The sequence below is a fragment of the Bombina bombina genome, chromosome 4, assembly GCF_027579735.1.
Source record: "Bombina bombina isolate aBomBom1 chromosome 4, aBomBom1.pri, whole genome shotgun sequence".
Classification (NCBI taxonomy): Eukaryota; Metazoa; Chordata; class Amphibia; order Anura; family Bombinatoridae; genus Bombina; species Bombina bombina.
The window spans coordinates 905,000,576-905,072,664 of record NC_069502.1 but is presented as its reverse complement, the minus strand read 5'-3'; the positions used below and the strand labels follow the sequence as shown (position 1 = coordinate 905,072,664).

General features: G+C 39.1%; 1 protein-coding gene across 1 annotated transcript; it reads right to left on the bottom strand.

Moving 5' to 3' along the window:
• Positions 1-34,711: 34,711 nt before the first annotated feature.
• LOC128655695 (sulfotransferase 6B1) lies at positions 34,712-70,562 on the bottom strand. Its single transcript, XM_053709275.1, has 7 exons — positions 70,287-70,562; positions 62,467-62,576; positions 59,806-59,895; positions 49,215-49,341; positions 46,719-46,813; positions 39,861-40,017; positions 34,712-34,935 (listed from the first exon to the last, which is right to left on the bottom strand). The coding sequence occupies exons 1-7, from the start codon at positions 70,504-70,506 to the stop codon at positions 34,805-34,807; spliced, it is 930 nt and encodes a 309-aa protein (XP_053565250.1). The 5' UTR covers positions 70,507-70,562; the 3' UTR covers positions 34,712-34,804.
• Positions 70,563-72,089: the final 1,527 nt, after the last annotated feature.

The following is a 72,089-nucleotide window of genomic DNA, read 5'->3' as shown; positions in this document are numbered from 1 at the left end:
GGATAGGGGTTACTAGGTATAATGTAGGTGGCAGCGGTGTCCGGGAGCGGCGGTTTTGGGGTTAATACATTTATAAGAGTTGCGGCGGGGTCTAGGAGCGGCGGTTTAGGGGTTAATACATTTATAAGAGTTGTGGCGGGGTCTAGGAGCGGCAGTTTAGGGGTTAGTAACTTTATTTAGTTGCGGGAGGCTCCGGAGGCGTCTGTATAGGGGTAGAACAGTATAGTATAGTGTGGGTGCTTAGTGACAGGCTAGCAAGAAAGCTGTGAAAAAGGCGAAGAGCAGCGAGATCGGATGAGTGATAACTCTCACAGTCCGCTGCTCATCGCCCCGTACTTGGTGCGCGGCTTTTTGACAGCTTTTTTGATAACTTAGGCGAATTTTTGCAGGTCCGCGGCGGCGATGTGAGGCGAGCTTAGGCGAGCGTATTGGGCCGGTGAAGGCAGGAAAAGTAGACACCTTGATAACTATCCCCCAGTATCTTAATCTCTCACGGGATCCCTTTAAGTTCCAAGTCATCAGTATTATTATTGATTTAGTTTGTGCATTCAGTGCTGTTTTACTAGTCATAATTTCAAAAACCTTTTTGAAAAAACACTTTTGCAAAAATATTTTATCTAATTGTCTACCTTGGCCTGTCTACACTGGACACTAATTACTTATAATTCACGGTAAGGGGTACAAACCATTTGCCTTATTGCCAAAAATGTATAAGGTCATAATCAGAATTCAACCCCTTCGGGCATCTGGATTGTAGCTTGAAAATCCAGAATACCCCTCTCTCTTGCCCAGGAGGGCCTCTCGATCCCCTCCCCTGTGAGGTGTAATGATTCTCTCTATGCATGTCCATTTAAAAAAATTCAGCACTTTTCTTGTGTACTTGGGTAAATGTGTGTACCAAGGGTGTGCTAGCTGTGCCAATTTTTATACTGGATAGGTGTTCTCTGATTCTTGATCTTATCTCACAAGTCGTGAGACCCCACGTATTGCTTCTCACATACCTTGCAGGTGATCAAATACACCACATAGGTGGATCTACAGTTGAGACAGTAAAGCTTCTCATAAGAACAGCCTGTTACTGTTGATATAAAACTTTCTCCTACATCAACTTTTTCACATGCCACACCATGTTCTATTGTGGCATCAGAACATTCCATGTGTAGTAAGCCAAGAGGAGTCATTTCTTGGCCCTTAGTGGCAATTTCGTGGGGGCCATTATATTGCCCAATGTTTTTCCCCTTTTATAGGCAAACTTACAGTTCTTAACTGTGATATTAGCAAGACCATCATCAGCCCTCAGGAGAGGAAAATGCCCTTTTAAGAATGTCACATATACTATTGTATTGTTCAAAATAGTCCATTATAAATAGAATATTCTCATCTCCTGAGGTCTGAACTTGGTGGGTTCTTTTTGTATTTTTCCTCAGCAAATCAGTCTATCTAGTTTTTCTACCGTATTAAATGCCTCACTAATAACCTTCTTGTTGTAACCCCTTTCCCTTTAAGCGTTCAGGAAGCCAGAGGCTTGTTTTTGGTAATTAGCCGAATTTGAACAATTTCTTTTTAAGCGTATAAATTGGCCCTTAGCTACCCCCCTTGAATACACTCTTTGGGTGACAGCTGGTGGCATGCAGAAGAGTGTTGCCCGAGATGGGCTTCCTATAAACACTGGTGGAGACTGCTTCCCCATTCACTCCTGATAGGGTCATGTCCAAATAATTGATTTGGAATATATTCCATTCATGGGTAAAACCTATCTCCAAATCATTTGTATTCAGATATTGTACAGAGGGAGAGGAAGACAGAATAGACAAATACATTTCACTGATAGTGAGACTGATTCACAGGGTGAGAACTCAGGTGAGGAACGGTTTTATAAATCCACCTCCAATTACTATGCCCTCAACAGCCCAGAATATACCCAGATTTACAACAACAACAAATGGTAGTTAGATCTAAGGAAAAGCCTGTACCCACAGTCTCTATACTCAAGCAACCTACACATACCACTAGATACACTACACTAAAAATTGCATCACCTATAGAAGACTCGCCTAAGTACAGCAGAGCAATTGGAATTGAATCAGGTTTTTTTCCATGCCCCCCCCCCCAAAAAAAAAACAGACAGGGGGGGAGGAAGGCACAAAAAGGTGCATACAAGGGAGGTTACACATTGAGAACGAGTCAGAAACAAACAAGGGTACCAATGAGTAGTGTAATTAACCTCTCTTCTCATTCCTTGAGTGATTTGGAAATTAAGGTTCTTAGCTTAGGTTTGGGTTTTGTACCGACTAATTCTTTTAATCTGTTTAACACATTGTTAGATGGGAATAGATTTATTAGGAAGATAACTCTTAGGAAACATTTTTGTACTGACCTAAACCCTGTGGAGGTTTCCTTGATACAGGGGAAATATTCCACAGGAATTGAGGACCTAGATTTTCAGGATTTATGTGGACTATCAGCATTGGAGACACTGGAAAGTGCCTCCCATAAAGTTGATAATCTTGATACTCACCCTATCCCCAAACTTAAGTGTAAAACCAATTTCTATCCCATTCAAAGTAGGGGTCCCAATAATAGAGAAATTTCAGAATAGAATAGAATCGGACTTGACAAATCTCTTTTATCGAGTGGATAAAACCTAAATACAACCTAACTAAGGCGGAAAAAAGAAGCTATGGACAATCTGAATCTAAATTCAGATTTGGTAATAAGGGCAGCCGATAAGGGAGGTTCAGTGGTGGTAATGGACAGGACAACATTTGTCAGTGAGGCCCTCAGACAACTCTTGGATCTACATAATTATAGAATACTTAACAATGATCCCACCAGGCTGTTCAAAAGTAAATGAAAGATCTGGTGGATGATGGGTTTCATGGGGGCATAATTGACAAAGAGACTAGTGAGTATCTGCTAGTAACCAATACAGTCATACCGGTCTTTAATCACCTTCCGAAAGTCCACAAGTCTTTGGAGAATGTGGTGGGTAGACCGATAGTAAGTGGCATAGGGTCTTTATTAGAACATCTTTCGGAGTGGTTAGACCTAATACTACAACCTATGGTGGCTGATTTGTGGAGTCATGTTAAGGACTCTACCCATATTCTTAACCTGGTATCCCAAATTGTCTGGGATAAGGAATACAAGTGGTTAACGGTAGACGTTAAGTCACTCTACTCTTCAATCCCCCATGAAAAGGGTCTGTTGGCTGTTGCCTTCTATATGGAGAAGTATCATGGGGAAAACAAAGAGTTCTGTGACTTTGTCCTACAAGTTACAGACTTCCTTTTGCGGCACAATTATTTTGAGTTTGAGGGGGTTTTCTATCTCCAGACTTGTGGCACTGCTATGGGGGTGGAGTTTGCCCAATCTTACGCCAACCTCTTTATGGGGTGGTGGGAGCAGTGCCACAGCTATGGAGATGGGAACCCCTTCGGCTCGAATATTGTGCTGTATAAGAATTTTATAGACAATCTCTTGTTCATTTGGCATGAGAACAGGATGAACTTCAAACATTTGTACAATATCTGAATACAAATTATTTGGAGATAGGTTTTACCCATGAATGGAATATATTCCAAATCAATTATTTAGACATGACCCTATCAGGGGTGAATGGGGAAGCAGTCTCCACCAGGTGTTTATAGGAAGCCCATCTCGGGCAACACTCTACTGCATGCCACCAGCTGTCACCCCAAGAGTGTTTTCAAGGGGGTAGCTAAGGGCCAATTTATACGCTTAAAAAGAAATTGTTCAAATTCGGCTAATTACCAAAAACAAGCCTCTGGCTTAACTGAACGCTTAAAGGAAAGGGGTTACAACAAGAAGGTTATTAGTGAGGCATTTAATATGGTAGAAAAACCAGATAGAACTGATTTGCTGAGGAACAAATACAAAAAGAACCCAGCAAGTTCAGACCTCAGGAGATGAGTATATTCTATTTATAACGGACTATTTTGAACAATACAATAGTATATGTGACATTGTTAAAAGGCATTTTCCTCCCCTGAGGGCTGATGATGGTCTTGCTAATATACACAGTTAAGAAACTGTAAGTTTGCCTATAAAAGGGGAAAAACGTTGGGCAATATAATGGCCCCCACAAAATTGCCACTAAGGGCAAGAAATGAATCCTCTTAGGCTTACTACACATGGAATGTTCTGATGCCCACAACTAGAACATGTGTGGCATGTGAAAAGTTGATGTAGGAGAAAGTTTTATATCAACAGTAACAGGCTGTTCTTACGAGAAGCGTTCCTGTCTCAACTGTAGATCCACCTATGTGGTGTAATTTGATCACCTGCAAGGTATGTGAGAAGCAATATGTGGGTCTCACGACTCATGAGATAAGATCAAAAATCAGAGAACACCTATCCAGTATTAAAATTGCACAACTAGCACACCCTTGGTACAAACATTTTACCCAAGTACACAAGAAAAGTGCTGAATCTTTTAAATGGGACATGCATAGAGAGAATCATTATACCTCACATGGGAGAGGATCGAGAGGCCCTCCTGGGCAAGAGAGAGGTATTCTGGATTTTCAAGCTACAATCCAGATACCCGAAGGGGTTGAATTCTGATTATGACCTTATAAACTTTTTGGCAATAAGGCAAATGGTTTGTACCCCTTACCGTGAATTATAAGTAATTAGTATCCAGTGTAGACAGGCCAAGGTAGACAATTAGATAAAATATTTTTGCAAAAGTGTTTTTTCAAAAAAAGTTTTTGAAATTATGACTAGTCAAACAGCACTGAATGCACAAACTAAATCAATAATAATACTGATCGACTTGGAACTTAAAGGGATCCCGTGAGAGATTAAGATTAAGTGTAAACATATATCTTTATTATCACTTATGTAACGCTGGTGTGATTACTCTCCCTTTATAAAACACAAATGCAGGCTTTATCTGCTCTGTTGTGATTCCCCACCCAAAATAGTATTTATTATAAGTTTAGGATAATTATTTGGTGTAGGATTAGAACGACACAGGTAGACCAGATAACCCACTTTTGCCAAATATTAGGGTACCATCACAGGTCTGTTAGATATTAATTTCCATCTTGGTGTTGTTAACCTCTATGTTCATATCTGGTAATAGACATATTGCTTAAGTCTTGTATATAATTATTATTGTAATTTATCAACTTGTCACATTAATGCATATCTAATCTATAGACTAAGCATATGACTATTGGAGATACCTTTAAGAGGTCAGGGTTCTATATAGGATATGTGATATGAGAAAATAGGGTCATTGGTTTAGAGTCTGGGTCTAAGCATTTGTTTATACAAGACACGCTGAGGTTAATGTGTATACACAAGTGTAATTAATTAAACAATTAATATGGTAACCAATGGGAAGCCGCTTATGGTTTTAAATAAGCTGTTTTAGATCATTGAGCAAGCAGCTATGACTACGGGCACCCGCCGAAACGCATCAGCTATTGCTTCTGTGCTGACTTTCAATTTACATCCATGTATGTAGTCTGTGCCTCAGGCTTTTTAAATGTATAAATAAAATTGCAAGTTTTAATACCCCCGGCTGGTGCTCCTATTACTTTGTGCTTTATACCATTTGACCTGCTGGAGTGAAGCACAGCTGGTGGGCGATTAAGTGTATCCCGCTCCGTGGTTGTCAGGAGCTGTTTCGCTGAGACGGAGGACTATTGGTGGACAGGCCTACACACCCCTGGTGGGACGGAGGATTTCGATGGCTACCCAATCAGAAGTAGGAGGACGGACCTGAGGATATTTCCGGGTTTACCCTGACAAGGTTGTTGGAGCTTCCCGTGGGGCTGGAGCATAGTGTACCCGGGAGAGGTAGCGAATCTTGTTTTTTGAGTCAAACGTGGATATTCAGAGCTGGTGTGACAACATCAGAGGGACAGTCCTGAGGGAGCCCCATTCGCACCGAAGGTACATCTGATATAGTGAGCGGAACGATACAAGGAGAAGGGTAAGCACGTTTATCGTTACCTTCATTTCGCCTGCTCTCATGTATCTGCATAGCCCACACCCCCAGGACACTATAAACGAGTGGGGAGAGAAACTTTTTGTTGTGCTGTAATATATTTATCAACCCACATTACAGTTCCAAAACTAACCGAAACTGGATTTTCTACCCTGCATTTTTTTATTTTTTAAATAATGTTCTGTGTAATATACTTGTGTGAGAAGAAGTGAGTATACTGTAAAATAATAAAAGTATATGATTTAGTATTATTACACAATACAATTTTACAATGACTTAAAAATGTGGGTGGAAAATAGTTTTGCCAGAAATAACAATTAGCTTCACCACCAGTTAAAAATGCTTTGTCATACTAGCATAAGCAAACTGTCCTCATTGTGTGATCAATTCTAGAGCTATCAGAAAACATAAGAAAAGTGTGATCTACTGAAAGCTGTGCTTCAAAAATACACAATTGTAGTAAATAAAACCGTCAGTATATTATTTTATAAATAATTGGTTTTATACTGCCAAATTAAATTAAAACACAAATAATGTATTATTTATCAAACTATATAACATTCATTATGGGAGTCACACAGTCTTAGTTTTTATTTCAGAAAACAAAAAATATTACAGCAGTGTTTGCAAATATGTAAAGCATTGCTATAAACATTGTTGCAAATAATGATTAGTTTTATGAGTATAATGGCAAACTAATCTTATAGATTCTATTAAGAAGGAAGAATATAGATAAACTAGTCCTAAAGCCCGTTCACACGGCCCATTTTTGCAAGTACAGCAGTCCCACCCCTTGATCTCTCTCCCCCCCCCTCTCTTTTGCTTTTTCTATCCCCCTCTATTTTGCTCTCTCTCCCCCTCTCTTTTGCGCTCTCTCTCCCCTCTCTTTTGCTCTCTCTACCCCTCTCTTTTGCTCTCTTTCTCCCCCTCCCTTTTAATGCTCTCTCTCCCTCTCTTTTGCTCCCTCTCTCCCCCCTCTCTTTTGCTCTCTCTCCCCCACTCTTTTGCTCTTTCCCCCTCTCTTTTGCTCCATCTCTCCCCCCTCTCTTTTGCTCTCTCTCCCCCCACTCTTTTGCGCTTTCTCCCCCCTCTCTTTTGTGCTCTCCTCTTTCCCCCCCTCTCTTTGTGTCTCTCTCTCCTCCCTCTCTTATGGCACTCTCTCCTCTCTCCCCCTTTTCTTTTGTGCTCTCTCGCTCCCCCTCTCTCTTTTGCTCTCTCTCCCCCCTCTCGTTTGCTCTCTCCCCCCCTCTCTTTTGCTCTCTCTCCCCCTCTCTCTTTTGCTCTCTCTCCCACCCCCTCTCTTTTTGCTCTCTCTCTCCCCCCTCTCTTTTGCTCTCTCCCCCCCCTCCTTTGGGTTAGCACTCAAGGCTTTTTTTAGCATACCCTATAGAAGTCTATGGGGATAGAGAGTTAGCATGGTGTTTCGCTCAAACGATAACTTTTTACTTTCAACTTGTAATACCAATATAAAATACGACAATGTACAGAAGTGCCAGATGGAAAAAACACAATATTCTGTAACAGATGAAACTAAGAATGATACTCTCCTTTAGATTAGACCTCTGCCTTCTTGCAGTCTCTCCTCAGTGACTGTATAGAAATTGGGGTAGTGGTGATAGATGGCGCAGGTCTATCTAGATGATTTTTCTCTAATGAATGAGAGAAAAGAGGCTTGAAGCGTATATAAAAGCCAATTAATAATGGTGCCGGTTACTCACTCCGCTAAGTTGCTATATGGTCAGCTGAACTGGAATGTAATGTCGGGTGGCAAAAGTCCTCAGGATTCTAGTATACAAATGCCAATCTCTCCAAAAAGTATCCAACTGGGAGTGAAATGGAAACTCAAAATGGAAAAGTATCCAATATATAATACAAATTATGTAGTAACTTACTCCATATAAAAGGAGAATCCGGCCAGGCACAGCAAGGAAAGATGATGACAATCTTTAACTTTAGATTAAAAAAGGATTTATTTGCTCAACGCGTTTCAACGTATTACACGTCTTTATCAAGAGCAGAAGTTAAAAAACAAACAAATGAGTTAAAACAAATGCAAATATTTATACTGTACATAATGAAAATTTTTATTTTAATTTGTAATAAAATTTAAACACAACATTTTGTCATAAAGACTAAACTATCTATAACTAACTTAAAATTTAAAACTCCCTATCCGGCAGCAGGCTCAGACTGACCATAGGGAATACATGGCATTTGCCTGGTGAGGACGGTCCACTTGCAAGCCAGAGTCAGTTGTCCTTGCCCAAATCAGTCACCAACATTATTATTTGTGCATAATGCAGGGCCAACCCTTGGACAGGGGTGCAACTGCAGAGGTTTCCGAGATCTCAATTAAGACTGGGGCCATCACCTCTAGGGGCCCCTCAGTCAGGCTCCACCTACATCCTGCCCCGCCCCCCGGAAAAAGATGGATCACAGTTTATGGAAATTGTATGAACTTTCCTTTATGGTGTCAAGGGTTCCAAGATGGCTTCCACAGTGTTGTTTATACAGGAAGGCTTCACAAGTGCATATTTTCTGGCGTTTGGCTAATCAATGGGGAAGGAAGACTTAAATGGACAGTATACTCCATTTTGTTTATTCTTTAAATATATAGATAGTCCCCTTTATAACCCATTCCCCAGTTTTGCATAAACCAACATGGTTATATTAATTCTACTTTTTACCTCTGTGATTACCCTGTATCTAAGCCTCTGCAGGACTGCCCCCTTATTTCAGTCCTTTTCACAGTCTTGCATTTTAGCCAATCAGTGCTGATTCATAAATAACTCCACGGGAGTGAGCCCAATGTTATCTATAGGGGCCCACATGAACTAGCACAAGTATAGCAATTTACCATTCAACAAAGAATATCAAGAGAACAAAACAATTTAATGATACATTTTAAATTGGAAAGTTACTTAAAATTGCATGCCCTATCTGAATCATGAAAGTTTAATTTTTTACTAGACTTTCCCTTTAACAGAGAAGCAGCTCCTCTTAATTGTGCCTTTTGATGTCTGTGTGTGTTTTCTATGATAGTGTAGCTTACGTGTGATGACAAGTGCTCTGGTGCCTGTCATTTTGAGTAACTGTGACACAGCATAATGAGCAATAATAGATTAATATTTATTTAAATGTTAATTTCAATAGCTTCTTTTTTTATTACATTTCTCTTTTTTACTATTAATGGCAACAAATTTTCAAAATAGAGGGACAGAAGGGTATTAAAAACTTTACAAACTGTGTCACCAATGTAACTGTTTCAGCAAATCAAACTAGTTTTGGGTTATAGTTATTTAACAAAAGGGGGAGGAGTGGCTGCTCTGCCTTAAAATGACCAAACCTAGCAAGGAAAGGCATAAAAACCGGTTAAGCAAGTTTTTTTCTATACCTACGACCTATGCCTTAGAACAGTAGAAATACCTATTAATCCTAAAATAGCTAGGAATAAATATAAGCACTTATACAATGAATATAAATATAATTTCACACTTCCATAATTTACCTAACAATACAGAAATAGCAAGAAACCTTCTTGTCTTGGGACCAGAGGCATAATTACAGGGGTCTCAGAGGTCTCAATTGAGATTGGGCCCACACATGAAGGGAAGCCCATCTGGACCAATCAGTAGCTTTGCATCATGTTCAACCACTTTATAAGCCCCAACCTACAATACAAGGCTCACAGTGTACAGAAAGTGTATGGAGTTGCCTTTACACATTTGGTGGCAGTGTTTACAACATGGTATTGTTGTATGGAAAAACCTGTATTTGAAACATTTAGATTTAGATTATTCATATGAATAGTATATAGGGACACTGTTCATATTTGATAGGTTCTCTTGGGCAGCATCAGTACTCTTTACTTATTAGTTTTTCTAGGTATTACCAGCGCCATTCCTATGCACATCTTTTTCTAATATATATATATATATATTTGTATATACTGTATCTCTACCTATATATAATTTTATTTATATATATATATATTTACTGTGTGTATATATATATCATATATATATATATTTATAGGTATTGATGGATATTTTACCACATTTCTAACAGATATATTATAGTAATATGCATAAATGAATAAATAGAACATATTCCTCTATGTGAAGATTATCTGGAATGTGAAATATTAAATTTCATGTTGGGTTACCGCACTTTGCTTAAATGTGATTGGTTTTGTGCAACCTTGTTGGGGGGGTTTTTCCCACCTTTTTGCACTCCATTGAAGTCTATGGAGAATATGTTAATGAAATCACAATATTGTAACTTTGGCCTTTATGCACTCGTCAGGTTACGCGTGCAAGCAAAATCTTTTAACTTTCAACTGGTTAATACACTCGGTATCTCCGACGCGTGCAAAAAGCTTTAAGTCTAGCATAGTTAGCGCCGAAGTGATTAAATAGCAATCTACATGTAATCTAGCCCTAGTTCAGGGTGTTGGTTGTGCCTCTCTTGCCTTTATTTTATAAGCAAACAATATTTCTCCTGTACATAATGAAAATATTTATTTTAGTTTGTAATTAAAAATATAAACACAACATTTTTGTCATAAAAGGACTAAACTGTCATTAACTAACTTAAAAATTAAAACTCCCTATCCTGCAGCAGGCTCAGACTGACCATAGGGAATACATGGAGAATACATGGGGGAATACATGGGGAAACATGGGGAATACCTAGGGAATACATGGGGAATACATGGCATTCTTGCCTGGTGAGCCGGGGCCACTTGCGAGCCAAAGTCAGTTGTCCTTGCCCAAATCAGTCACCCAACATTATTATTTGTGCACTAATGCAGGGGCCAACCCTTGGGACCGGGGTGTGTAACTGCAGAGGTTTCCGAGATCTCAATTAGACCTGGGCCAACACCTCTAGGGGCCCCTTAGTCAGGCTCCACCGGCATCCTAGCCCGCCCCCCCGGAAAAAGAAAGATCACAGTTTATGGAAATCTGTATGAACTTTCCTTTATGATGTCAAGGGCTTCCAAGATGGCTCTCCCACAGTGTTGTTTGTACAGGAAGGCTTCACAAGTGCATATTTCTGGTGTGGGGCTAATCAATGGTGGTAGGAATACTTAAAGGGACAGTCTACTCCATTTTGTTTATTGTTTAAATATATAGATAGTCCCTTTATAACCCATTCCCCAGTTTTGCATAACCCCAACATGGTTATATTAATATACTTTTTAGCTCTTGTGATTACTTGTATCTATGCCTCTGCAGACTGCCCTCTTATTTCAGTCCTTTTGACAGTCCTTGCATTTTAGCCAATCAGTGCTGATTCATAAATAAACTCACAGGAGTGAGCCCAATGATATCTATAGGGCCCCACATGAACTAGCACTGTATAGCAATTTACCAATTCAACAAAGAATATCAAGAGAACAAAACAAATTTGATGATAAATTTTAAATTGGAAAATTACTTAAAATTGCATGCCCTATCTGAATCATGAAAGTTTAATTTTTTACTAGACCTGTCCCTTTAACAGAGACGCAGCTCATCTTAATTGTGCATGTTGATGTCTGTGTGTGCTTTCTCTGATAGTGTAGCTTAGGTGTGATGACAAGTGCTCTGGTGCCTGTCATTTTGAGTAACTGTGACACCGCATAATGAGCAATAAACAGAATAATATTTATTTAAATGTTAATTTCAATAGCTCCTTTTTTATTACATTTTTCTTTTTTACTATTAATGGCAACAAATTTTCAAAATAGAGGGACAGAAGGGTGTTAAAAACTTTACAAACTGTGTCACAAATGTAAACTGTTTCAGCAAATCAAACTAGTTTTGGGTTATAGTTATTTAACAAAAGGGGGAGGAGTGGCTGCTCTGCCTTAAAATGACCCAGACCAATTTTTGGTCCTAGTCCAGACCTGTCTGCAGTAACAACCTTAATATAAAACATTTGTCTAACATTTATTGGGGGAATGAACCAAAACAAAAGATTAGACCCTTGCTAAATTGTTTTCAAGGATAGGCAACCAAACCTAACAAGGAAAGGCATAAAAACAGGTTAAGCAAGTTTTTTTTCTAGTCCTTCGACCTATGCCTTAGAACAGTAGAAATACCTATTAATCCTAAAATAGCTAGGAATAAATATAAGCACTTATACAATGAAATATAAATATAATTCACACTTCCATAATTTACCCTAACAATACAGAAATAGCAAGAAACCCTTCTTGTCTTGGGACCAGAGGCATAATTACAGGGGTCTCAGAGGTCTCACTTGAGATTGGGCCCACACATGAATGGAGCCCATCTGGACCAATCAGTTGCTTGCATCATGTTCAACCACTTTATAAGCCCCAACCTACAATACAAGGCTCACAGTGTACAGAAAGTATATGGAATTGCCTTTACAAATTTGGTGGCAGTGTTTACAACATGGTATTGTTGTATGGAAAAACTGTATTTGAGCATTTAGATTTGTATTGGTATGTCACAATTTATTTACAATGATTAAAGAATCACACGCTTGCCTTTTTTGACAGCAATCTTCTTCCATACTATCGCCCATATAGTAAAAATGCGGGCAGGTCCTCCTGGACTCTCCTCATCCGAAAGAGAGAAAGAAATATATCGGTAAGTATAAATTCTGTTTTCTTTTCCTAAGATGAGGAGAGTCCATGGGTGTCCATAACATGTGGGATACAATACCCAAGCTGAGAGTTCATGTTAAGGACGGGAGGGACAAAATGATGGAAATTCCAATTTGCCAAAACACTGCAGCTAGAAGGACTTTCTGCCGAAAGCAGCTGTGGAGAAGCATAAATGTCAAAAAGACATTTTTGAAGGCCTAAGTAATAGATAAAGATCTAGTAAATGAGCAGTTACTCTTTTTGAAGGTGGTTTTTCCCGCAACCAATTAAGCCCTGTTTTAGCCATGATGCCAAAAGTCGCCACTGTAGTATTTTGGCTTTTTCTTGGACCCTGAAAAGTGGACAAACACGCTAGAAGACTAACTAAAGTCTTTAGTAGCCTGAATTTTAAGGCTCTCACTACATCAAAATTGTGAAGTAGGTGTTCCTTAGGGTTAGAAGGATTTGGACTACAGAGAAGGAACAACAATTTCCTGATTCATATTTTCTAAAGACACTGCCTTCAATAGAAAATCATATTAGTGTGGAGGACCGCTTTATCTTGATGAAAAATCAAGAAGGGGAGATCAGATGACAGGGCAGATAATTCAGGAACTCTTCTAGTGGAAGAAATTGGTAAAAGAAAGAGAAACTTTCCATGACAATAACTTCAGGCCCAAATGAGTACAGAGATTCAAAAGGGGAACCTTGCAGAACAGAAAGAACCAGATTCAAATTCCAAGTGGAAAAATGGATCTCTTAACAGGGTGAATTCCCACCAAGGCTTAGACAAATGTTTGAACATCAGGTAATTTGGCCAGTTTTTTTTTAAACAAAAACCGATAATGCAGAAGTATGACTCTTTAAGAATAGCCGGTAATCCCCTTATCTAGTCCATCTTGAAGGAACTGTAGAAATTCTATGGATTCTAGAAGATTTCCAAGAGAACCTCTATAAGAACACCAAAGTAAGTAAGCTTTTCTAAATCATAGACACCTCTTCTGCATAACAGGCTTTCTGGCTTTCAGTAAAGTAGAGATAAACTGATTCTGAGAAACCTCTGTATTTTAGAACTAGTCGTTCAACCTCCATGAATCAAATTTAGAGATTTGAGATCTGGATGATACAAAGTTCCTTGAGACAACAGATCTTTCCTTAGAGGTGGAACCCATGGAGGAAGAGATGAAATCTGTATTAGGTCCGCATACCAAGTTCTGTGGGGCCACGTTTGGAGCTATGAGAAATACAGAAGCCAATTCCTCTTTGATTCTTGCAATGACTTTTGGGAGAAGTACAAACAGAGGAAAAAGAACACTCTTGTGGGCTGGTGATAACAAACTTTTGGGGACATTGATTTCCGATCCATGTTCCTGAAGGAAAGATACCCATACTCTGGTATGAGCAGTAGCCAGAGAAAGAGACAAAGCTTGGGACAAGATTTCATCCAAATAAAAAGAAAGAGAGATTCCTGAGCTCTGATCACTGCTAAGAGAGCCCCTAAAACCTTTGTAAAGATGTGAGTGGAGGTGGCCAGCCCGAAGGAAGGGCCACAAATTGGTAATGCATGTTGAGAAAAGCAAACCTTAGAAACTGGAAATGATCCTTGTGAATTGGGATATGCAGATATGCATTCTTTAAATGTATAGTTGTCATAAATTAACCCTCCTGAATTTGAGGCAAGATGGTACAAATCGTTTCCATTTTAAAAAAGGATACCCCAAATAAATTTGTTCAGAGTTTTTAAATTCAGAATAGGACGATAAGTGCCATCCTTCTTGGGGACAATGAAGAGGTTGGAGTAGAAACCCTTACCCTGTTGAGATATTGGAACAGGTTGGATCACTCCCATATCCTCTAAGTTTTGAACACATTGAACAAAGGCAGCCAACTTTACAGGATCATGAGTCAGATGAAACCGTTCCAATGGAGGTCTGATGTTCAATGCAGATTTCTGAGTTGGACTTTTTGGTGTGTTTGTTTTTAGACCAAGAAGATCCTGGTTTTCAGGAAGGTTGGGAGATTTCAGACTTATAGTTGGAGGGGACATTTGATCTCTAGGGAACGAAAGGACCAAAAAACAGTTTGTTTGTTTGTTTGTTTGTTTGTACTTACCCCTTAGATTTCTTGTCCTGAGGAAGGAAAGCCCACTTTTCCCCCCAGAGACAGTTTTTGATAATATAATCCAATTATGATCCAAAAATAAAATCCAAAAGGGACTAATAATAGCATTTTCTTAGAAACTATATCAGCTGACCAAGATTCAAGCCATAAAGCTCTCCTTAAGAAAACAGCAATGGACATATGTTTTACATTAATTTTGATGATGTCAAAGACTGCATCACAAATTAAATCATTAGCTATTTTAAGGACTTTTATGCAGTTGGAAATATCATCAGAAGATTGATCAGAAACCATGTGAGAAAGAGAATCACACCAGAAGGACACCACAGCGGCTTCATAGGTGATTGAAACTGCAGGTCTAAGCTGAAGACCCTATCCTAAGCAAGGACTCAGATTTATGATAAATTGCATCCCTAAATGAAGAAGTATCCTCTATAGGAATAGTAGTGTGTCTAGCTACACCAATCTTAGGAATTACTTCTCAGGCTGTTACATTTTTCTCTGAAAGTGTATTCATTTTTTAACCTGTTTGAAGGTGCAAAAAGAATGACTGGTTTCTCCCATTCTTTGGCTATATAGTCTGTAACCAAGTCTGGTGCTTCAAAAGTCTTATGCACTTTAGGTGGAGCTTTAACTTTTTAAAGGTTTGGCATCCTCTGGATTTGGTTCTGATAATTGCAAGGTATTGAAAACTTCTTGAAGTAGGAATACCGGATATGTTCCACTTTTAAATCTAAAGTAGAATCAGCCTCAGGCTCAGGCATAAGATCAAGCTCCTCAGAGGAGACTTCTCCCTCAGAACCCTCAGACAGAGACTCAGCCAAGTCAGAGTTTTGTAAGATTGGTGGTAAGTGAGCCTGGGGGATAGAATTCTGTGTATTACAGGTAATGTGAGGTAAATCTCCTGATTTTCACTTATGTTTACTTGGTTTGGGGATACAATCTCTGTTATAGTCTTTTGAAGAGTTCAATTCTAGAGAAAAGTTAGTGTAAATCGCCCGGGCCACAAAACCAGACATGGGCAATAATAATCTGCCAGGTGTCATTACTAGGGTTTCCACCTCGGCCATATTTTCCTGGACACTATGAGTTACACATGCTGCAGGATGTGCAGAGGGAAACATGAATAACACCCCTGGACAGCACATGAATAGTGATCCTGGACAGTACTATTCATGTTCCTCCCCTGCAGCATGTGTAACTTATAAGTGTCAAGGAAAAATATGGCCGAGGTGGTAACCCTATGTTATACTGATGGGATTATGGCTTACGAACTAGAGATGTGGAACACAATTAACACATAACTGGTTAATATGCAGGTTTTGCATTATTAAACAGGGAAAATTAACTGCAGAACGTTTTTGGGATGCAGTATGTTCCCTAGGGGTCCCTTCTAATGGGTCAGTCAAATTAATTGGGGTACAGACATGACTGCAAAATAATAAACAAAACTGCATATTTATTCCAAAACTTTATATTAGCAGTGTATTTCGCACAAAATACAATAAACAGCCTATAAAAAACACCTCATAACCCTAGAAGATAGAGAAGAAAAAAAAAAAAACTCTTTTTTATTACCCACCCCCTCAGCAGCTCCTATGAGGGTCACTCAACCACCTCCTGAACATATAAAGGGTTAAAACTGGACCCAGGTCTGGAGACTGGCCCAGAGAAAAATTTCAGTCACTTGGAGATCCTGTGAGGGAGAGAGAAAGGGTGCCAAAGGGGGGGGGGGCAAGATACTAAGTCCGGAATGATGTGCAGGCTAAGGCCTTTGAGAAAAAAACACTAAAACTCACCATACACATATTATATTGAATAACCCCCCTTTGATCCCCCTTGTGTCCCCAACCCCAACCCTAAAGATGGATTTTAACTCTGAATTCCATATTTTTTATTTTAAACACATAGGTAAAGCGCTATGTGTAAAGGCTGAGAACCACCAACTATGTAGTACCTATACAAGTAGAGTACTAGGGATAGTTATTGGGCTGTTTTTTAGTGTCTGAGTTACTACCAAGACTGCAGCTACCCCTCCACATGCATCATACCAGCTTGCTGAGGGCCTTTCTCCCTCACAGAATGCTGATTCAGTAAAGAGCCCATCCAGTGCAAAGTAAATATACTGTAGAGGATATTTGCGGATATATCAGCAACCCCTCAGGTGGAGGATAAGAGAAAGGGTCCCCTCAACGCCTGAGGGCAATAATGGCTGAGAGATTTACCAGTGAGAGTACTGACATGCAGTAATTGAGGGTATCATTTACCCCTGCTTCACTCAGAATCTTGGAGAAATTATCCTGAAGTCTTCCCTGAGTGAAGATGAACGGGGGGTACTGGGTCTCAAGTCAGGTCTGAGTTCCAATAAATAATTAGATAGAAAATAATAAAATCTTGCTTGCAGTGCACTTCTTTCAACCCCTCTCCTGAGAGGCCAAGAAGAAACTGGGTGGGGAGACGAGTTGGGAGGGATAAAGCTCTTGTGACGGCTCTTGACCTCGTCTTAGTTGCAGCCTAGTGCCAGGAAATACATGCCACATGTTATCGACACCTGTGTTATCTCCTTATTTTACGAAAGAAAGAAACAATGTATCAGTGCAGTAAATAACAGACCGGGAAGGATGCCAGTAGTGGCGTCTTGATAAGGAGAAGGAGACAAAGGTTGAGGTGATTACGTTGTAATTAAAACTCCGGTCACAAAGACTTGTTTGTTACATGAGAAGTAGCAATTGGACAACACACTTTTGAGACTGATGTTTGAGCATTTAGGGCCAGATTACAAGTGGCGCGCTAACAGCTAAGCACAAGAGATAAGGGGTTTATTGTAGCGCTCATATTACAAGTTAAAAGTAAACACAATTGCTTTAACACAATTGAGTTTTAACGTCTGTCGGGGAGGAGGGTGACCTCAGAGCTCTGGTTTACTGTTTTGTGAAACTAAAAAGTGTCAGTTACACTCATAATAACACCATATAATAAAAGTTATTTTTAAAAAAATATTGCACAAAAAAGTAATTAGGGCTCAAAGATACAAGGTCTTGTGTTAAAAAAAAGGACTGCAAAGGGCTTTAACATAGAGATACATAAAAACTTGTCTAAATATGTATATATATGTATAAATATGTGTTTATATGTGTGTACATATTTATTTATGTATTTATTTGTGTATATATGTATTTACACACATATAAACACACAAATACATATGTATACATATATATATATATATATATATATATATATATATATATATATATATATATATATATATAATATATATATATATATACGTGCATGGAGCCCTTTGCAGTCAAGTAGATGAAAACATGTAAAAACCATTTTTATACAATATTCATTAATAAAGTGTTTATACTGTGTATTTACAGTACATATTTCACATTTCAATGTTCTGCACATAGGGATATATATAGCATTTTTAGATAGATATTCCTATTATATTTAGGTATATATCTATACCTATAAATAATCAGTTATATATAAATTTATATATATATATATATGTATAGATATATATTGTACAAAAATACAATCAGATAAATGTAGAAATATATATTTAAGAATAAATAGAACATTTTCTTCTATGTGAAGAACATTGGAATGTGAAATATTCATATTTTCCTGTTGGGTTAGCGCACTTGAAAATATGCAATGATGTTTGTGCACAAGTAGGGGTATTACGGTTTTTTTTTCCCACTTTTTTTTTTGCTCCATTGACTTTTATTGGGTATACGTTATCGTGATATTCTACGTTTGGATTTTACATGCATCAGGTTAGAGCGTGAGCGAAAACTCTTTACTTTTAATATGCTTGTTAAACACCGCTACACTTGTAATCCCTGCCTTTAACAGTGTTCCCTCAGTTTAGGTTGATTGCACACTGATGAATTTGGATTGGTATATGACAATGGTATTTTTCAGGGGAGCCATGGCTCTTTAGGTTATAAAGGAATCTGATCATGACAGATAGTATTTGCCCAAAAAAGGTAAGATTTGTTTAAACGTGTTAAGCTTTGCTTTTCTTAAGCTGGGAGAGGCTCATAATGCTGGTACAGCTTATGTGCAACTAATGGGACATTATGGGATATTAATTTTATACAATAATTGTCTATTGTTAAAGTTTTAATAATGGAATATATCGTGTTTTTAACATAAGGCAATAGGCATATATGTTTGATTGAACGGTTGTTAGAAAAAGTAAAATATTTAGTAGATATGTGCACTAGCAAAAAAAATAGTTTTGGATAAACAAACATTTTCTTTAGTACCAAACAATATGCACTCATAAAACCTGTCTCCAGCTATTTCCTATGGGGAATGTTTTCAAGGCAGCAGATAAGCATAATGGCAGCTGTTAAAACACTAGCTAATGCTACTGCTACAAACCAGCAGAAGCAAAAAAGATTGGTGTTGTTTAAGATTGACCTAGAACAAAAGTGAAGTTTGCATTCTTATTGGCTTAAACAGGAATCAATCAACTTATAAGGACATTGCAGGTTTGTTATTGACTGGAGTAAATTTGAAGCCTTTCATACTTGCCAAAGTTTTTTTCTAACTTTAGCCTAATAGATCAGAAACCACAAATTATTTGCTTTTTTACATTCTCACTTCTTTCTGTGCATGGCCATTAATTGTAATGGTGCTAAGACCAGGAGCAATTGAGATTTGATCCTTTGTTTAAGTATTATCTTGTGAAGATAAGTGCATAGTAAAGAAGCAGGGGAAGGTACAAGAGAAAAACAATAAAAAACAGAATAAATAATATTAAAAAAAATCCTTCTACATATTAATTTCAAAGGGCTTTGATATAAGTGGTTTACTGAGATTCTTGACCACACCTTGGCAACATGGAAAAATGTTTATTAAGCTGAATTCTTAGCTATTGAGGCTTTTCGGTGCAACCACAAATTTAATAAGCAGCAACTGCATTTTTTTGCCTCTCCGCCACCTCAGAAGTGGTGCGATAAATCCCTCCTACACTCGCTTGTTCAGAATGATTGACATGTCCTGATCTCCTGCAGTTGGTTGCACCATAGCAAGGCTGGCACCACGCAGGAAAACTCATGTGCAATGTTAAATTTTGCCACGTGATGCAGCATCATAAGTTTGTAATTGCAGACGGACATGTTCTTTGTGTGAGAACTTGTCCGTCTACAATCTTGATACATTTTTCCCAATGGTAATAGTATTAGAGACCTATATACAATCAAGTTCCCAAAGTATGCAATATAATGTATATAGTACTCACCTCAAATATTACAATGTTTTTTAAGCCTGAAGGATATATGTTGCCACAAATCTATGCCAGAATTTAGTCAGTTTAAAGGGATAGTAAAGTCCAAATTAAACTTTCATGGTTCAGATAGGACATGTAATTGTAAAAAAAAATTCTAATTTACTTTTTTCATCAAATTTGCTTTGTTCTCTTGTTATTCTTAGTTGAAAGCTAAGCCTAGGTAGGCTCAAATGCTTATTTCTAAGACCTTAAAGGCCACCTCTCAGCTGAATGCTTTTGACAGTTTTTCACAGCTAGAGGGCGTTAGTTTATGTGCTCATGCACGTGAAGTTATTTAAGAGTCAGCACTAATTGCCTGAAATGCAAGTCATGATGTGAGATAAGGAGGCAGTCAGCAGAAACTTAGATACAAGGTAATTACAGAGGTTATGCGTTATGAGCGGTGCGGTGCTAATGAGCAGGTTTTTTTCACCGCTCACTTACCTGCAGCGCTGGTATTACAGGTTTTTACAAACCCGGCGTTAAAAGACAAGAAGTGAGCGTAGAGCAAAATTGAGCTCCATACAGCACTCCAATACCAGCGCTGCTTAAAGGGACACTGAACCCAAATTTTTTCTTTTGTGATTCTGATAGAGCATGCAATTTTAAGCAACTTTCTAATTTCATCCTATTATCATTTTTTCTTCATTCTGTTTCTATCTTTATTTGAATAAGAAGGCATCTAAGCTTTTTTTCTTGGTTCAGTACTCTGGACAGCACTTTTTTATTGGTGGATGAATTTATCCACCAATCAGCAAGGGCAACCCAGGTTGTTCACCAAAAATGGGCCGGCATCTAAACTTACATTCTTCCATTTCAAATAAAGATACCAAGAGAATGAAGAAAATTTGATAATAGGAGTAAATTAGAAAGTTGGTTAAAATGTCATGCTCTATCTCAATCATGAAAGAAAAAAATTGTGTTCAGAGTCCCTTTAAGTCAGCAGTGAGCTGGTCGTACGTGCACGATTTCCCCATAGACATCAATGGGGAGAGCCGGCTGAGAAAAAGTCTAACACCTGCAAAAAAGCAGCGTAAATCTCAGTAACGCAGTCCCATTGATTCCTATGGGGAACAACATTTTAAGTTTATACCTAACACCCTAGCATGAACCCCGAGTCTAAACACCGCTAATCTTACACTTATTAACCCCTAATCTGCCACCCCCGACATCGCCGACACCTACATTATATTTATTAACCACTAATCTGCTGCTCCGGACATCGCCGCCACCTACATTATACTTATAAATCCCTAATCTGCTGCCCCCAACATCGCCGATACCTACATTATATTTATTAACCCCTAATCTGCCGCCCCCAATGTCGCCGCAACCTAACTACACTTATTAACCCCTAATCTGCCGCCACCAACGTCGCCGCCACTATATTAAATTTATTAACCCTTAAACCTAAGTCTAACCCTAACCCTAACACCCCCTAATTGAAATATAATTTAAATAAATCTAAATAAAATTACTATCATTAACTACATTATTCCTATTTAAAACTAAATACTTACCTATAAAATAAACCCTAAACTAGCTACAATATAACTAATAGTTACATTGTAGCTAGCCTGGGGTTTATTTTTATTTTACAGGCAAGTTTGTATTTATTTTAACTAGGTAGAATAGCTACTAAATAATTATTAACTATTTAATAACTGCCTAGCTAAAATAAATACAAATTGACATGTAAAATAAAACCTAACCTAAGTTACACTAACACCTAACACTACACTACAATTAAATAAATTACCTACATTAAATACAATAAAATAAATTAAATTAAATTAGCTAAATCACAAAAAACACTAAATTACAGGAAATAAAAAACAAATTACAGATCTTTAAACTAATTACACCTAATCTAATAGCCCTATCAAAATAACAAAAAAATAATTAAAAAAAAAACCCTAGCCTACACTAAACTGCCAATAGCCCTTAAAAAGGCCTTTTGCGGGGCATTGCCCCAAAGAAATCAGCTCTTTTTCCTGTAAAAATACCACACAACCAACCCCCCAAATAAAATACTAACTAAAAAAAAAACTAAGCTCCACATTGCCCTGAAAAGGGCATTTGGATGGGCATTGCCCTTAAAAGGGCATTTAGCTCTATTGCAGGCCCAAAGCCCTAACTTAAAAAATAACCCACCCAATACACCCTTAAAAAAATCCTAACACTAACCCCCGAAGATTCACTTACCAGGAGAAGTCTTCATCCAAGCGGCAAGATGTCCTCAACGAAGCTGGCAGAAGTGGTCCTCCAGACGGGCAGAAGTGGTCCTCCAGATGGGCAGAAGTCTTCACCCAGACGGCATCATCTATCTTCATCCTTCTAGCGCGGAGTGGATCCATCTTCAAGACATCCGATGCGGAGCATCCTCTTCCAACGAAGTCTTCCTGCTGATTGAATATCTCTTTTCGTGATGTCATCCAAGATGGCGTCCCTTAGATTCCGATTGGCTGATAGAAATCGGAATTAAGGTAGAAAAAATTCTATTGGCTGATTGGATCAGCCAATAGGATTGAACTTCAATCCTATTGGCTGATCCAATCAGCCAATAGGATTGAGCTCGCATTCTATTGGCTGTTCCAGTCAGCCAATGGAATGCAAGCTCAATCCTATTGGCTAATCGTATCAGCCAATAGGATTTTTTCTACCTTAATTCCAATTGGGTGATAGAATTCTATCAGCCAATCAGAATCTAAGGGACGCCATCTTGGAAGAGGATGCTCCGCGTCGAATGTCTTGAAGATGGATGCGCTCCGCACCGGAAGGATGAAGATAGAAGATGCCGTCTGGGTGAAGACGTCTGCCCGTCTGGAGGACCACTTCTGCCAGTCTGGAGGATCACTTCTGCCCGTCTGGAGAACCACTTCTGCCAGCTTCGTTGAGGACATCTTGCCGCTTGGATAAAGACTTCTCCCGGTAAGTGACTCTTCGGGGGTTAGTGTTAGGATTTTTTAAGGGTGTATTGGGTGGGTTTTATTTTTGGTTAGGGCTTTAGGCCGCAATAGAGCTAAATGCCTTTTTAAGGGCAATGCCCATCCAAATGCCCTTTTAAGGGCAATGGGGAGCTTAGGTTTTTTTAGTTAGTATTTTATTTGGGGGGTTGGTTGTGTGGGTGGTTGGTTTTACTGTTGGGGGGTGTTTGTATTTTTTTTTTACAGGAAAAAGAGCTGATTTCTTTGGGACAATGCCCCGCAAAAGGCACTTTTAAGGGTTATTGGCAGTTTAGTGAAGGCTAGGGGTTTTATTTATTTTGGGGGGGGGCTTTTGTATTTTGATAGGGCTATTAGATTAGGTGTAATTAGTTTAAAGATCTGTAATTTGTTTTTTATTTTCTGTAATTTAGTGTTTTGTTTTTTGTTATTTAGCTAATTTAATTTAATTTATTTAATTGTAGTGTAGTGTTAGGTGTTAGTGTAACTTAGGTTAGGTTTTATTTTACAGGTCAATTTGTATTTATTTTAGCTAGGTAGTTAGTAAATAGTTAATAACTATTTACTAACTATTCTACCTAGTTAAAATAAATACAAACTTGCCTGTAAAATAAAAATAAACCCAAAGCTAGCTACAATGTAACTATTAGTTATATTGTAGCTAGCTTAGGGTTTATTTTATAGGTAAGTATTTAGTTTTAAATAGAAATAATGTAGTTAATGATAGTAATTTTATTTAGATTTATTTAAATTATATTTAAGTTAGGGGGTGTTAGGGTTAGACTTAGGTTTAGGGGTTAATAAATTTAATATAGTGGCGGGGACGTTGGGGGCGGCAGATTAGGGGTTAATAAATGTAGGTAGGTGGCGGCGATGTTAGGGACAGCAGATTAGGGGTTAATAATATTTAACTAGTGTTTGCGAGGCAGGAGTGTGACGGTTTAGGGGTTAATATGTTTATTCTAGTGGCGGCGATGTCCGGAGCGGCAGATTAGGGGTTAAAAATTTTATTATAATGTTTGCGATGCGGGAGGGCCTCTGTTTAGGGGTTAATAGGTAGTTTATGGGTGTTAGTGTACTTTTTAGCACTTTAGTTATGAGTTTTATGCTACGGCGTTGTAGTGTAAAACTCATAACTACTGACTTTAGAATGCGTTGGGGATCTTATCGGTATAGGGTGTATCGCTCACTTTTTGGCCTCCCAGGACAGACTCGTAATACCGGAGCTATGGAAGTCCCATAGAAAAAAGGGTTTACGAAGTTTACGTAAGTCGGTTTGCGGTAAGGCCAAAAAAGTGTGCGGGCCCCTATACCTGCAAGACTCGTCATACCAGCGGTAGTGAAAAAGCAGCGTTAGGACCTGTTAACGCTGCTTTTTCAGCTTACCTCAAAACTCGTAATCTAGCCGATTATTTTTAGAGAGTGTGGTTAGTTTCCTTTTTCCTTTAAATTGTTTAATTTATAAGAATATAGTGATACATAAACAAGTTGAGACAAACATGAAAAGAAGCATGGCAACAACAAAGAATCATTGTCAACAAGTCTGAAAAATGTTTCTTGTCTGTAGTACTTAATAAACAGTTGAAAAAGGTACAAAGTAGTCTGTGTCTTTCGATGATCAAACTTAGATATTCAAGAATAGTTATAAGAAACAGATCATCCGGACATATAATAGTACTACAGGTAATGATTGTTTAGTACTGTGTTATAATCAATATTAAAGTTCTGTAAAAGTTAAAACTAGGCAAGGTAACCGATAAAGTTAAAAGAAAGAATCAAACATAATAGACGGGGGGAAAGTTTAGTTAAAAAGGGGGGGGTAGTATGGAGTTAGTCTGGAGGGGAAAAAAAGGGGGGGGAAGAAAAAGAAAAAAAGAGAGAAGTTTCAGGTGTGGAAAAAGTTTATGAGGAACAATTGGGAGCTTGTATTGTTTGTATATTAATAAGGGATGAGTGTATCCCATGGGGCCAAGATAGAGCAATAGAGGTCTGTTTGTAGGGTGGAGCGATACACAAACTTTTTCATTCTCCTAAAGTGGCCAATTAAATTAATTATACCTTGCCACAGGGGAGCTGTTGGTTTCCACCAGTTTCTCGCTAAGGCGAGTTTTACAAACATTAAAATAATGATAAGAAGGTGTCACGCCGCGCCGCACTAGCCATTGCTAGGGTCGGGCGTCTCCTTGCGTCTCCTTCCCTGCTCGTTGCCAGGGGATGTGTCGGGTCCGGATGTGTGCTGCGCTGACGTCATCGCCGCATGCTCCTGATGCCGGTCGGACTTCTGTGGCGCGAACCCTGTGCCTATGTAAGTTCTACTACAACGATCTGTCACTGCCCAAGTATAGGTGTTACTTTGTGTACTCCTGGGTGTGATAGATTGCTGTATCAATTTGCCTATTTTGTGTATGATCCCTGCCTGTCTGACTACTCTGCCTGCTATACCCTTTAATTGCTGGATTGATATACTGCTGCTGAACCCTGCCTGTCTGACTAGGTGTTACTTTGTGTACTCCTGGGTGTGATAGATCGTTGTATCAATTTGCCTATTTTGTGTATGATCCCTGCCTGACTGACTACTCTGCCTGCTATACCCCTTAATTGCTTGATTGATATACTGCTGCTGAGCCCTGCCTGTCTGACTACTCTGCTTATTAACCCCTGTTGTTCTGGATTGCATCTTTTTTGCCGAACCCTGCCTGCCTGACCATTCTAGTGGTTTGTCCTTGGACTGCTCTGCCGTTGCCGCTGGGGACTGTCCTGCCTGTGGTGAGTGCTGTCTTCCTCATCTTACTAACTTTCTCTGCTCTGGGATATTCCCTATCATTCCGCCTCGACGCCGGGATAACAAGACTACTGGCCCAGTTCGTTCTGATAGAGGAGTATCCCACGAGCATTACATTATACTTGGGCCATGGAGCCAGAGGAGGTGGCACGAGCTGTTTATCTTCAGGGACAGATGTTGGGAATCCATACCACACAGTTGCAGAATATGGATTCCAAGCTAGTGGCTATTACTGCTCAACTCTCCTTACTAGTTACAGTGAGGAATACCGCTCCTGTTATTTCACCACACCCTACTCCTAGTACTGTGACTTCTTCCTCTGCTTCTGGAAGTATACTCCCGATACCGTTGCCTGACAAGTATAAAGGTACTACTGATTGCAGGGGCTTTCTTAACCAATGCAGGCTGCACTTCTGCAATGATCCTCACACCTTTCAGTCTCACCAGTCAAGGGTCACCTTTATCATTTCCTTACTGAAAGACAAGGCCCTAGCCTGGGTCTCTCCCCTCTTGGAACAGAACGCTTCACTCCTGCATGATGCTGATCATTTGATCTCTGCTTTATCTTCTGTGTTTGGGACTTCTGGCCATACCTCTTCTGCAGAATATTCTCTCCTGGATCTCCGCCAGGGCAATAGAACTGTGGCACAATTCGCCATCGAGTTTCGCACCTTGGCACTTGAAACCACTTGGATGGTAGTGCTCTCAAGGCAGCCTTTAGGAGGGGTCTGCATGAACTGCATGAACTCACTTATCGGGATATTCCTTCTTCTTTGGATGACTTTATAATGCTATGAATCAGTCTGGACTCTCGCTTTCAGGAGAGACAAGCCGATAGAGAAAGAACAAGGAGGGTCCTTGCCTACCGTCCCCCTCTTCGTCCAGTTTCGGCAGTATCCTCTACCCCTTCAGCAGCTCCAGTTACCTCAGTTGAGGAACCCATGGATCTCTCCTCCTTCAAACCTTCAGAGTCTGAAAGACAGAGAAGAAAGAGACTGAGACTATGCTTTTATTGTAGATCTAATTCCCACCAACTAAAGGACTGTGACATTCGGCCGGGAAAAGCCAATGCTTAGGGGATAACACAGGGGTACCTGAAAGCAGGATCTCTACTAAATCCCCTCACTCCTCTCGGATCCTGGTACCTGGTACCCTACCCTTACTTTCCTTCAGAATACTGTCCACACTCAAGCCTTCATTGATTCAGGGGCAGCTGGAAACTTCTTGCATCACAGTTTCATGATTCAAGCTGGCTTGCCTCTTTTGCAGAAAAGACATTGTCTCAAAATAACTACTATGGATGGCACACCCCTTGGTTCAGGCTTGAGCCAATTTGAGTCAGCACCCCTGACCCTGACTATGGGAGTCCTTCATACCAAACAGCTGCAGTTCGAGGTCATTCATTCCCCAGCACAGCTTGTCATCCTTGGTCTTTCTTGGCTTCAGGTACACAATCCACAGTTCGACTGGGCTGATAGACAATGGCCTCCTGGGGTACCTCCTATTTCCACTCCTGCCTTGCTAAAGTTACTCCTCTGCTCTGCATTCTCATAGCCAGTATACAGACTCTTTCAAACCTTCTTTCAGTGTACGTGGACTTTGCGGATGTGTTTGAGAAAAAAGCAGCTGACGTGCAGCCACCCCACCGTCCTTATGACTGCAAGATCTGCCTTTTTCCTAAAGAGAGGACTTATCGACTCTCCAAGGCCAAAACCAAATCCATGGAGAAGTACATCCAAGAGAACCTAGCTAAAGGTTTCATCCGCCCTTCCTCCTCTCCTGCTGGGGCAGGCTTCTTTTTATGTCAGTGGTGGTCTCAGACCCTGCATCGACTACATGGATCCTGCTAAACTCACCGCAGTTCTAGAATGGCCTCAACCTAATTATTTAAAGGTATAACAGAGGTTCTTGGGGTTCTCCAATTATTACCGCAAGTTTATAAAGAACTTTTCTCAAACAGTTGCTCCTCTCACTAAATTGACAAAATGGAACAAAGACTGTAAACATTGGCCTCCCAAAGCCATAAATGCCTTCTCTTGTCTGAAAAAGGCTTTCTGTTCGGCTCCTGTGCTCCGCCATCCTGATCCTGACCTACAGTTCACTTTAGAGGTTGATGCCTCCGAGATAGGGGCTGGAGCAGTTCTTACCCAAAGGTATCCTTTGACTTCCAAGTCACACCCTGTAGCCTTTTTCTCTAAACACTTTACTCCTGCTGAGAGGAACTACGATGAGGGTTATCGTGAACTCTTAGCCATTAAGATGGCTTTGACTGAATGGCATCATTGGTTAGAGGGCACCGCCAATCCCATTCAGATTCTCACCGACTACAAGAATCTGACTTACCTAGAGAATGCTCATTAACTCAATCCTTGACAGGCCAGGTGGGTCTTGTTCTTTTACCATTTTAACTTTGTGGTCTCTTATTTTCCTGGGACCAAGAACAAGAAGCCGAACGCCCTTTCCCGTCAGTTCCCTCACTCAAGTGATTCCTCTGAAGCTCATATTGAACAGATCATACCCCCTCCTGTGTGGCCTCCTATATCCTCTTTGTACCTCTGAACCTACGCATCCCTGTGCTAGTCTAGGCTCATGATAGAAAAACTCTCAGTACATCCTGGTTTCGACTATGACTAACAAATGTCTTTCCCAACATGTATAGTGGCCTACTATGAAGTCTGACGCTCAGGATTATGTGAAAGCCTGCACAAATTGTGCTGCCAACAAAACTCCCCGATATTTGCCTCCTGGCTTGCTCCAACCATTGTCCATTCCCAAACAACCATGAACACACATAACAATGGATTTCATTGTGGACCTTCCTTCTTCTGACCACCATACAGTTATCTGGGTTGTAGTGGATCGCTTTTCCAGACTGGCTCATTTCGTACCCCTAACCAAACTGCCTTCTGCCCAAGAATTATCTTTTTTTTCTCTTGCATGTGGTACGACTTCATGGCATTCCTGTGAATATCGTTTCCGACAGATGTCCACAGTTCATCTCTGCCTTTTGGAGAGCCTTTTGTAAGTTGATTGGAACCACTGTTTCTTTGTCTTCTGGCTACCATCCTCAGACCAATGGACTAACTGAGAGAGTAAACCAGGATCTTGAAGCCTACCTTAGAGCCTTTGTCAACGCTCGCCATACCAACTGGTCTGAGTTGTTACCCCTAGCTGAGCTGGCAAGAAACACTCATTGGCACTCTTCTCTTCAATGTTCTCCATTTCAAGTGGCAGCAGGGTATCAACCTCTTGTCTTCCCTCTTTCTGCTCAATCCACTGGGGTTCCTGCTGCAGACCGACACGTCACTGGACTCACCACTCATTGGCAATGTATTCGCTCTCAGCTACGTTCAGCTGTCTCTAGATATAAGAAGCTTGCTGATAGTCATAGAGCTTCTGTATGTGCCATCCCAGTGGGTGAACGTGTTTGGATCTCTACTCGACACATTCGTCTACGTCAACCCTGTCACAAATTGGGGCCTAGGTTTATTGGCCCTTACAAGGTCCTGGAAAGACTGTGTCCTGTTGCCTACAAAGTGGCCATGCCCAAAACCCCTTGCATACACCCAGTCTTCCACATTTCACTACTCAAACCTTACATCAAGAATATATATACCCGGCTCCAAGCTCCTCCTCCTCCGATCCTGGTTCGTGGTGACTCGAATATGAGGTAGCTAAGATCCTGGACTCCAGATACAGGTGCAGACAACTGCAGTATCTGATACATTGAAAGGGTTACTCTGTGGCAGATCATTCCTGGGTTCCTGCCCATGATGTGCATGCTCCATCTCTGGTCTCCAGATTACATGCTGCTCATCCTTTGAGGCCTACTCTGGTTCCCAGAGGGAACCCTTGAGAGGGGGGCTATGTCATGCCGTGCTTCACTAGGCGTTGCTAGGGGCGCGTTGTCTCCTTGCGTCTCCTTCCCTGCTCATTGCCAGGGGATGTGTCGGGTCAGGATGCGTGCGGCGCTGACATCATCGCTGCATGCTCCTGATGCCGGCCGGACGTTTGTGGCACGAACCCTGCGCCTATGTAAGTTCTACTACAACGATCTGTCACTGCCCAAGTATAGGTTACTTTGTGTACTCCTGGGTGTGACAGATTGTTGTATCAATTTGCTTATTTTGTGTATGATCCCTGCCTGTCTGACTACTCTGCCTGCTATACCCCTTAACTGCTGGATTGATATACTGCTGCTGAACCCTGCCTGACTGACTACTCTGCCTGCTATACCCCTTAATTGCTGGATTGATATACTGCTGCTAAACCCTGCCTGTCTGACTACTCTGCCTGCTATACCCCTTAATTGCTTGATTGATATACTGCTGCTAAACCCTGCCTGTCTGACTACTCTGCCTGCTATACCCCTTAATTGATGGATTGATATACTGCTGCTGAGCCCTGCCTGTCTTACTACTCTGCTTATTAACCCCTGTTGTTCAGGATTGCCTCTTTGTTGCCGAACCCTGACTGCCTGACCATTCTAGTGGTTTGTCCTTGGACTGCTCTACCGCTGCAGCTGGGGACTGTCCTGCCTGTGGTGAGTGCCACCTTCCTCATCTTACTAACTTTCTTTGCTCTAGGATATTCCCTATCATTCCGGCTTGACGCCGGGATAACAAGACTACTGGCCGAGTTCGGTCTGATAGAGGAGTATCCCACAAGCATTAGAGAAGGCAACATTGGGGTTTGGGGACTAATTCCAATTTCAAGTGGAGAAGGGCTATTTCTTGAGGAAGAGAAGTAAGTCGTTTGACACATAATTTGTTTACTTAGTCCCATAAAGGCCTAATTACTGGGCAGGACCTCCAAATGGGTTGAATATCACCTATGCCACTACATGGTTGCCAGCAATATTTGGTAATGGAGGGGAACATTCTCTGGCATTTGGAGGGGACTAGGTACCATCTTGACAGTAGCTTATAATAGATTCATACAGGGTCACACTGTACATGGCTGATTTGGTGTGTACAGTAGCATCTGACCAGTTTTTACTAGTAAATTATTTACCCCACTCCTACCAGGACTTAATTGCATGAGTTTTTAAGAATTTAGGAGCGTTCAGTAAACATTTGTAGTGGACCGAAAGAGGGAAAACAAAGTTGGGAGTTGGAAGACCATCTTGACTCCCATCTCGTAGAGGTCCTTACAGAAGGGTTTAAAAATCCACAGCTTTTCTGGAGTTACCTAAGTCTATGGAGAATTAAATTCTATAGAGGAGGAAGATCAAAGTGTTGGAGAGAGTCAGAGTGAGAGAGGAGGAAGGAACCCCTGTAATAATCTTTGATTTCCAACTCTGGAGGGACTGCTTCAGATCTCAAACCTGAGCCACCTAAACAAAAGGGGAGACCTCAAATTGAGTGGGACAGTTAGGGATGAGGTGCAATTTGGGTATGGTGTCTAAGTTTAATTCAGAATTTTCTGCATTGTTTCACTATAACATTATGAATGGGAAAATAGGCAGAGCAGTGGGGAGGTAGCCATAAAAGATCTTCTAGTCTAGCTCCCGCTGAGAGGGATGTCTGCTCAAGTTCAGACCAGCAGGTGGGGGAAGATTAGAGTCCCAGGCGGAAGCATGCAAGATAATGGCAGTTTCAAGGTAAAGAGAAATACTGGGGAGCCCCAGGCCTCCTGACTCACAAGGGTGATAAAATATTCTAGTTACAATGATGGGTTTCTTATCCTTACATCTATATATATACAGTATATGAATTTATGGCAGATTGAAATTTACATAGGAGCTAAGAGGGCAGTCGCATAGGTAAGCACAGAATATGTAGGTGAAATCTCATCATAATGTTTGGAGGAGAGGTCAACTTGCATGCAAGATAAAAGGGTATAATAATTTTTATCTAGTTTTATTTTTTTAATTATTAAAAGAGCCTGAAAAACAAAATGTTTAATAAATGAATGTCAAATATGGTCGGAGACAGAATAAGGTCAAAGTGCAACACACAAATATCTGGATTTGCACAGATATTTGTTTTTTTCACTTTGACCGGAATACTAATCTTTTTTTCTCTCTCTCTTATAATGTAATTAAAATAAATCCCCATGAATTATATTCATATTAAGATTAAAAACTTAACGTGGCCAAACAAATCTGATTTTTCTTAGTTTAATTAATTTGATTTACCAGGGACCTGGGCAAAATGGGGTCGCTCCAGTCATGCCCTGGAAGTAACATCCCCTTTTGCACTACAACAAAAGAGAGGGGCAGCACTAACCAACCCCAGCTTCTCACCCTGTGCCAGTAACTTACATTCAGTAACTGAAGTCCAGGGGGTACAACCTTGGTACACAAAAAAAAGCCCTGGCTATTCCCCTGGCTCTCATACCAGCTGCATGCTGACTTTGAACTATCCAAGGGCCCGATGATCTTGAAGGGACACTAAAGTCAAAATTAAACTTTCATGATTCAGATAGAACATGCAATTTTAAACAAATTTCAAATTTACTTCCATTAATAAAATGTGCACAGTCTTTTTATATTTACACTTTTTGAGTCACCAGTTCCTATGGAGCATGTGCAATATATACATATATGCATTTGTGATTGGCTGATGGCCGTCATATGATACAGGGCAGGGATAGGCAAGGTGTCAGTAAACGCACACTGGTGTCCGTGACTAGCCCTTGCAGTGTCCGCCACAACCTTAGTATATATTTTCTTTCTCATTAAATAATAGGAATAAAAAAAATATGTAATGTGAATAAAGTTAGTGGCTTGTCAAGAGACTGCTAGCGAGATTGGGTGATAAGTTATGGAAAAAATAAAGCCTGAGTGAAATACTGGATGTGTATATGCATCTGTATAATAACACCCAGCTCTCTACAAAGACGCAGTAGTGACACAGGCACATGCGTATGGCCAAACATGGGCTGGTTATAGGGTCAGTGGTATCTGCATCAGTATAATAACACCAAGCACTATATAATGACACAGTAGTGACACTGGCACATGGGTATAGCCCAAGGAGGGCTGGTTATAGGATCAGTGGTATCTACATCAGTATAATAACACACAGCACTATATAATGACACAGTAGTGAAACTGGCTCATGGGTATAGCCAGAGGAGGGCTGGTTATAGGATCAGTGGTATCTGCATCAGTATAATAACACCCAGCACTATATAATGACACAGTAGTGACACTGGCACATGCGTATGGCCAAACAAGGGCTGGTTATAGGGTCAGTGGTATCTGCATCAGTATAATAACACCAAACGCTATATAATGACACAGTAGTGACACTGGCACATGGTTATAGCCAGAGGAGGGCTGGTTATAGGATCAGTGGTATCTGCATCAGTATAATAACACCCAGCGCTATATAATGACACAGTAGTGACACTGGCTCATGGGTATAGCCAGAGGAGGGCTGGTTATAGGATCAGTGGTATCTGCATTAGTATAATAACACCCAGAACTATATAATGACACAGTAGTGAGACTGGCACATGGGTATAGCCAGAGGAGGGCTGGTTATAGGATGAGTGGTATCTGCATCAGTATAATAACACCCTGCGCTATATAATGACACACTAGTGACACTGGCACATGGGTATAGCCAGAGGAGGGCTGGTTATAGGATCAGTGGTATCTGCATCAGTATAATAATACCCAGCGCTATATAATGAAACAGTAGTGACACTGGCACATGGGTATAGTCAGAGGAGGGTTGGTTATATGGTCAGTAGTATCTGCATCAGTATAATAACACCAAGCACTATACAAAGACACAGTAGTGACATTGGCTCACGGGTAATGGTATAGCCAGAGGAGGGCTGGTTATAGGATCAGTGGTATCTGCATCAGTATAATAACACCCAGCACTATATAATGACACAGTAGTGACACTGGCACATGGGTATAGCCAGAGGAGGACTGGTTATAGGATCAGTGGTATCTGCATCAGTATAATAACACCCAGCACTATATAATGACACAGTAGTGACACCGGCACATGGGTATAGCCAGAGGAGGACTGGTTATAGGATCAGTGGTATCTGCATCAGTATAATAACACCAAGCACTATAAAATAATGTTTTTAATTTCAAATGTACCTTGGTGTCCTTCACTAAGGTCTGTACTTTGGAAAATGTCCACCACAGCCTTTGTCTGTGCCTATCCCTGATACAGGGAGGAGTAGAAATAGACATAAGTTTGAAATTTGTCAGAAAAAAAATACTACTTATTTGAAGTTCCGACTAAGGGGCTGATTTAACAACCCCCGTATCAGCCTCAATGTATCTGTTTCCGCGCGAGCCTTCAGGCTCGCCGGAAACAGGAGTTAAGAAGCAGCCGTCTTAAGACTGCTGTTACTTAACTCATACGCCTCCTCTGAGGCTGCGGTCTGCAATCCGCCAGATCGTGTGCGATCGGGTTTATTGACACCCCCTGCTAGCGTCCAATCTGCAGGGGGCGGCATTGCAAAAGCAGTTTTCCAGAACTGCTTGTGCAATGTTAAATACCAACAACGTATGCTGTCGGCATTCAGCAATGTCTGGCAGATCATGTCTACTAGACACTGATAAATCGCTCCCTAAGTGTTATTGCATTGTCTTTTTATAATGCATTTGTTAATTATGCAAATCTACTGTATTTACTGGTCATTTAAGTTCTCCTCTCAGGCAAGATGATCTAAGTAGCCTCATCAATACAACAAGGTCCCTCAAATAATTTTTGAAAAGCAAATTTATAGGACTTTTTATCTCACTATTCTGTGTTCCGGGTGTGAAGGAGACCCCTACATTACTATATAAGGTCTATAAGAATATCCCAAAGATTTTACATGATTTCACTTCATGTCAGGGTGTTTTGATCTTCAGGCCCTAAGAACTGTTGTGGACTGTCAGTTCACACCCAAGGGCCCAAACACTCAGTCCATTCAAGACGACTCTGTTTGGGACAACAGCTTCTTAAAATTCAAATACATAGTTGGTAGATAATTAAATACATTTGAAAACTTCACACCATATATATTCTTTATAATAGTTTCTTTAATATAAAATGATGATTAAGAACTTGCAGAATCATCTTCTCTCTCTCTGAAAGGAATAATTTTATAATATAATCTAAAATGTACAATATTTCTTATATTTCAACTTTTCTCCTAGTTTTGTTCCTCCAAGGTACTGTTCAAATTTTGCATCCACTTCTTTGCTCTGTGCTTCTGTAAAAAGGCTCTTCCAGTCCCCAATTTCTCCTAAAGGAAATAAAAAACAGATTTATTCTTCCATAAATATTACCATGTCAGTGTTCAGTGTTGTTGCATTGTGTTACTGTGTTGAATATGCATTTCTACTCTATTTAATTGTCCTATAAGTTCTCTGGTTGCCACCATACTTATCAAGTGGAACAGAGTATTTCAGAGATAGCTTGTGCACAACACCCTGACACCAATATAAAGATCCTGTGCACATGCAGTCACACATAGCACTGAATGTGCACCTTCTGATTAGCTGTTCCAGTAACCCAACATATATATTTAAAAGTGTCATCTTTACAGGTTAGTTTTTGCTTACTTTGCTAGCTGCACTTGAAGTGATGAATCAAATCAGCAAAAATACAAAAGCAAGTATACAAATCAATCATATAAAGGAAGTAGACAAAACTGAAAACAAAAACGGATATTAAAGCCCAAATATATTGTATTTGAATGTGCACTATTTAAACAGGTTAACCACTCTACCAGTGGGTACAGCTGCACAAGTAATTGTGATGAAGGGAACCTTATACATCCTGTATTTGATAAATGGGCCCCTATTAAACACATATTTAAAGTACTGCTCGGGAGCCGCAGAGAGCTGGTGTCCCAGAGCTAGGCTGACCATATTGCCGCTTTAAAAAGGGACACATATGAAAAATACATATGTCAGGGTTCTTATACAAAACATTTATTTAAACAGCCCTGAAAACAGCCCTGACATATGTATTTTTCATATGTGTCCCTTTTTAAAGCGGCAATATGGTCAGCCTACCCAGAGCAGAAACTGGAAGCCGCTCAATCAGCAGCAGCAGTCACGGCGGTAGTTGTACAACTAGTGTCAAACTATGGGCTCGCTTCCATTGAGTCGTTATTCAGTTTGCGTGCACTCGCAAACCGTTAAATATGCTGTCGAAAGCAATATCGTTTATCGACTGTTTCCAATGGCGCGTTATACCTCAATAAAAAATCTTCGCGTCCCATAGAAAGTAATAGAAGCCGTTAATCGATAAATTATACCAGGTTTCCAATGAAAGCTCAAACCGTTAATATACTGTCGGAGGCTGCCGATACATTGAGAAATATTACACCCAGCTCAACTAGGTGTAAAAGAGGAAAATTGTGCTTTTTGAGACCTATTTTCTATTGAAATGATAAAACTTGCAAATAATGCAAGTGTTTTAATGTAGAAATAAATTGTTATAAGTAATATTTATTGTTGTCTCATGTATAGAAATAGTTGAACTTATATTCTAATAGAAATATCAGTATATATTTAAATATAATAATATATGCAACAACATATCTACAGAATGCAAACTAGACCTATGCCTAGGGCAGCAATACATATTACTTATATTTATGAAGTGGTAAATATAATTATATTAGAAAAATAGTATTTGATTATTAAAAATATGGATAAGTGTATATTTATTTTTCTTGAGAGGTGATCCCCGGTAAGGAGCACAGACGTTAAACGTAAATTCTATAGCGTAAGGTCGGGTTACCTTAGCAACTAATTGATTTTCAAGAAATCCGACATCAGATGGAAGCGTTAACACAACGTTAACTTACAGCTACACGAAAAGAGCCACTGCACGCTATCCGCAAAATATTTCAATGGAAACCTGGTATTAAAATGGAGCCGTAAATTACTTTTAGTTGTCAGCCGCTTCGGTAGCTTACGGCTCCATTTTTAAGACTCAATGGAAGCGAGGCCTAAGTGTTTACCCACTTAGCAGAGGTTAAATACACAGGGCTCCATTTAACAAACTTCACTATGAGTTAAAAGTACTTAACAGGTTATTGCATACTTAGTTGAAAAGGTCGGCATTTCCAGGTGATACATTTTTTTAATTAGATCACATAAAATAGATACAAAAACTGGTTAAATGTCTATATGTGTTTTTTTGTGATCTAATAAAGTCCTTTGTTATTCACCAGGAGTGCCGACTTTTTCAACTTAGTATTTACCTATGGCTGAGTCTGTTGGTTAGAGCACCCTGGGTTACAGTCAGCACAAGAAGAACGTTTTTATTATGACCACATGACTCACTGAGCTGCTGGTAAGGGGACATGGTCTGGCCAGGGGACAGCTTGACACAATAGAGCTCCTACCTGTGAGAGGATCCTGGTGGTGTCCCAGTTGTGTACCAAGAGGTATGTCAAGTTCTTCCGCTATTATCTGATGTCATGGGACTGTCTCCAGGTATATAAGCTTTATTCCACTAGCACTTCACTTAAAGGGACAGGCAACCCAAAAATGTTCTTTCATGATTTGGATAGAACATACAATTTTAAACAACTTTCCAATTTACTTCCATTAACAAATTTCCTTTGTTCTCTTGTTATCCTTTGCGGAAGGAACAACATTGCAGTAATGGCAACAAGATGAACACATCTAGTCAGCCAATCACAAAAGACACATGTGTGCAGGCACCAATTAGCAGAAGCTCCCACTAGTCTAGGATAAGTGCGTATTCTTTCTCAACAAGAGATACCAAGAGAACAAAACACGTGAAAAAAGAAGTGAATTTAAAGCTGTCTTAAAATTACATGCTCTATCTGAATCGTGCAAGTTTAATTTTGACTTTCTTATCCCTTTAAGACAGGGGTATCAAACTTAATGTATCTGGGGGCCACTGGCCAAGTGTCCTGCGCTCATGGAGGCCACTTTAACTGAGTAAGTGCTAGATATAATAGGAACTGGAAGTGACATTTACCCAAATAGTAGTGCATGGTGGGAGTTGTAGCTCACAACAGACATACACAGCTGTCTATATTTATCTTGTGAGTGCCAAATAAAGTGATCATTCTGGATCTGTATAACAATGTCAAAAGGGACATTTATCCAAGCAGTGCATGGTGGGGGCATACACTGGACTCTGGTCTTTATATTTATCTTTTGAGTGCCTATATAGAATATCAACCAGTTACCTGGTACCCTAAAAAAAAAGTCACAGTCCAAAATAATGATTTACCTCAAACAAGGGAGGGCCACATGAAACTATATTGGGAGCCGCATATGGCCCCAGGGCCTGTACTTTGAGACCACTGCTTTAAGAGCTTGTGCCATTAGTGAGTCACCACTGCGCTGCAGATCAACTCATGGTTTGGTTTTTATGTGTTGAGGCGCTCAGAGTGGATGGTGTTTGTGAATAAATAGGTTATTGCATAGTCCATCTATACACACACACACACACAGAAAACCTAAACTATCTGGGAAAGGATATGAAAATTAACTAAACAATACCACGTCTGTCTTTTTTGTATTAAAGTATAGAGCTGCAACAACTAATCGATAAAATCGATAATAATCGATTATGAAAATAGTTGTCAACAAATCTTATAATCGATTTTAGTTGGTTTGCAATTAGTTGGTCTGTGCACTGCACCAGATGCTTCACTCCAATGAGCCCCTCCACATGGTATTGTGTTTTATGGTTATGTCCTTAGCCTAAAGGACGTCTACAGACATTTACTTTTTCACTTTTCCAGGACAGTATAAGTTTACAACTACTAATGGCTTATGTGCAACCCATATATAATAGGAGTCATCATCATTTGAATTGTTTATATTAAATCAGGTGATTTGGGACTATGCTTAGCATGATATAGTGTACAGCTTGTTTATTACACCTAGCCCTAGATTGATACGATTTGTTATTTGAATTGATGTGCTATTGCTGATTATATGTACTGTATAAATAAATGTGTAAGGCTTTGTCCTGTTGTTGATATATAGGGCCTGATGATCTAAACCTCTCTGCTCTGGCGAGATGATCTAATACATCTCGCCAATACTGGGAGGTCCCTCAAAGACTTTTAAAAAGGCAGTTTTTTTCTTGAGAGTTGTTTATTTCTCTATGCAGAGTTCTGGATGTGAAGGAGAGACACCTATGTGGCAAAATAATGCTAAATAAAGCCCACAAAGATTTGGCGAGATTTCTCTCCATGCTGGTGAGTTTTTGATCATCAGGCCCATAGTCCTTAGCACTTTTGACTTGTCTTGTTTTTAACCTTATAGCTGGTTGTTTACCATTTCATACAGATATTTAAGATATTTTTATGATAGAATGAAGTCCAGGCTTACTTTGTTAAGAGGTCCCTTGCAAAAAGAGAGCCAGCCTCAACCAGGTGCATGTGGTAATGTAATTTTTGCATTTGAATGCAAAGTTTCTGAGAGTGTGAATAACAGAACGTTATTAACAGTGATGGTCTACCTGTTTGTTGTTCAACCTCTTTTGAAACAGTGTTTTGTTTTGTTTGTTTTTTGTTTTGTTTTTGCTTGATTATAAAAATGTGTTCTGCTGCCAGTTAAAATATTGAACAAACAGTTGTGTTAATGTAAAGTTTAAAGGGACACTGAACCCAATTTTTTATTTTCTTTCGTGATTCAGATAGAGCATGCAATTTTAAGCAACTTTGTAATTTACTCCTAATATCACATTTTCTTCATTCTCTTGGTATCTTTATTTGAAACGCAAGAGTGTACGTTTAGAAGTAGGACCATTTTTGGTGAACAGTCTGGGTTGTTCTTGCTGATTGGTGGATAAATTTACCATGCTCTATTACTATTATTATTATCGGTTATTTGTAGAGCACCAACAAATTCCGCACTATCTGAATCATGAAAGAAGAAAACATTGGATTCAGTATTCCTTTAAGTCTGTAGTTTATATTTATAACACTCAGTATAGGGATTTTATTTTAAATATAGTATTTATTTATTTTTACCCCGATTAATCGAAAAAATAATCGGACGATTAATCGATTAAGAAAATAATTGTTAGTTTCAGCACATTTTAAACAAATTTTTGGATTAGTTTCTTACTACATACCTTTTTTGGATAGTTTCTTACTACATACCTTTTTTGGATAGTTTCTTACTACATACCTTTTTTGGATAGTTTCTTACTACATACCTTTTCGAAAGAAAGCTTCTGAAAGTTTTCCATGTGTGGTTTTAGATTTATCTTTCATTGAAGTAAAGGTAGTTTTGCTTGCAACCAATTGAATTTGCTCATCCGTCAAAGCAAGCCCATAAAAATCAGAAATCTTTTTCAGTTGTAAAGGTAGATCCTTAAACACAAAAAAAACAAAGCAAATAAATAAACAAAAATTATATTAAAAGATAGATCCTTAAACACACACAAAAAATAAATACATGAAATAAACAAAAACTATATTAAAAATGAAGCCCCTTTGTCTGTAATGCTTTCACCAGATTTATTACATACAGGGCCAGATTACACATGGAGCGTTAAATATCGTTTTCGTGAAAGCAATATTTGCGCTCCACTGAGTAATATCAGCGCACGCTAATGTGCGCTAGTATTACAAGATGACAGTAATGCGAACGCGAACTGGCGTTCACATTGCTGGAAAGCATTGCGCTCATAAGGATAGATTTATTTAGAGGCGAGCTGACATGATTCACTGTAGATAATCATGTCTGCTCATTGGTAAATGCTGACAGCATAAGCTGTCGGCATTTAACATTGCACAAGCATTTCTGGTATTCTTAGTTTAAAGCTAAACCTAGGAGGTTCATATGCTAATTTCTTACACCTTGAAGGCTGCCTCTGCATTTGACAGTTTTTCACCACTAGAGTGCGTTAGTTCATGTGTTTCATATAGATAACATTGAGCTCATGCACGTTAATTTACCTAGGAGTGAGCACTGATTGGCTAAAATGCAAGTCTGTCAAAAGAAGTTAAATAAGGGGTCTGCAGATGCTTAGATACAAGGTAATCACAGAGGTAAAACGTTTATTATTATAACTGTGTTGGTTATGCAAAATTAAGGAATGGGTAATTAAGGGATTATCTATCTTTTAAAACAACAACAATTCTGGTGTTAACTGTTCCTTTAATAAAGAGTTATAGGGGCCTATGTATCAAAGGTCTTGCGGACCTGATCCGACAGTGCGGATCAGGTCCGCAAGACCTCGCTGAATGCGGAGAGCAACACCGCCCCCTGCAGACTCGTGGCCAATCGGCCGCCAGTAGGGAGGTGTCAATCAACCCGATCGTACTCGATTGGGTTGAATTGTAGAGATTCCTGTCCGCCTGCTCAGAGCAGGCAGACAGGGTTTTGGATCAGCTTCATAACTGCTGTTTCTGGCGAGTCTGAAGACTCGCCAGAAACACGAGGCCTCAAGCTCCATACGGAACATTGGAACTGGGGGTTAGTGCACTTGAGAATATGCAATTGGGTTTGCATGCAAGTATGGTGTTTTTTTTTTCTTTTAGCTTTTCTTTTTTGCTCCATTGACTTTTATGGGGCAAAAGCTAGCATGTGCAATATTGTAAGCTTGGCTTTTTACATTTGTCGGGTTAGCACACAAGCCATAACTTTTTACATTCAACTTGCAATACGAGCGCAACCCAATGCGCACAAAAAGCTAGTTTACACTCGAACGGGAGCGTTAGATAGTGCTCCACTTGTAATCTGGCCCAAATATCGCTGTAAGTTTTAGCGCTCTTCGAGACATGAAGTAAAAATGTTAGCACTTAAGTAACAAAACAGATGTATAATTAATACTTAAAAATAAAATATTCCATTCACATTAATACATATTAAATATAAAATAAAGGTTTATTATTGGCATAAATGTTTTACCAGTGATTTAAATGGATATGGTATATAACAAGGTGCAGGACTGGAAAGGGCTCAAAGGTGTATATGGATGTGTGTGTATTTATACATACATATATACCTACAAACAGTCCATATTAAGCACTCACTGGTCTTGAGTCGACTGTGATATAGCACCCTGGCAGTTGGAGATTTATGGTGATAGTGCAACTACTTCATGGTTAGGTATATAGACATATATATATATATATATAAATATATAGATTTACGTTCAACCCCAAGGAAGAAAACGCTTCACTCTCCGGTCTTTTCGTCAATATTTATTTATTATTCACAAGAGTTGTATTACAGCATTCCCAAACGTTTCGACACCTATTGGTGTCTTTTTCAATGGGTATTTGCCAAAATTCTTTTGTCCCGAAAGGCTCCTAACAAACTATTCCTAACCGCTTACCTATAAACCCCCGTATGTGCTCACGTCACTTCCGGTGCCATGGAGGCCGCTCCCCCTTGCGCGTGTCACTGCTCCTTCTCTACCGCATGGCTAATTAGCATAGCTCCACCTGCGTGTTGACATATATCAACACGTAGTACACCCAATTGTGCGCATGTCAGGGGCCAGCAACTCCAATAGCATCGGACTGACGAATAAACGTGTATTCTAAAAACTCATCTAGCCTATCTATTTATTAAAAAGTGCTGTGAAAGCACTAGATAAGACCCTTAATATTTCCTATTTACACAGTGAACCTAATACCCTGTTTATTGTATCAACTATATATAAATTATCTTCATCTCAAGCTTGTTTGTGCTAACATAACGACTGTTCTATAGTTGATTGTAAAAAAAAGGTATGGAAATGGAGTTACTTGATTAACGGGAAGCTTATCATAGTAACATTCATCCCTAATGGAATAAGGTAGAGAAACTTTTTAGTCTGCAACAGTACACTATATCATGGAGCTTCTTTGGTTAGCAAATGTCCTTATTCCATCCATTCTATACAAATGGATAATACAGTCCCTAATAATAGAAATGACCTGGATCAAACAATCCTAGACTTCCCATTACAGGAAAACATTAAAATCCAGTTGTATATTTAGTCCTTTTGGTGCTACTGTATCCAATCGGTAGATCCAGGAGGTTTCCACCTGGAGGAGTTTGGTGTTTCTATCTCCCCCTCTTCGTAAGGGCGGCACATGATCTATGAGTATGGTCCTTAGACTTGCAGCTGTGTGTCCTGCCTGGAGAAAATGTTGAGCCACAGGTTGATCCGACTCACGTTTCTCTATTGCTTGCCTGATCGCATGGCGATGATTCGCCATCCTCTCACGAAAGGTGGTCAATGTTTTCCCCACATACATCAGGGAACACGGACACATCAGTACATAGATCACTTGGGTACTAAGGCATGACAGCCTATGCAGAATCTTGTACTTCCTCCCAGTGTGTGGATGATGGAAGTGCATCCCAGTCAGCATGCTATTACACGTAGTGCAGTCACCACACCTGTAGCATCCCAGTTTCCTTTTTGTATCCAACCATGTCCCCTTTTCGTAACACTTTACCGGGTCGTTGTGGACCAAAATATCCTTTAAATTGGGTGCTCTTTTGTATACCATCCGTGGTGCTTTTTTACGTGTAAAGGGTAAGGTCTTGTCAGAACTCACGATTTCCCAGTTCTTCTTTACTGACTCTGATAAAATTTTAGATATGGGGTTGAACGTTGTTATAAAATTGATGTTTTCACTCACATCTTCCACATTCTTCTTTACACCCTGGGGCAGAAGTAGTGACTTTTGATCTTGTTGCACCAATTCAGTGTGTACCTTTTTGATCAATTTTCGTCCATAACCTCGCTGTTACAATTTATTGACCATTTCTTCCTCTTGGATTCTCCTTGTCTCCGGTAGTGTATTGTTGCGGACCACTCGCGTAAGCTGAGAGGAGACAACACCTCTTTTTTGATGTCCCGGATGGAAACTTGTGGACAGCAACAGGGAGTTTTTGTCAGTGGGCTTTGAGTATAATGAGGTTGAAAATTTACAACCCTCATCATCATTGTAAATTGTAATATTTAAGTCCAAAAATGGTATACTTCTACAATCACAGGAGTACTTAAAGCGAATGGTAGAATCAATGTTATTCATAGTATCCACCCATTTCTTTAGTGATTCCTCTGACCCTCGCCACACTAGAAATACATCATCAATGTATCTTACATATAGCTTTATGCAGTCTATCTCCAGAATTTGCATGATATTGGTCTCATACCAAGCTATATATAGATTGGCATATGCGGGAGCCATGTTTGAACCCATTGCAGTCCCTGATACTTGTAAAAAATAATCTTTCTCAAATTTGAAGAAATTCTTCTCCAAGCAAAAGGTAAGAAGTTCTAATAGGAACTCAATGGGTGGTCCCGCATATGCCAATGAACTGCTCAATATTGATCTAACAGCCTGTATCCCGCCACCATGAGGGATGGCGGTATACAGGCTGTCAACGTCCATAGTGACTAATAAGTCACCTGGACTTAAGGATTTCCAACTCAGTAACTTCCTGATAAGGGATGGAGAGTCTAGTATAAAAGAGTAAGTTTCTTTAACAACTGGTTGCAAGTGATGGTCTATAAAGATGGCCACATTTGAGCACAAAGAATCCCGGGCAGACACAATAGGTCTGCCAGGGGGCTTTGTCAGTGTCTTATGCACTTTCGGCAACAAGTATAGTACCGGTGTTACTGGATGTGATGTAGTCATAAATTCAAACTCATTTTCTTTAATCATGTCTGATTCAAACCCACACTTCAATATATAGTCCAATTCCTTCTAAAAACCATTTGCTGGATTTCCCCTTAGTTTACAATACACCCTGCTGTCTGTCAATTGTCTATATGCCTCCTCTCTGTAATCAGAGTAGTTTTGTACAACAATTGATCCCCCCTTATCCGCAGCATTTATGATGATTGTATGATCATCCTTTAGATTTTTAAGAGCCATTCTTTCACCTTTCGTAAGGTTGGGAAATATTTTTTCCACTTTGGCTTGCTCACACGTGTCGCTGATCATGCGTGAGAAACTGCGGATAGAGGGATTGTTGTTAACCGGGTCAAATTTACTCTTGGTTTTGAAATTGCTGAACGGGGGCTGTTCCTTGTTTTTAAAAAAATCTTTAATTTTAAGTTGTCTCTGTAGCTTATATGTATCAACACACATCTGAAACTTGTCCAGGGTGGGCGTAGGAACAAAGGACAAACCCCTATTCAGCAGTTTTCTCTCATCCAGGCTAAGGAATCTATCACTCAAATTGTAGATAATATCTACCTCTTTTTTATCACTTTTTTCTTTATATCCTCCCCTCCTTGTGTGGGGTCTCGGTTGCTTTGTTTCCTGGGAGCGGGGGTTTTTTGGCAGACCTGGTACTTTAAAATTTTATCAGAGTCAGTAAAGAAGAACTGGGAAATTGTGAGTTCTGACAAGACCTTACCCTTTACACGTACAAAAGCACCACGGATGGTATACAAAAGAGCACCCAATTTAAAGGATATTTTGGTCCACAACGACCCGGTAAAGTGTTACGAAAAGGGGACATGGTTGGATACAAAAAGGAAACTGGGATGCTACAGGTGTGGTGACTGCACTACGTGTAATAGCATGCTGACTGGGATGCACTTCCATCATCCACACACTGGGAGGAAGTACAAGATTCTGCATAGGCTGTCATGCCTTAGTACCCATGTGATCTATGTACTGATGTGTCCGTGTTCCCTGATGTATGTGGGGAAAACATGGACCACCTTTCGTGAGAGGATGGCGAATCATCGCCATGCGATCAGGCAAGCAATAGAGAAACGTGAGTCGGATCAACCTGTGGCTCGACATTTTCTCCAGGCAGGACACACAGCTGCAAGTCTAAGGACCATACTCATAGATCATGTGCCGCCCTTACGAAGAGGGGGAGATAGAAACACCAAACTCCTCCAGGTGGAAACCTCCTGGATCTATCGATTGGATACAGTAGCACCAAAAGGACTAAATATACAACTGGATTTTAATGTTTTCCTGTAATGGGAAGTCTAGGATTGTTTGATCCAGGTCATTTCTATTATTAGGGACTGTATTATCCATTTGTATAGAATGGATGGAATAAGGACATTTGCTAACCAAAGAAGCTCCATGATATAGTGTACTGTTGCGGACTAAAAAGTTTCTCTACCTTATTCCATTAGGGATGAATGTTACTATGATAAGCTTCCTGTTAATCAAGTAACTCATTTTCCATACCTTTTTTTACAATCAACTATAGAACAGTCGTTATGTTAGCACAAACAAGCTTGAGATGAAGATAATTTATATATAGTTGATACAATAAACAGGGTATTAGGTTCACTGTGTAAATAGGAAATATTAAGGGTCTCATCTAGTGCTTTCACAGCACTTTTTAATAAATAGATAGGCTAGATGAGTTTTTAGAATACACGTTTATTCGTCAGTCCGATGCTATTGGAGTTGCTGGCCCCTGACATGCGCACAATTGGGTGTACTACGTGTTGATATATGTCAACACGCAGGTGGAGCTATGCTAATTAGCCATGCGGTAGAGAAGGAGCAGTGACACGCACAAGGGGGAGCGGCCTCCATGGCACCGGAAGTGACGTGAGCACATACGGGGGTTTATAGGTAAGCGGTTAGGAATAGTTTGTTAGGAGCCTTTTGGGACAAAAGAATTTTGGCAAATACCCATTGAAAAAGACACCAATAGGTGTCGAAACGTTTGGGAATGCTGTAATACAACTCTTGTGAATAATAAATAAATATTGACGAAAAGACCGGAGAGTGAAGCGTTTTCTTCCTTGGGGTTGAACGTAAATCTACATTTTTCCACGCAGCACCCCGGCAGATGATCCTAGGAACAGTGAGTGCACTATAACTGTTATTGACTATATAAATATATATATATATATATATATATATAAATATCACATGTGATTCACGATTGTGTACAATTCTTAGTCCAGGGTTGCAGTAAGGATAACGCACCAAGCCTTTGGTTTGCGCTCCACTTATACTCTATTCCTATGTTGGGCTGCAGCACCAGAACGCTATTCACTTTTATGTCAATATTTACTTGGTAATATTGTGGTACAATCATTTGTCCATGATTATCAACATCTACTCACTTCTTTCATTTCTTCAAATGTCAAAAGCAGAACATTTTCATCATCAATGTGCTTGTTCCAGACAACGGCGTGATCAAAATATGACCCCCAGAACACTAAAAATCAACAACAAGTAAGCTGAATACTAAATACATATAATACTAAATTGTGCAGATGATTTACACAACTGGGCTCCGGATATATATATATGTATAGACACATACATATTACACACACACATATATACACACACACACACACACTTATATATATATATTGGTTGCCAGTAACTGTGTACTCCAGTAAATGCCATTGGCAACTATTCCTCGACTGCTCCATCAAAAGCCTGAGTATTAACAGATGCAGACTGCACTTAGCTTTCTTTGCCTGAACTGGTCATATTACATCAAGGGGACCATGTGTGAGATTACATCTCTAACTTTTCAGCATTTTGTTACCATCTTCACTTTGAGCAATGTTGCAGTTCTTGACTATGTTTATGGCATTATATAGCACATTTATGTCAGATAATAGCTTATTTTTGTTCTCTGATATGGCCAGGTTTACTCCTATGGAATCCCAGTGTGCAAATCATTGTCACATTTTAGTAATAGTGCTCACACTCTAGGGCTCCATACATTTTCTTTTATAATATATTTACAGTTTATCCTATACATATTCAGTAGACTGCAGAATATTAGATTTATATGTATAAGTAAAATTATTAAAAACATATAAACCCAATACATGCATTATTCATGTAGCTCCTTAAAATGTTAAAATATATATAACTAGAATAAAGGGTCGCTGTTTAACTGGACATTCGTACATGCAAAACAATCCTGGGCATTAAGGACTGTGCAAACATATATATATATACACATTCAGAAAGTATAAATATAAATGCACTTCTTGGTGTCTCTTACAGCCCTAGTCACTATATATGTGCCAATCGACTTCTTACTACTTTGTATGCCATCCCCACATCCACTCTAAACCCAATCAAGGAGGCTGTGACAAAAGTCAGCAATTAAACTAAGAAATAAAACTTCAGTCTTTGCCATACAAACCACCAAAAAAGTCCTAAAAAGGCTTATGGGACTTGGTAGTCATCTAAATACCTCTTCGCACCTATGGCCCCCCTTGGCACCTAAAAGACTATTTCCAAATGCGAAGCCACCTTTTCTAATAAAATGAACTCTTGCCCCAAAAAAACCCTGAATTTTGAGATGGCTAAATTCAGAGACAGAGCCTTTCCAACTAAGTCTTGTTTGGCTAATTATATAAAGAAAAATTACTTCTTAAAAACAAGGAAGGATAGGAACAGGCACCAGCCCTTTTAAACGAAAATTGTACTTTCATTTTTGCTAATGTAATATATCTGTGCATCCTTGGAAATCTGCTTTCCAAATCCAGCCACACCTCAAAAATTGTAACTTAAATATTTATCACAATCAGAGGCTAGGGTTGCAAGGGGATCATTGATGTTCTAATAAAATTGATATATAAATAAATAAAACACTTGGAGACCATAACAATGGTAAACTATCCGAATCCTTAAAATTTGCTACTACCCGTAAATCGTGATGCCACAGGCACAGGGTTAGTTAGCATTTTCCAAAATGAATCCCTAAATTATTGTTGCTTGTATGTTGCTTTGGGGCATAGCAATACATATCACTCTATGACCTGCATATGCTGTAAATTAACCAGATGGTTTTAGCAAATTTTAACAGTTTGATAATCTAGGTTAAAGATTTTTGCCTCTCTAAGGAGTGTGGAACAAGAAGCACAATTTATTCACACAGGGGTGGACTGAGCAGTCAGGCAATAGGATCTGGGCCAAGGGCTTGGCAAATAAGGGGGCACCAAGGGGGTCTCCTGGTGTACTTCTTATGCTTACAGTTTCAGCGCAGCAGTGAGAGTTAAGCTACTCTAGTGGTTGTGATTGTGAGAGAGCAGGCGGCAGTAGGCAGGACAATTTTAGCATGGGACACCTCTGCTATTGGCTGTGAGCTGGGGTGCACAGGAGATGATCAGGAGCTAGCACACCGCTGACAGCTGCACTAGCAGTAACTAAGCAGTTAAGTGTGGGCAGAGTGGGTGCCATGTCCCTTGAGTGGGGGCTCTGTCTCTAGAGTGGGTGCTCTGTGCCTGGACAGGAAGTCTGTTGTTCTGGGTGCCCTGTATTCTGGGGTCTGATACTGGATTGTGGGGGACCCTGGGGGAAGGTCTCTGGCTGTGGGGGCCCTGTAGCATGGGGTCCCTGTTTTTTATGTTGAAGGACCCTAATCCCTTGAGAGTTTAGGGGCCTTGATGAGGGCGAGGCAAGCAGGTGGTTGGTTGAGGAAGGGGCATAGGAGGCAGGTAGGGCATACAGAGCAGGGTGGGGGACCTTACCTAATTTTTGCCCAGGGGACCTGGTTGGTCTCAGTCCGTCCCTGTATACACATAAGCAAGTTGTTTAATGTCCTTTTAAGAAAATATAGCAAGCATTCCAGATTAGTGCTACCTTACCTTTTCCACTGATAAAATGCTGGAAAAACACATCCCAAGAACTGTAATTGGGCAGCACTGGGTTGTTGTTATAGAAATGGAAATAGGAGACAGCAGCATCTTTTGGGTTTCTAAAAACTACCAACATCTGTGGAGAAAGAAATGTCACTGTACTTTTCATCTCATTATTATTTAGCAGTGTCTATATCATGTATTCAGCATCACGTATCAGGTAAGGGATAAGAATGTAATGATGTCTTATGAACGTATGACGTATGAATCTACAGACGATAATCACCAAACAAGTTGATTATTAAACGATAAGTTTGTAGGTGTTTTCCTTGTATCTCTGCATCAAATAACGGAATACACATTCTAAATTAAAAATGTCTCAACAATAATTAATTATACACATTTATCAAAAGCTAGAGTAACACGTTGTTAACTATACAATATGTATGATATTATAGAAGCTGAGACTACAGCATGTAACCGAAACGCGTTAGCCGGTATTGCTGACTGAGGGACTTTTTGTTTAGCCAGTCCTTTTGTATTTTACATTACTCTAAGATAACAGTTGTGCTTTCATTTTAAGGAGTTCCCTGTGCCTTTTCTGTTGTATTAATTTTAGAGAAGAACAAACTCTGCTTATCACCTCTGCAATTTTTAAATAGCAACTCTAACAATTTGGCTGCTCAAATTGTAAAAATCATATTGCCCGTATTGTTTTTTGCAACAATGCCCATGCTTGGGGATATGTCTGCTTATTTTTTTAACTAGAATTTTAAGTAATTCTATTTAACCTATTTCTTACAAAGTTTTCCATATATCCTTGATTTTTAGAAGAGCCGATAATTATTTTTGTTGATATAAATCCCACAATTTTGGATTAAGAATTTGTATGCTTTTTACTTCTAGTTTAGTCGTACAAAGAATCCTGTAGCGCATTTGGGTGAAACCCATTGCAACATTTTCTGGTAGCTTTAAAGAGACATATGATTCAGATAGAGCATACAATTTTAATCAACTTTCCAATTTACTTCTATTATCAAACCTTCTTAATGTTCTTGTTATCCTTCAGGAGTGTGCAAGTGTCTGCAGCACTATCATATGGTAGCAGTTTTGCAACAAGGTTATACTTGTGCAAGAGCACTAGATGGCAGCATTATTTCCTGTCACATAGAGCTCCAGACATGTGCACGCTACCTATCTAAATATCTCTTCAACAAAGAATAACATGAGAACGACACAAATTTGATAATAGAAGTAAATTGGAAAATATTTTTTAAATTGTATTCTCTATCTGAATCATGAAAAAAAAAATGTAGGTCTTATGTCCCTTTAAACTTTCTACAAACACACACACACATATAGTATATACAGTAGTATTGGTTGTCACAAAAGAAGAGATAGAATAAAGAATACTGACAAGATATGTAGCTGGACTGCAAAATAATTAAAATTCTGTGAATAAAATAACATTTTAAAAGCTTTAATATATATATATATATATATATATATATATATATATATATATATATATATATATATATATATATATATATATATATATATATATACATTTTGTATGCAGAGCTTTTGCTGTTCAGTGCTTGATTGGTGATATATGCTATGTATATAGACAAATAAGTTTGATGTCAGCTGCATACCCCTTAATTAGTATTAGAACTCAATTTGCTCCTAAGATCATTACCAAAAATATCACAGAATTCTACAAATACATACTTTTAACAAAAAAAACAAAAAAAAAAACTTTTGCTTCGCTTTCGCTTAGTGTAAATTCCAAAACACAAACGTCAGTGAAAAACTTAAAGGGACAGTATACACCCATTTTCATTTAACTGCATGTGATAGACACTACTACAAAGAATAATATGCACAGATACTGATCTAAAAATCCAGTATAAAACTGTTTAAAAACTTACTTAGAAATTCCCAGTTTAGCACTGTTGAAAAGGTAGCAAGTGGGCACTCCCCCACTTCCTCTGCATATGAAAAGACTATTTACACAAACTGGAGCAAGACTTGTAAGATACAGGACAAAATTTACAAACACATACAGGAGGGATCGAGGGCCCTATTCCCGTGGGAACTTACAATCTAGAAGGGTAGGAGGTTGAGAAACAGGAGGTGAGGACTGCACGATTGAGAAAGATGTTAATACAGAGTTAGATGAGGGAAATGTTAGGTAAGTGAAATTAATTTATTATTGAGTTGGGTGGTAGGCTTCTCTGAACAGAAAAGTCTTCAGGGAACATTTAAAGGAAGAAAGATTAGGGCAAAGCCTGACAGCACGAGGGAGAGAGTTCCAGAGGGTAGGTGCTGCACGAGAGAAGTCCTGCAGTCTAGCATGAGAGGAGGTGATAGTCGCAGATGCCAGGAGCAGGTCATTGTTGGATCTTAGCGGACGGGCTGGAGTATACTTGTGTATTAGAGAGGATAGGTAGAGGGGAGCGGCGTTGGTGAGAGTTTTGTATGTAAGGGTGAGAATTTTGAATTTGATTGCAGCAGATACAGATCGACGGGAAAGGTGGATCAGCCTGGCAGAGGCATTTAGGATGGATTGAAGGGGGGAGAGGCCGGAAAGAGGAAGGCCAGCGAGTAGGTTATTGTCCATAGACTTTAATGGAGATAAATGTTTTTATCAACAGTTTCCACAATTTACCACCTCAATGGAAACTAGGCCCATGTTGGCTAGCAATTTTATAGGCACTAGCAAAATATGATGCGCAGCCAGTTCCTCTACATTCTTGCCACAGAGATTAATTTTGCTACACCTCAGAGGCGTAACAAGGTCATGCAGCGCCCAGGGGCAAGTCCTTAATCTGCACTCCCCCCATTGTTCCAAAATACCCTTGACTAATTGCAGGCCCCATGACTAGGAAATTTGTTTCAATAATAAAAAAATAATAATAATAGGAGGTATAACATAAAGACCCAAGGTTAGTAAAATGCAAATCATTACTATATATTGTTTTCTAAAAAGTATTTTAACATATATATTCTCCCAAATTAACTTTGCAACAACATTGACTTTAAAGAAACATGAAACCCAAAATTGTTTTTTTTCAGGATTCAGACAGAGCATACAATTTAAAACAAGTTTTAAATTTACTGTTATCAAATTTACTTCTTTCTCGTGGTATTCTTTCTTGAAGAGATATTGAGATAGGTACATGACAGAAAACGCTGCTGCCACCTACTGTTCTTGCAAATGCATAACACAGTTATAAAAATGAAGCTTTATATTTCTCCAGTCACATGCACGCTCCTAAGCTTCCTACCTGCTTTTCAACAAACACTAAGAGAATGAAGTAAATTTGATAATAGAAGTAAATTGGAAAGATTTTTTTTGTTTTGTTTTTTAAATATTATACTTTGAAAATCATGAAATAATTTTTTGGGGTTTTATGTCCCTTTTAATTTCTCTTCAATAAGCAATATAATAATAGAAGAAGAAAAAACACAGAGGCGCCTCAATGGCCTAGTACCATCAAACCAGGAAATAATGAATATAAGACAAATGGGTGCTCACAAAAGAAATGCACCCAATGGTCCAGCTCACTGTATAGAGACAAGCTGTAAATCCAAGCAGGAGGATTCCAACAGATCTCCCACCTGCACCACTTAGATGCAGATCGCCACAAGGAAGGAACTGAGTAGGTGTTAGAGAGAGCTCATGACAGGCTGCAAGCTTAGATGCTAGGATTCGCAGGTACTGCAGTCCCTGCTGGTTTAAAGGGACACTAAACCCAATTTTTTTCTTTCATGATTCAGATAGAGCATGCAATTTCAAGCAACTTTCTAGTTTACTCCTATTTTAATTTTGTTTTCGTTCTCTTGCTATCTTTATTTAAAAAGCAGGAATGTGATGCATAGGAGCTGGCCCATTTTTGGTTGAGAACCTGGGTTATGCTTGCTTATTGGTGGGTAAATGTAAGCCTCCAATAAGCAAGCGCTATCCATGGTGCTGAACATAAAATGGGCTTGCTGCTAAGATTTACATTCCTGCTTTAAAATAAAGAAAGCAAGAGAATGAAGAAAAATTGATAATAGGAGTAGATTAGAAAGTTGCTTAAAATGTAATGCTCTATCTGAATCATGAAAGAAAAAATTTGGGTTCAGTTTCCCTTTAAGTCCTTTCTGGGAGCAAATAAGGGAGACATAGGTGCAGAAAGATTGCGTTGTGAGCTGCAGCCTGGTGAAGGAAAGATTCCTGTAGCTGGAAGTTGGCTAAGAGCCAGTAAAGCTTTTGGTACTGTCACTAATTTGTTTGATAAGACTTATTAACACTCATACAACACACACTCATACAACACACACACACACTCATACAACACACACACTCATACAACACACACACACTCATACAACACACACACTCATACAACACACACACACTCATACAACACACACACACTCATACAACACACACAATCATACAACACACACACTCATACAACACACACACTCATACAACACACACACACTCATACAACACACACAATCATACAACACACACACTCATACAACACACACACTCATACAACACACACACTCATACAACACACACACACTCACTCATACAACACACACACTCATACAACACACACACTCATACAACACACACACACTCATACAACACACACACTCATACAACACACACACACACTCAAACAACACACACACACTCACTCATACAACACACACACTCATACAACACACACATACACTCATACAACACACACTCATATAACACACACACTCATACAACACACACACACTCATACAACACACACTCACTCATACAACACACACACTCATACAACACACATACACTCATACAACACGCACAAAATAACTTTGCAACAACATTGAAACCCAATATGTTTTTTTTCAGGATTCAGACAGAACATACAACACACACACACACACACTCATACAACACACATACACTCATACAACACACACACACTCACTCATACAACACACACACTCATACAACACACACACACTCATACAACACACACACAAGTTGTGAACACAGTAAACATGGCATTGCAACCCAGTAATGGGTCCCGACCTGTGATTTGAAGAACCCTGGCTCTTAACATATAAGTGTACTTGACACAAGAGCCTTTTAGACAAGCAGTATATAATTATATAGAGCTATGATGGCCACTTTTGGACCTCAGGGCAGCAGGTGACCATTACTTTTCACCTTATGTTTTTTCACTGCCTATTATATGTAAGGGGTATAACTCTTGTACTAGAGATTACTTCTGAGAAGTATTAGTAAAACAAATGAAGCCAATGCCTATAAGTAAACATGTACAGATGCCTGTAGGTACAAGGATCTGCTCTTGATCTTTTTGGCAATTGATAACCAGCATATCTAAGCAAAATATTTGGTCACTTGATTTTCAGGTCCTGATAAATTAATTCAGTACTAAAGGCCCCTTTCAGGCAATATATATATATATATATATATATATATATATATATATATATATCTTACATTGTGGCTGAACCTTTAAGAATATTAGATACCATGAGGGAGGCTAGATATATAAGCATACTAAGGACAGGAGCCACTCAAACAGTATATCAGTATATAGAGCTATGAGGACTCTATTGGACCTCAGGGCATTATGTGAACGTTACTTATAAAGGTAATAAAATAAAATGCCTTATTTTTCTTTTTTTAATCACTAATGCAGGAACATTTACTGTGTTGATATGTTAATCTATTGGACAACTGCATAAATATGTTGTAATAACAAGGTGCTTACTGTCCCTTTAAGAATATTTCCCAGCAGCTCTTTATTCACATGCTGAGTTATCAAATAAATGCCACCCCCATCTATCTGAACTTTGGACACAAGTGTTATCTATAGTGCTGTGTTACAGAAGCTGTTTGCTTCTGTGATACTGTAAATGATAGAGAGGTCATTTTAGTTTAAGTGTCACAGAACATGAACTTAGGTTTACATAGCAATCTTATAATGATCCCTCTGTGAAATAAAACATCCTGGCCTACTAAGTGAAGAGAAATGACTATTTGTTACATTTTAATGGGACACAGAGAATTAAAAAAATATGAGCTCATAAAATAGAACAAATATACAATAATATATATTTTTTTCTTTAGGATAACAAATGTAATTACAGTAGTTAAAAATGTGCCTTGACGTGACAAATCCTCAATGTTTAATTCTTGATATTCAATCGTTCACCAACCTGGGCAGTCAGAGGGCATGGTCAGTACTTTTGTGAAAGTGGTTAAGGAGAACTAAATACAGTATAATTGCATAATTAACAAGTGCATAATAACAAGACAATGCAATAACACTGAATTTCATATGAGCAGTAGATTTTTTATTTTATTTGGCACATTAATTTATTCTCGAATTTGCCAGCCCCCTGTACCATGTGACAGACATCAGCCAATCACAGACTAGTATACATATACCCTGTGAGCTTATACACATGCTCAGTAGGAGTTGGTGCCTCAAGAAGTGCATATATAAAAAGATTGTGCAAAATTTGATAATTAAAGTAAATTAAAAAGATTCTTAAAATTCTGTGCTCTATCTGAATCATGAACGTTTAATTTTGTCTTGAGTTTCCCTTTCAGATATCAGTTCAGTATGAATTTGTGGAATGCATTAACACCTTGTTTTCTGCAACTGTTTTTCAATAGCCAAACTCCACCCACTAATTGCTTAATTTGTCAATCTGTGTTCTTTACCGAAGTAGACAAGACTTGTCATAACGAATGTGTTGGTATAACTATCATCATGTTGCAGTGTCTTATCTGATCCCCCTGATGCTGAGGCCAATAAAATATTGTGGTAGGGTTAGGCTTTTCAAGCCTGACATGCGCACTTCCGATACTCTAAAGCTTTTCATTTTCAGAGTTAAATTTAAGTAAAGGAAAAATAAATAATAAAAGTATACTGTAAGATGCAGAGAAGGCTTTTGACCGTGTCCGATGGTCCTACTTATGGGAGGTCCTTAAAGCATTTAGCTTTCCAGACCAAATCATTAAGGCGATACAAGCTCTCTACTCTACCCCTTCGGCAGTAGTTAGAGGCTTGGGCTTCACCTCACCCCCTTTCTCAATATCTAATGGCACCAGGCAGGGGTGCCCACTTTCACCCCTCCTCTTCGCCCTTGCGATCGAGCCGTTAGCGGAACAAATCAGGCAGGACAAAAAGATAGATGGCATTCGTCTGCATGGCACTGTTCATAAAATAGCGCTCTTTGCAGACGACATAACGATATTCACTTCAGACCCTTTATCCTCATTCCCGAGACTGAGGGAGATCATGGAATCTTTTGGCCGTATGTCCCTTTATAAACTGAACTTAGATAAAACAGAAATTTATCATTGTGGTTTTTCCCAAGATACAGCTGACATCCTCTCAGCCCAATATGGAGCCCACTGCACCACCAATTATATATCGCATCTAGGGGTTAAGATATCCCATGATGTCCCTCAAATGATCAGGGAGAATTACTTACCACTTCTGTCTGAACTGCGCACTCTGAAAGATAAATGGGATTACACCTATATATCATGGATAGGCAGATTAACGGCCCTTAAAATGTCATTTTTACCAAAAATTACTTATCTCTTTAGATGCCTCCCTTTCCGCATCTCAGGATGCTTGCTGCGTCAATTTCAGAGCGAGTTCACAAAATATATATGGCAACACAAACCCCCAAGAGTAGCGCAGAAAATCCTCCATAGCCCCCTTCAGAGAGGAGGAATAGCCTCCCCCTCAATATTAAGGTACTACGAAGGAGCCATGCTTACCCATATATCGCAGTGGGGTGCGAAGGAATCTCAGAGTAAGTGGAAAGTCATAGAACAAGCCTCGCTCCCAAACCATATATACCTGCCAGATCTGATCTGGATTCCCCTTCATTTAAGACGAATCACAGATATTAATAACCTTATAATAAGAGAATGTCTTGCCATGTGGGATAAGCTGAGACACTATCCACATATTGCCCCACATCCTTCACCCATCACTCCCCTGACGGGCCTACTCCGAGGTTTACCTGACTCCCACCCCCATGGTTGGGCCCAAGCAGGAATGCAGACAGTTACTGATCTCTGGGTTACTTCCCCAACTCCTCGTTTCATTACATTTTCAGAAATAAAAGCCGACATTAGCCTACCTAGGCATATGACTTTTGAATACACAAGACTGAAGAGTTTCCTTCTCAGTTGGGGCTTCAAACCTGAACTACATCGACCTAGAACACTGTGGGAAACGATTTGGCAACAAGGATGCAAATTACACAGACCCCTTTCCACACATTACACCCTAATAGGGAACACAGACTCCGAGAATAAGCTCCCACATCTGCTCAAATGGGAATCCCTATTACACATGACTGTAACACCACAGACATGGCAATATGTTATCTCCCTTACCAAAAAAGCATTACATTGTGTTACTCTCTTTGAAACATATTATAAAATACTGACACATTGGTACCTCACCCCTGCTAGACTTAGTAAAATGTTTAACACATCATCTCCCTTGTGCTGGCGTAATTGTGGTAACAAAGGAGATTCTCTACACATATGGTGGGATTGCCCTAGGCTGAGACCCTTATGGAACACCTGTTTTCGGACATTAGCGGGATTAGGTATAGCGCTCCCCATGAAACCCTCTAATGCCCTCCTCCACATTGGAATCCTTAAATTACCTAAACATCAAGCCTACTTAGCTATTTACTTACTTACAGCTACTAAAGCAGCTATAGCTAAAGCATGGAAGTCCAACACTCCCCCAAAATGGCCATCTATTTTAAATTATATGGCATATATTTATAATATGGAGAAAAACATTTTCTACTCTTTAAATATCTCGGACCTATTTGAATTGGTCTGGGCAGACTGGCAAACCCATTACGACACTACTTGGTCCCCAAAACCTGAGGCGGAGATACATTATTAATGATCGCCTTCGCTCTCTACTGAGTAGGAGTCCTTCCCCCACCTTCACTCCCCCCCTACCTTGCCCTTCCCTCCCCTCTCCCCTTACCCCAACTTATTCCTTCTAAAGACAAGAATTATCTTATACCTATCTTCCATCTTATACATATACTTTAATATGGAATGTTGAAACTGTCTAGACTCTCTGTCTGTATTCACGTTGGGAGCCTGCGTGCTCCAAGTATATCTCTTATGTTATTTATGTATTTGAGAATATCTTATTTCAATAAAAACTTATAAAAAATAAAAAAAAAGTATACTGTAAAAAAATTTTTTTACTACACATAGTTAAACATTCTATAATACAATTTCAGAATGTTTACAGGCCCTTTAAAGGGACACTAGATTTTTCTTTGCATAAATGTTTTGTAGATGATCCATTTATATAGCCCATCTGCGAGTGTTTTTGTAAAAAATGTATAGTTTTGCTTATTTTTTAATAACATTGTGCTGATTTTCAGACTCGTGTTTACAAACTCCAGCTGGCTCCTGTTTTACAAATCTGTCTTTTCTTGTGGGCGTGGTTATATGTATTTCAGTGGGTGTCCCAGCCTAACCTCATTAACAGAGCTAAACTGGAAGCTTCTAAGTAAGTTTGTAAAAGTTTAATACTGAATTTTTAGATCAGTATCTGTGCATATTCTTCTTTATAGTAGTGTCTATTACATTCAGTTATGGGAAAATTGGTATATACTGCTTCTTTAATTACTTTATCTCATGAAAGATCTCATCATGGTCTCTAGTAAAAATTAAAAATAGACTAGAACTTCAAATGTTAAAATGATTCCTAGATTGAAAAATAAATCACAACCACAATTTTGATTATCCACACACTCCTAAGCAAAGTCAAACTTTAACTGTCAAAAATTAGATAAAGCATGCCGTTTTAACCCTTTGAGTGCTAAGCACTTTCCCACCAAGGTGCTAATATTTTCTAAGTTTTTTTAATTTTTTTTTAATTATTGATAAAAAATGTTTTAACTTTTTACAAAGATGTACGCTGTTGGAAAAATTAGGCGATTACCTTTCCAACAGTGGGTCTTGGTGGTCAGTAGCTGCTTAGATGCCTGAGATACAGGCTTCTAAGCAGCATGCCCCCTCCTCCTATACTTAACATTGTTAAGTATAAATAAAGTTGCGTGGTGACGTCATCACGTCATTGCGCGTGACATCACCATGCATCACGTGAATCCCCGGCGATGCCTGTCACTCTACAGGCACGATCACTGGGGTTGGAGCAGTTAGGAGCCCCCAGATCTCCCTCAAGTTGGGAGAGTGCTCATGACGACTCTGAGCAGTCATTAGCACCAGAGTGAGAAACTCTGTGACGGCTCAGAGCCGTCATTAGCACTCAAAGGGTTAAACAACTTTCCATTTTACTTGTATTATCCAATTTTCTTTATTCTTTTAGTATCCTTTGTTGAAGAGCATACCTATGTAGGCTCGGGTGCTGCAATGCACTACTGGGAGTTAGCTGGTCACTGGTGGCTTCATATATATGATTAAATGAGTTTAACAAAAAGGAAGACAAATAAATTAAGTAAAGTATAATTGCACTGGCATAGTAGGACTTACCTTTACTTTCTTCTCCAAAAAAGAATTTGGAATGGCATCGTAATAAAAATGTGTCGACAAAACTCTTGGTGAAGGAATATTCTTAAGGTTCTTAAAATGGATAAAAGAGTAAATATTAATAAATGTGCGGGTTAATTGTACTGAGATTGTGCTTGTTAAGAAATTTTACAGTGTCAGATACATTGCTATATTTTGTTAATTTGCATGAAAGTTATTTTCTTCAAATTATTTAAACAATGGACTAGTTTTCTTTTGGGAACCCCAAAAATACTGATACAATGAAAAGCAGCAGGCATGGAAACTCATTGTAAAACATACAGGGCTAGAATATACAAGTGGAGTGCTATTTATCACTCCTGCTCGCGCATAAACTTCGCTAAAAGTAAGCTTTTGCACGTGTGGGGTAGCGCACATATTACAAGTTAAAAGTAAAAGTTTGCACACAAGCAAGCCCCACAAGCGATAACATCCGTACTTCGGATATCGTGACTGTGCTTACTTTTTTTAACCAGACAGGAGTTATTAATATTTCACATTATAATGTTCTTAACATACAGGAATATGTTATTTTAATTGTAAATACATATTTCTATATATATCTATATATACCTGTATATCTATTCCTATAGATATATAGGTATAGATATTTATCATATATATATATATATATATACACACACAGTATATAAATAAATATATATTTAATAGTAAAAAAAAAATTCTATGTAAAGAACATAGGAATGTAAAATATATGTATCGCGCTTTGTGTTTGGGTCTAACGCGGTGTCGGTCAGCTTACATAAAAACAGTCATCTTAAGGTGTGTTTGTAAAATATTACAAAATATTAACAATAATTTTTAAAAATGATTATAGATACTGGGGGTTTTAACAATGTGCTCCATTTAGGTCTATGGAGAGAAGAAATTAACGCGGTTGCAATATCCGAAGACAGAGGGTTTGGCTTGCGCACTAACTTTTACTTTCTATTTGTAATATGTGCACTAACCCCCCTTGTTAAAGTTTACGTTGAGCGCAGTTAGCATGCAAACAAAAAAAATCCTGTAGCACGCCACTTTTAATCTGGCCCTTAGTGTTTAATTTACTTTTAACAATAAGAAAAAGCTGTGCAAACAAGCAAAAATGCAACTTGTTTTCAATACATCCAAGCTATCACAAATTTGTATTTGACCAAGAAGTAATTCTCTGAAGTTCTCTAGTCTGGCTAGATCATCTAAAGGAGTCTCATGAGTACTATTATGTCCCTCAAAGAATGTTAGAAAGGCAAATTTTATCTTGAAATCTGTTTATCTTGTTAGGCAGTCTGCTGGATGTTAAGAAGAGACACCTATATCCTACATAATAAAAGGCCAAGTGTGTTTGTCCGAAGCTGTCATGCGCAGTAGAGACTGCGTGCGAGGACAAACACAACTGGCCTTCTAAATAACCTGTCGTCATGTGGTGGAGTGGGCATGGCCGGGCGAGTGCTGAGTGGGCATGGCCGGACGGGTGTGACATGGGCGTGGCCGGACAGGTGTGATGTGGGCGTGACGTGATGTGGACGGAGTGGGTGTGATGCGGGCGAGGCTGGGCGGGACCGGGAGGGGCCAAATCCCGGGGCGGCTGCTAAGAGACAGAGAGCTCTAAGAGGGGGATAGAGAGAGCAGAAGAGGGGGGATAGAGAGAGACAGCAAAAAATAGAGGGGGAGAGAGACAACAAAAGAGAGGGGGGAGAGAGACAGCAAAAGAGAGGGGGGAGAGAGACCAAAAGAGAGGGGGGAGAGTGCACGAAAGAGAGGGTGGAGAGAGCAAATGAGAGGGGGGAAGAGAGAGAGCTAAAGAGAGGGAGAGAGACCGCAAAAGAGGGGGAGAGAGAGAGAGCAAAAGAGAGGGAGAGAGACAGCAAAAGAGGGGGAAAGAGAGCAAAAGAGAGGCGGAGAGAGAGCAAAAGAGAGGGGAGAGAGAGAGAGCAAAAGAGAGGGGGAACAGAGAGCAAAAGAGAGGTGGGAGAGAGTGAGCAAAAGACAGGGGGGAGAGAGAGAGAGCAAAAGAGAGGGGGAGTGAGAGCTAACAAGAGGGGGGAGAGAGAGAGCAAAAGAGAGGGGGGAGAGAGAGAGTAAAAGAGAGGGGAGAAAGAGAGAGCAAAAGAGAGGGGGGATAGAGAGAGAGAGAGCAAGGGGTGGGACTGCTGTACTGCAAAAAATGGCCCATGTACACAGGCTTTAGAACTAGTTACAATATAATGCTAAAAGATTTTGCATGATCTCTCTCCAAGTCGGTGAGGTTTTGATATTCAGGCCCCAAATACCCTCTGAAAAGCTGCCTATCATTACTTCCTGGAGGTTTTTTAGGACAGGGAGATTAGGGGAGTCTTATGAGCAGTGGTTTAGTGGGTTTATGGGTCACGGGTGTGCCATGGAGAGGATGGGGCATCTTGTGGGCGTGGTTATGTGTATTGTGGGTGGAACCAAAGTAGTCTCGGGAAAGCAAGAAATTTGCCTTGACAGATTAAAACAATAGGCAAAGATCTCCCAATCTGTAACAAACTAGGATGGTTGGGAGGTAAGGAAAAGTGTTATCTAACACCTATGACACTTGTAATGTAAAATGTTTACTTACAATAATCCTAATAAAAAAAATAACTTGTATTCTGTATTTCTTACCTGCAATATATCAGGCTTTATTAATTCAATAATTGCTTGATCTATTAATGACTCTTTATTGTTAAGTGAGTACACCATTTCACGCAAAATCTGGATCACCCAATTAGTTCCTACAATACAAAAAAAGCATTAAAAGAGAGCCTGATTTGTGTAGTTATATTCTAGATTTAAAGTCCATTCAAGTAAAAAAAAAAAAAAATTACAATATACATTAGCACTCGATGATGTCAGAATGACATCATGTATGACGATATCAAAGCCACTGAGAATAACACAACATTTAAAATTGTTAATATTGTTCATGACATCACACATACATATTATGTTGCATAATATAAAAAGCACTATTGGGCCTCTAGTTATGAAACTCCGTACGTACCTGCCTTCGCCAAAGTTATCAATAAATCTGTCAAAAAGCTGCGCACCAAGTACGGGGCGATGAGCAGCAGACTGTGATAGTTATCAATCATCAATCTCGCTGCTCTTCGGCTTTTTTACAGCTTTATTGATACCCCTGTCACTAAGCACTCACACTAAACTATACTTTTCTACCCCCTATACCAGCGCCCCCTGAGCCCCCCGCAACTAAATAAAGTTATTAACCCCTAAACCGCTGCTCCTAGACCCTGCCGCAACTATAATAAATATATTAACCCCTAAACCGCTGCTCCCGGACCTCGCCGCAACTATAATAAATATGTTAACCCCTAAACCGCCGCTCCCGGACCCCGCCGTCACCTACATAATACCTATTAACCCCTATCCTGCCCCCCCATACCGCCGCCACCTTATAATAAATTTATTAACCCCTATCCTGCCCCCCCTATACCGCCGCCACCTATAATAAATTTATTAACCCCTATCCTGCCCTCCCTATACCACCGCCACCTATAATAAATTTATTAACCCCTATCCTGCCCCCCTACACCGCCGCCACTATAATAAAATTATTAACCCCTAAACCTAAGTCTAACACTAACCCTAACACCCCCCTAATTTAAATATTAATTAAATAAATCTAAATAATTAATCCTATTTAAAACTAAATACTTACCTATAAAATAAACCCTAATATAGCTACAATATAACTAATAATTACATTGTAACTATTTTAGGATTTATATTTATTTTACAGGCAACTTTGTATATATTTTAACTAGGTACAATAGCTATTAAATAGTTATTAACTATTTAACAGCTACCTAGCTAAAAGAAATACAAAATGTCCTGTAAAATAAATCCTAACCTAAGTTACAATTAAACCTAACACTACACTATCATTAAATTAATTAAATAAATTAGCTACCAATACCTACAATTAAATACAATTAAATAAACTAAACTAAATTACAAAAAAAACAAACACTAAATTACAGAAAATAAAAAATATTACAAGAATTTTAAACTAATTACACCTAATCTAAGCCCCCTAATAAAATAATAAAAAAATAATAATAAAAGTCCCTACCCTATTCTACATTACAAGATAATCAGCTCTTTTACCAGCCCTTAAAAGGGCTTTTTGCGGGGCATGCCCCAAAGTAATCAGCTCTTTTGCCTGTAAAAAAAATACAACCCCCCCAACATTAAAATTCACCACCCACATACCCCTACTCTAACCCACCCAAACCCCCCTTAAAAAAAACTTACACTACCCCCCTGAAGATCTCCCTACCTTGAGTCGTCTTCACCCAGCCGGGCCGAAGTCTTCATCCGATGGGGCAGAAGAGGACATCCGGACCGGCAGAAGTCTTCATCCTATCCGGGCAGAAGAGGACATCCAGACCGGCAGAAGTCTTCATCCTATCCAGGTAGAAGAGGACATCCGGACCGTCAGACATCTTCATCCAAGTGGCATCTTCTATCTTCATCCATCCGACGAGGAGCGGCTCCATCTTCAAGACCTCCGGCGCGGAACATCCTTCTTGCACGACGACTACCCAACGAATGGCTGGTCCTTTAAATGATGTCATCCAAGATGGCGTCCCTCGAATTCCGATTGGCTGCTAGAATTCTACCAGCCAATCGGAATTAAGGTAAGAAAAATCTGATTGGCTGGTGCTATCAGCCAATCAGATTGAAGTTCAATCTGATTGGCTCATTGGATCCGCCAATCGGAGTTTGATAACTACCAAAAGTAGTCAGATTGTGCCGAACTTGCGTTCGGAACATCTGGAGTGACGTAAGCATCGATCTGTGTCGGACTGAGTCCGGCGGATCAAAGCTTACGTCACTATATTCTACTTTTGCCGGGCAGTAGGGGTTGATAACTAAGGCGAATCAGCCTCGCCACAAATTTGCTGCGGAATTCCAGCGTATTTGCGGTTGACGGCTTGATAACTAGAGGCTTTGGGATCTAGCTGCTGATTGGTGGCTGCACATTTATGCCACTTATCATTGGCTCACCTGATTTGTACAGCTAGTTCCCAATAGTGCATAGCTCTATCAGAAACATGAAATAAAACATCTAGATTTTATGCTCCTTTAAACTCCAGATTTGAAAACAGTTTTTTAACAGTGAATACAATTTGTTTTAGATTTTACAATGTTGACCCTAATGTGGAATGGTTAAAGGGCCATGATACCCAAATGTTGAAACACTTGAAAGTGATGCAGCATAGCTGTAAAAAGCTGACTAGAAAATATCACCTGAACAAAAGAAAAAAGAAAGATATTTTACCTCAAAATGTCCTAAGTATTCAGACCCCATTGTAAAGGACTTTAAGCAGCAAATCAGTATTTCTGTCCCAGGACCTGCAAGGGAGTGAGCTTCGTGCACACTCATGTTATTTCCCTATTCAGTTTAAGGACATTTACTATGAAATCTCATGAGAATTAAGTGAAATATCATGAGATCACAGTAAAATAGTTCATGACCTCAGTACTGTTGATGCTGATTGGCTGCTGTTCATTTCTTCATTTTTTTATTTTTTTTTACCTACAACTGGACAGCAGCTGCAGTATAACTTTTTACACAGCACTTACTCTGGTGAGCTGAGGAAATTGTAAGGTAAAATATCTTCCTTTTTTACATAGAGATGCTCAGGTGATATTTTCCTGTCAACTTTTTACAGTTATGCTGCATCACTTTCAAGTGATTTAGCATATGAGTATTCTGTCCCTTTAAAGTAGTGTTTTCTTTATATCCTGTCAAAACATAAACTAGCTCATAGGAAATGTTGGGCTGTTTTTATAACACATGATTTCTGCTGTGTTTTATATGGTTACATTTTGCTTATAACAACATTCAGCTTATGCATGGTAACACTTTGAATTGCAGGTTTTACACACAGTCTTAAAGGGACGTGAAACACACGTTTTTTTCTTTCATGATTCAGATAGAGCATGCAAATTTAAATAACTTTCAAATGTACTTCTATTATCTCATTTGTTTTGTTCTATTTGTATCCTTTGTTAAAAAGAATACCTAGGTAGGCTCAGAAGCTGCAGATTGGTAGCTGCATACATATGCCTCTTTTCATTGGCTTTCAGCTAGCTCCTAGTAGTGCATTACTGCTCCTTCAACAAAGGATACCCAGAGAATGAAGCAAATTAGGAAATAGAAGTAAACTGGAAAGTTGTTTAAAATTGTATGATCAATCTGAATCAAGAAATAAAAATGTTGGGTTTCATGTCCCTTTTAAGGATACTGGAGGGCAAAATGACATGCTTTAATTTGTTACAGAATGCAATTAATAGCACTACTCTCCCTGCAAGTCTATCGCCTAGATTTAGAGTTTTGCGGTAGCCGTCAAAAGCAGCGTTAAGGGGTCCTAGCACTGCTTTTGGCCGCCCGCTGGTATTTAGAGTCCTGTAGGTAAGGGTCTAACGCTCACTTTCAAGCCGTGACTTTTCCATACCGCAGATCCCCTTACGCCAATTGCGTATCCTATCTTTTCAATGGGATCTTCCTAACGCCGGTATTTAGAGTCTTGGCTGAAGTGAGCAGTAGACCCAGGGGCGTATTAAGGCCAAGGCCTACAAGGCCCGTGCCTAGGGCGGCAAATTTTGGGGGGCGGCACTTGCCACTGCAGTGCTGCACTGACTGTGTGGATTTTAAAAAAAAAGTTTTTAATTTTTTCTGGGCGGCTTACCGCCAACGTTAGGTGACGTTTTCAACCAGCCGCACGCGTACACATGATCTGCCGGGTTAGGAAAAATGTCTTCACACTCTCAGCTATAAGCGGCAGACTGGCAGTGAAAACGGGCTGGGCTGGAGTCACTTAGAGTTCAGGTTGGTACCTTTGCTAATTTCTAATAATGTCACTCACGTACTTGCTGTTAAGATGATCAAGTAGACTAACACCTAATACTGATATTTGTCAGCCGTGACTAATGTTGCTTATATTTTTGTGCTACTGCATTTCCCAGCACTTTTAATAGAAGGAAGAGCAGCAGCTTTGTAAGACAAATTGATGAGGACGAAATATACAATGAGCGGCAAGCTCAGTCTCAGATATCCGCTCACCATTCAGGCAGGTAATAATATACATGAACCGAACGGCACTCGAGATAAAACCATATATTGCTGCACAGTGACGCCACATCTGCATGACAGGAGTGATATTCTGTAATTTAATTGTACATAGTTCAGTTGGTTAAGTATTAATAACGGTTAACTTTCAGTTATTCTGTGTAAGCCGTGTAAGGATGTTGTTTTATCACGCAATGTATTTAAAAAACTATGTACAATTAAATTACAGAATATCACTCCTGCCATGCAGATGTGGCGTCACAGTGCAGCAATATATGGTTTTATCTCGAGTACCGTTCGATTCATGTATATTATTACCTGCCTGAATGGTGAACGGATTTCTGGGACTGAGCTTGCCGCTCACTGTACATTTCGTCCCCATCAATTTGTCTTACAAAGCTGCTGCTCTTCCTTCTATTAAAAGTGCTGAAAAATGCACAAAAATATAAGCAAAATTAGTCACGGCTGACAAATATCAGTATTAGGTGTTAGTCGACTTGAACATCTTAACAGCAAGTACGTGAGTGACGTGGCTAGATTATATTGAAACTGGAACATTATTTTTGTTAACACTACCAGTCCAGATAGCAAAGTTTACAACCATAGTAGAATCCAATATTAATTGCCAAGAGCAGGGGTTGAAATGATGCAGTTCTAATCTCAGGGACCTCATATAATTACTATTTAGGTGAAATGCACCAGCTTGTTCAACAGCACAGTGCAAGGTTCAGTGTGTATGTGCGTGTGTGCATATGTGTGTATGTATGTATGTGTGTGTGTGTATATATATATATGTGTGTGTGTGTATGTATGTATGTATGTGTATATATATATATATATATATATATATATATATATATATATATATATATATATGTGTGTGTGTGTGTGTGTGTGTGTCATGATCAGAACAATGTAAAATTGTGGGTTTTTTTACAGGCAAAAGAGCTGATTACTTTGGGGCATGCCCCGCAAAAAGCCCTTTTAAGGGGTGGTAAAAGAGCTGGTTACTTTTTAATTTAGAATAGGGTAGGGACCTTTATTATTTTGGGGGGCTTTTTTATGTTATTAGGGGGCTTAGAGTAGGTGTAATTAGCCTAATATTCTTGTAATCTTTTTTTATTTTTTGTAATTTAGTGTTTGTTTGTTTTTTGTAATTTAGTTTAGTTTATTTAATTGTATTTAATTGTAGGTACTTGTAGGTAATTTATTTAATTTATTTATTGATAGTGTAGTGTTAGGTTTAATTGTAACTTAGGTTAGGATTTATTTTACAGGTAATTTGGTAATTATTTTAACTAGGTAGCTATTAAATAGTTAATAACTATTTAATAGCTATTGTACCTAGTTAAAATAAATACAAAGTTGCATGTAAAATAAAAATAAACCCTAAAATAGCTACAATATAATTATTCGTTATATTGTAGCTATATTAGGGTTTATTTTACAGGTAAGTATTTCGCTTTAAATAGGAATACTTTAGTTAATAATATTTAATTTATTTCGTTAGATTAAATTTATATTTAACTTAGGGGGGTGTTAGGGTTAGGGTTAGAGTTAGCTTTAGGGGTTAATACATTTATTAGAGTAGCGGCGAGGTCCGGTCGCGGTCAGCAGATTAGGGGTTTATAAGTGTAGGTAAGGTAGCGGCGACAATGGGGGGGCAGATTAGGGGTTAATAAATATAATATCGGTGTCGGCGATGTTAGGGACAGCAGATTAGGGGTACATAGGTGTAATGTAGGTTGCGGCGGTGTACGGAGCGGCAGATTAGGGGTTAATTGTGTAATGCAGGTGTCAGCGATAGCGGGGGCTGCAGATTAGGGGTTAATAAGTGTAAGGTTAGGGGTGTTTAGACTCGGGGGTTCATGTTAGGGTGTTAGGTGCAGACTTAGAAACTGTTTCCCCATAGGAAACAATGGGGCAGATGTTAGGTTTTTTTCCAGCCCAAACTGCCCCATAGTTTCCTATGGGGGAATCGTGCACAAGCACGTTTTTCCAGCTAGCCGCTACCGTAAGCAACGCTGGTATTGAGGGTTGAAGTGGCGGTAAATTTGGCTCAACGCTCCCTTTTTGGAGCCTAACGCAGCCCTTCAGAGAACTATCAATACCAGCGTTGTTTAGAAGCAGCGCTAGAAAAAAAAGACGCGTAGCTAACGCACCCCTTCGGCCGCAAAACTCTAAATCTAGCCGTAAGCGTTTAACCCTTGCATAAAAAAGCAAAAAATTAAAAATTATTTTGCGCATTAGAGCATTTTGTAAATGTGCTTTTGCTTGTATATAGATATGTTTTAACCTCTGCTAAGGGATTAAATATATTTAAATGTACATAAAAATGCAAAAATAAAACGTTTATGTGTTAGAGGATTTTATTATTGTATTGTTGCTTGCAAAGGTGTTAAACACATGATTAAAGTCAGCTCCAGGGTAGCAATGCACTACTGGAAGCTACCTAAACACATCTGGTGAGCCAATGACAAGAAATAAATGTGTAATAACCAATCACCAGCTCGCTCCCAGTAGTGCATTGCTACTGCACCTATATTTGCTTTTCAACAAAGGATACCAAGAAAATTAACTTTGATAATAGTAAATTTAAAAAAATGCACTCTGTCTGAACCATAAAACTTTAATTTTGACTTTCATCCCCCTTCAATATTTTTTAAAAATGGACGCAAACCAAACATAAGGGTAAGAAGAATCTGTTTAATGGGAGTTAATAGTCAAAAAATGACATAAATTCATTAGAGCATGTCATTTTAAGACTATCAAGCCTGTGCTACTGTGTATTTAACCCCTGCAAAGAAGTTAAACACACAGTAGAAGTACCACTTGGAAATCACAGAGCATTGTTGGTCCAAAGTGAAAACCACCACCAATCCAATCAGCAGCACTAGTTATTCATCTGAATCATGCGAGTCAGCACTGATGGTCCAGAGTGGTACTTTTACTGTGTGTTTAACCCCTTTTGCAAGGGTTAAACACAAGGTAGTGCAGGGTCAGTAGAGTTAAAATGACATGGTTTAATGAATTAGAGCGTGCAAGAAGAATCTGTTTTGAAAGCATCTAAATCATTACTTTAAAACAAATATTAAAATGCACCAAATTAAATGGCTCATGGATTCACTATATAATAGCTTGGTCTTAAAAATAAAAAAAAGGACTTTTAAATAAACATAGAAAAATAAGACAACAAAAACATTCCACAATAGTTAACCCTTTCGATAAAAGTACATTTGATAACCAGTTATATTCATAGAGTTAAATTTGCAGAGTTTTTTTCTATCCTTAATGCAGGAATCCAACAAAATAAACATTTTCTTTGTATAAACAGAACAGCACTTACCACATTTGGGATACGTTACGTTCAGCAAGTCGTCCTCTCTGGCTTCAAAAGATTTTAAAGCCTCAATTGTCTCCTTAGAGCAGACTAAACTTGGGTACAGAAACCCTTCATAAGAAAACATCAACTCGTCTGATGACATTTTACTAGCTTTATCTAGAATTGTCTCCATATCTTGACGAAATTTTCCCCGTTGCTGGCTTGCTCCATCTGAGGCTGACATCTTATTTCTCTGTGAAAGTTACAGGAACTGCGCCAGTTATAACAGAGGGCAGCTGTTTTATAGTAAGAAGTGGGTGGGTGTTTATAGACACTGCTCCTATTACTAGATTACATACAATGTAGTACTATTACATACAATGTAGTACTATGCACACTGTCAAATGTAGGTTAATGTTTTGCAGATTTTTCAGCATTGAGCCAAAAATGTTTGGCCTAATATGCTATAATCTAGAAACGTAGTATACACTTTTTGTAAAAAATTCAAAATGCCTGTGGTGTGTTCTCACATATCCTATATATTTTTATTGCACCTGAGATCCCAATGTCCCTCCCATTGCACTCACTTTCAGCCAAAATAAATATTTAAAGGGACATAGAGGTAAAAAATAAAATAATAAAATGAGTTTGAACAGGTGGTGTATACTGGCCCCAGTGACTCTGTGTACCAAGCACATACATCTTAGATTCTTGCACCTGGGCCCTGTGGTTTCTAGTTACGCCTCTGCATTTCCCTTCTTCATGAGTTTGAGCAAGAACATAAATAGACATAGAGGGCTCATTTCCATTAAATCGTTAAAAATGGATCCGTAAGCTACCAAAGTTGCTGATAGTTAAAAGAAGTTTACAGCTCCATTTAAGTATCAGGTTTTCATTGAAATATTTCGTGCAGTGCGGGCAGTTGGTCTTTTCATGTAGATGTAAGTTAACAATGTATTAACGCTTCCATACGACGTCGGATTTCTCAAAAATCGTGCCATAACAAGTCCATTGCTATGGTAACCCACCTTACCTGTGCCTCAAGAGAGAAAGATAAACAAAGATGCATTGTATTCATTAACAAATTACATGAAATTAAAATATTTTTTATTTAATGAAAAAAAAACTTCATATATGTAATATTTAGTGCTGCCCTAGGCATAGGCTTAGTTGGAATTTTTGACATATGTGCTTGATTATATTTTTATATGTAAATACATATTGATATTTATATAGGGACATAACCTGGACCAGCAAATAAATATTAAATTTAACAATACATTTATAAAGTGAAACACTTGGATAGTTGAATGGAAAACAGGCCTCAAAAAGCTTATTTTTCCTCTTTTACACCTAGCTGAGCATGCTTGAGCCCATATTGACAGCTTCCAACAGTGTTTTACCTGTTTGTGCATTCAATGGAAACCGGGTGAAAATTTACGCTTTCCGGCTTCTATTATTTTCTATGGGACGCATAATTTTTGCATGGAAAACATGCCATTGGAAACTGGCGATAACCAGAATGGCTTCCGACCAAATGAAAACCAAATTACGGCTCAATAGAAATCAGCCCTAAGTTGGCAAATAAACTCTTCTATAGAGATAGAGTGGTGTTCATAACTATCAGCCTTTGTAAAATAAATGTAATGTTTTCTTAAAATTAAATAAGTTAAAAAGATAGTAAATATACTGTACATGGTGCTCTCCAACTTCTACAAAAATCTGAAATGCTCTAACAGATGCTCCAGCTGTTGTTTGGCTGCTACCTCCAAATTTCCTAGAGGGGGTGACACCAGGTAAGTAAAAAATATATTACTTTATTAAAAT

Excerpts from the sequence above, each read along its gene's own strand:
- LOC128655695 (XM_053709275.1), bottom strand. The coding sequence starts at position 70,506 with ATGTCAGCCTCAGATGGAGCAAGCCAGCAACGGGGAAAATTTCGTCAA. Across the intron at positions 49,342-59,805 it reads TTTTGGAGAAGAAAGTAAAG|ATGTTGGTAGTTTTTAGAAA; the intron begins GTAAGTCCTACT and ends CTTTCTCCACAG. Across the intron at positions 34,936-39,860 it reads AGAAGCTTTCTTTCGAAAAG|GAGAAATTGGGGACTGGAAG; the intron begins GTATGTAGTAAG and ends TATTTCCTTTAG.